Source organism: Lissotriton helveticus, chromosome 4_1 (genome assembly GCF_964261635.1).
Source record: "Lissotriton helveticus chromosome 4_1, aLisHel1.1, whole genome shotgun sequence".
Lineage (NCBI taxonomy): Eukaryota > Metazoa > Chordata > Amphibia > Caudata > Salamandridae > Lissotriton > Lissotriton helveticus.
This window is the reverse complement of record NC_136063.1, coordinates 1,628,206,635-1,628,278,723: the sequence shown is the minus strand read 5'-3', so window position 1 is coordinate 1,628,278,723 and position 72,089 is coordinate 1,628,206,635.

Below are 72,089 nucleotides of genomic sequence, written 5' to 3'. Positions count from 1 at the left end.
CGATCTATAATTCCCACATGATGAAATTCCGCCTTGAGGGTGGTCAGATGGGAGTTTTAGAGCCATCAGTGACTCTTTTCTATTCTTCTATACACACTACCCTGTGATCCTCAGTCATCATCATGACGACACACCTCCCCTGACCTGGTCACCTTCTGTGGTTATTGTAAAAATCTCTGAAGTGGTCAAAAGGATTTGCAGATCAACTACAAACACACAAAAATAGGCATTGGTGGGACAAGCATACTCTGGTACCTGATACCACAAAACTTGCAGGACTTACAAAATGCGAAAATCTAAATGTAACAATTCAATTGAGAATTTAGGGCCTAGATGTATCAACCTTTTGTTTGTCGCAAATGGTGCGAATCGCAGAAATTCCCCGTTTGCGACAAGAAAATAGAAATTCAAGATGTATTTACTTTTTCGCATCGCAATATTAGAATTCGCATCATTTGCGTTTTCTTATTTGCGATTTCTCATGATTTGCGATTTTTTTTGCGATTCTCTATTTTGCATGTTTCGGCATTAGCGAATTTTGCAAATATGTATTCGTTAGTGTAGAAATCGCAGTAAGATGTATTAAGGAATCGCAATTTGCGAAAAATGAAAATTCACAAAATAAGAAATCGCTATTAACACTAACTTCTATCAGGTGGTAAACATTTTGAAAGTATAAAAAACAGTCCCAACTGATTTTTTGAACAGAACAATGGCTGCACTTTATCTGATAGCTAGAAGGCTGCGCATTCAAGCTCTTGCACAGAGGAGACAGAGGCAGGAGAGGATTTTCAGACTAAGGATTACCTTGTTTCAACAGACTGAAGAAGACATTTTTGAGAAATATAGACTGCTTCCACATACCATTTTGGACCTTATTGCGGAATTAAAGCCTTTTTTGGAGCATAAGACACACAGAACCCATTCAATACCTACTCATGTGCAGGTTCTGTGTTCCCTGCATCTTCTGGCTTCAGGATCTTTTCAAAGGGTGATTGCTGAGGTTGGAGGAGTGTCTCAGAGTGCTTTTTCACGATTTTTTAGAGATTTTCTGGATGCAATGATGAGTAGGTTGCACCATCATATTTACCTCTCCAGCATACAACAAGATATCCAAATTACTACATTTGATTTTTATCAAATTGCTCATTTTCCACATGTAATTGGATGCATAGATGGAACACATATTGCCATTACTCCTCCTGCTGCAACTGAATATGTTTATAGAAATAGAAAAACTTACCACTCTTTAAACATTCAAATGGTGTGTAATGCAAAGTATGTCATTACTGACATAGTGGCAAAGTACCCAGGAAGCACTCATGACTCATACATGTTTAGACACAGTGGATTACATGGACGTTTGAGTGCTGGGCAATTTGGACATGGATTTCTTCTAGGTAAGTGCATTTCTCAATTACATAATCCAGAATCTAAATGGCAATCACTTGCTTTTCTAAAAGTAAACTATTTCTCATTTTAATATGTCGGAGACAGTGCATATGCTGTACATGACTTCATTTTGACCCCATACCTCAATCCTACACATGTTCATGAAAGGAGATACAATAAGGCACACCGCTCTACACGTGGAGTTATTGAAAGAACTTTTGGAATTTTGAAAAACAGATTTAGAAGAATTCATAAAAGTGGAGGATCTTTGCAATATAAACCATCCTTGTGTTGCAAAATAATCACAAGTTGTGCAATGTTACATAACATGGCAATTAGAAAAGGAACAGAATGTGAAGTAAGTGACCCTGAATCTTCAGACAATGATGATGTACCTCCCGCAAGAAGATGCGCTAAAGGGTTAGGAGCTGTGGCAGGTCGTCAAAGACGTGCAGAAATCACAAACGATTATTTCTAGGTAAGAATAAAAAGCATGACAACTGTGTTTAGGTTTCAAAACGTTTACTTCTTTTAAAGAACAAATTAAGAAACATCTTTAAATCTGAAACCTGTTACTCCACAGGACACACATTACTAACTGTGTGATCAAAGTTAGTTAAATGCTATTTAACTGTTACACTTTTTTAAAAAGAATCTACTTTTTGCCCTGCCTGCTGCTTCTGCGTTGCCCTGGGCCAGTTCTCCTCACAGATGTTTGTTGGGTGACATGGCTCTCACTCCTGCGGTCACTTGTGTCTGATGTTGGTTTTGGGTTACTGCTACTCCTACTTCCCCTGTCCTCTGTTTCAATGGGCTGAAAGAATGCACTAGCACCTGTGTTACTGGTCTTAAGTAATTCAAAAGCATTTGAAACTTTGTCAAGGCCTTTGGCAACATTCCTGGAGCATTCACTCACCATGCGTTGCATTGAAATACTGCGCCTATTGCTCTGTGCTGTCACAGTACACAGTCTATTGATTGCGGAGTAGTATTTTTGCATTCTAATATCCTGTCTGCGTGAAGCCCTCACTCTGTTTGTCTCAGACTTCTCAAATGCTACACAAAGTCTATCCATAGAGTCAGCCATGCGCCTCATTCCATCACCCATGCTAGCATTGCTCTTATTTAATTTGCACAGTTGTACATTAATGGATCTTAAAGCCTTGTGCTGCTTCTCTTGCACTTTGAGCATGTTCTGCTCCAACACTTGAAAAACATTTGCGATGTCTGTAACTTTGCCCCTGTTAAGTCTGGCAGCATTTAAAGAGTAAGCTCTTCTTCTAGTAGAATCATTAACATTTTCCAAATGTCCAACTTCATGTACTGACTCAAGTGCACTATGTCTTGACCCCTCAGGTTCTTCATCTGTATCCAGGAAAGGTTGTAAAGGAGCTACAGCTCTTCTTTTGGATCTCACAATACAAATGGATTCCTCATCCTCATTACAATTAAGTTCCCCTGATGTTATATTATGTTCTTTTTTTTTTTTGAAAACTTTTTTATTGAATGTAAAGAACAAGAAAATAGAAAAACAAAAGAAAACAAGGCAGTCCAGTACAAGCATGTCATCATGTGGTTATGCGGGGGGGGGGGTACAAACGTAAAGCTAACAGTATCGCATTCAATATATACTGTGGGATGAGGGGGGAAGAGAAGGAGAACAGAAACAATCAATATATCTATACTTCTGCGGAAGAAACATCAGGTTGGGAGGAAGACAAGTCGGTATCAAATTCCGAAAGGGGGGGGGTACATATATCTCCACGATACGCGTTCCATTGAGTCCAAATCTTCCCCCACTTGCCAGGTCTGCCCCGGGAGACATACACAGTCTTTTCACGAAACATGGACCAGTCCATGTTCTGTTGCCATGCCAGAACCGTAGGAGGCCTCTGAGCGCCCCAAAGCTGGGCAATGTCACGCTTGGCTATCATGTTACCCAGTGTCACCCATCGAAGCTGCGCTTGGGTACAATCATTCGGTTCCCAAACATTCAACAAGCATCTCCGCGCTTCAGGCTTCAACAGCACACCCATAACCTCACTCATTACATCATGCACGCAATTCCAATAGTGTAGTACAGCAGGGCATTCCCAAATGATATGTAGGAACGTGGCCACCATACCGCAACCACGTCTGCACAATCCATCCGCCGAGAATCCCATGCGCACCAGACGCGGACCAGTCACATATACCCTATGAAGAATTTTGAGCTGGACAAATCGAAGGCGTGCCGGAATAGCTACCTCCTTAGGAGAAGAGAGCGCAGCCTGCCAGTCCTCATCATCCAGCTCCAGACCATCACTAGTCCACAACTCCCGAAGGCTATCCAATAGATCAATCCTAATATTGATTAACTTTTTATAAATGAGGGAGATCGTGCTATCAGGGACATGCCCATCCAGTATCCGATCCTCAAGCGGGGACGCTTCCGGAACATCCGAGCCCAGGGGGAAAACAGACAGGACCGCGTGTCGGACCTGCGCATATCTAAAAGATTCTCTATCATTCAGCCCATATTCAACTTTCATTTCATCAAACGACTTGATCCTACCCTTGATCCATACATCATCAACCTTGCTGATCCCAATCATGTCCCATCGATCAAACCCCTTCGACCGCCAGAGGGAGCCGAGTTTATCCGAGGCATAAAGCGGCGTGGCACGGGTCAACTTATCAGCCCAGCCTGTAGCAGACGTGGCCCGATGCCACACCTGCACAACTGTTTTAGTGGGCCCCGTAAGTGACCCGACGGTCAACTTCGCATACAGAGCCCTGTTGTAGTCACCACCGGGCAACAACCATTTATCCATCGCAAAGGCCGGATTTGGCGAAGGAGTGTAGGTGCCATGATTGATGGCCCCCAGCTGAGAGGCCCAGTAGTAGTGACGGATGTCAGGTAGAGCGATGCCGCCATCGTACCACGGGAGTGTAAGCTTCGAAAGGGCAATGCGAGACCGCCCCCCCCATAGCAACTGCCTCTGGAAGCCCTCAATCTCCCGAAAATAGCTAGCCGGTACAACATCGAGCGTATTCTGAAGCGCATAGAGAAATCGGGGGAGCGACATCATCTTAAACAACGCTGCTCGTCCCAGAGGAGAGAGAGGAAGCCGACTCCACGTTCCAACATCCGCACGGAGGCGCTGGAGGGGGGGCAGCAAATTGCGTTTATATCGAAGTGCGGGGTCCAAGGTAATAAAGATCCCCAGATACCTAAAACCCTCCAGCGCCACCGAGATGGGACAGCCACGTGGCAAAAGTGGAGCGTCACCGGAAAGAACATAAATACAGGATTTTGACCAGTTGATAACTAGACCGGAGTTTTTATGAAAGGAAGTCAAAACATCAAAAAGGACGATTAACGACTTACGAGGTGACGTAAGGTACAAGAGTATATCATCTGCGTACAGAGATATCCGATCCTCAAAGTCCAGGGACCATCTAATTCCCCTCAAGGACGGTTCCCACCTCAACCAAGCCGCCAGTGGTTCCAGAGCTAGGGCAAACAAGAGCGGGGACAAAGGACAACCCTGGCGTGTCCCCCTACCAAGAGCAAAGGGGGTCGAGGCCCGCCCATTCACCACCACCCTGGCTAAGGGGTCAGCATAAAGCAATTGCACCCAGCGAATAAAGGCGGGTCCAAAACCGAATTTACTGAGGACCGCCCAAAGATAAGGCCACTCGATCGTGTCAAACGCCATGGTGGCGTCCAAGGACGCCAAGATGGCCGGCTCCCGCAGAGTCCCCGGTCTCGCGAGGACTCCATGCAGTCGCCGAAGGTTAAGTGCCGTGTTTCGGTGCGGTATAAAGCCGGACTGGTCCGGGTGAACCAGATCGCCTATAACAGACACCAAACGATTAGCAAGGACTTTGGCTAGGATCTTAGGTTCAGCATTGATCAGGGAAATAGGTCTAAAGGATTCACAACGGTCACGCGGCTTACCCTCCTTATGGATAACTACTATGGAGGCCAGTCTCTGGTCAGGAGGAAGAAACCCCTCTTCCAGTGACTCCAAGAACATCGATCGGAGATACGGCGCCAGTACATCCGTTATATTATGTTCTTGAGAAGATTGGCCTTCAAAAACATCATTGGAATGTTCAACATGGTCTGAGAATGAAAAGAGAGGCACATGAGATGGTTGTCTGTCTGTATGTCTGTTTTATTACCATTAAAAACTGCAAACAACCAATGCACTCCTTTGGTGTGTCTATTTACTATTAATTATTTCTCAAATTATTGCATAAGTGTATTAATGTCAAATAATTTGTAAATTTCAAAACTTACACACACATGGCTTGGTTTCGGCACGACCAGGGCAAGTACACATAGCCTGGCAGATACAACCTCGACCTGGGCTGATAGGCAAGGAATAGTAAATGCAGCCCCAATCTGGGCAAGTAAATACATCTAGATAGATGCAGCCCACCTTGGGCTAATGTTGGGATGTAGATACACTTTGTGTGGTTCTCACCAGCAACCACAGAGAGTCTGTGAGACCCTGTGTAACATGGGTCTCTCCTAGCTTTGGTCTCTCTGGCATTCAGTTTCTTCTGGCTGCTCCTCAGTCCAGGAACACTCTGGCTTTCACTTTGTGGTCAGATTTTCCTCTTGCAGAGTCAGGAAGACTCTTTACATCACTTTACAGGCAGGCTTCTAGGCATTAGGAAGATCCTCAGCTCCTCCAATAGAAAGTGTATATTCTTGTGATTTTCCCTCACCTCTGGGAGACTGGCTGTCAGGAAGACAGAATTCCAGGTTGCACAGCAGTTCTTTGAGGCTTGAGACTACCCAGCGGTAGTCTAGCCCAGCCGTAGGCAATTATTCATGTGGTCAGTGCGCTACAGAACCCTCTGGGCTAGACTAAGCCTTGGAGCCTTGTCCCACATATGTTGGTGCCAATCTATTAAAGGCGACTTTCAGTTCAGGTATATGCATCTGTAACCATGCGATCTATTAGCTCAGATGTTTAAGTCCCTTTTTCCAATGAACTTGGCTTCCTAAAACTATTTGAAGGAATAGGCTAGTCCACTAATTTCCTTATTCTTGGAGCCTTTGAATTTATGAATAAGCTCCTACGAATATAATCCAGCAACTCCTCTGGATCTTCAATTTACCGAAGTTATTTTCTGGGAGGTCTCCATACGATCGTTTTACTTTCGGTTGGGGCCACCTTAACAATAGATGTTTTATTGAAATCGGGACGGAAACTCATAGAATTACCATTTGTCCTGATGATGACCATTTAGTTTTACTATGGTTGAAACGCCGTCAACGCACAAATGTGGCCGAAAATTGAAGAGGACGCATTGTTTGCTTTCTGTTGTTTTAGTTTTGTCCTGAACTTCTGACTTTTGTAAACCTTTCTCCTCAGCCACTTGTTTGTCTACACTTTGCACTGTTTCTTGGTCTTGTTTTGTGTATTATGTAGAGCGCCTTTTTGTCACATATGTTTACAGATTGGTCTATTTATTATTGTTAAAAACATTTTCTATGAATTGTATACGTTCACACATGGGTTTTTCTCTTTTCTTCTTTCTCTTCTGTTTCTTCAATGAAAACATGTTTCTCTTACATCTTTTCATATTTCTCACACTAGAATGTTTTTTTAGGCCTTTAAGAATTGGATGCATGTATTGTGTCAACTTGAACCCTTGTTAGGATTCCCTGTATTGTTTGCCCATGGTTTTCAGGGCTGCCCCTGTTGTTGACAATTATGACCTAATACTCAGCATTTTAGTTGTTGCTTTTTGTATTAGTCTCTTGACAAACACCCTTTAAGATATACACACAGATGATATGTTACAAATCAAATTAGGACAACACAAATGTGTGGATTGATATTTCCACAGTAGCAAAAAAGATAACAAAATAGCTGAAGTGAATTTAGATTATAAACACTGAACATTGCAGTTGTGTTTGGATTTTGCTAATCGTTTGCATTGACCAGGTCTTTTGCCACATCTCCATTCGAGGTTCTAAAATAATTTTTTTAGCAGTAATATTTCTCCAAGTTCCTTGTTCTTGCTCTTTGCAAAGGTTATAAAGATTCCCAGTTTACCTTGCTGAATCAATGGTTTTTCACCCTTCAAGTAATTATCACATCATAGTGAGACAATATTCCCTTTAACCCCTTGCGTGCGCGTGACGGCCGAGAGCCGTCAAGCGTCACAGTGGGCGTTTGCGGAGTACGGCCCCCGGCCATCCGAACCCTGCCCACTCATTAAAACCCCTGCACTGCGGTGGAATTGTTGCTGCGGTCAAGGGGTTAATCAAACCACCCAAACTGGAGGCTGTAGGCAAATCTTTCCTCTGTAACTCCTCTTGAAATACTTTTTATGCACAATGGCAATATTTGCTGGATTTGTCTGTGTAAGATTATGATTAGCAAAGCTTTCCTATTCTCAGTGCAATGCACAGAGAAAGAACAATGAGGGGCATATTTACAAGCCCTCAGTGCCACCAGCGATACAGAAAAGGGGGTGGTGATGAACAGAGTGTCTGAATTGAGCAGACCACTCTTACCCAGTCCAAAGATCAGGGCTTGATCCATCACCGTTATTTATCTCACTGCCCCATCCCAGCTCAGAACCTGGCTATATGCAAATTAGTCTGTCCCTGGCCCAGTGCATCATGGGAACAGGGCAGACCAAACTACCAAGCCAATTCTTCACCAGAAAGGAGACAAGCTACCGGGGACCGGTTTCTGGCATTTCAGCCTCTTCGGCCCGGCTTGCTTGAATCCTGATGGAGCAGTGAGAAAGGGACTCATGTCTGAGTATACCCTGCCACACCTATAGTGGCCAAAAACGATACAGAAAAGGGGGTGGTGATGAACAGAGTGTCTGAATTGAGCAGACCACTCTTACCCAGTCCAAAGATCAGGGCTTGATCCATCACCGTTATTTATCTCACTGCCCCATCCCAGCTCAGAACCTGGCTATATGCAAATTAGTCTGTCCCTGGCCCAGTGCATCATGGGAACAGGGCAGACCAAACTACCAAGCCAATTCTTCACCAGAAAGGAGACAAGCTACCGGGGACCGGTTTCTGGCATTTCAGCCTCTTCGGCCCGGCTTGCTTGAATCCTGATGGAGCAGTGAGAAAGGGACTCATGTCTGAGTATACCCTGCCACACCTATAGTGGCCAAAAACGATACAGAAAAGGGGGTGGTGATGAACAGAGTGTCTGAATTGAGCAGACCACTCTTACCCAGTCCAAAGATCAGGGCTTGATCCATCACCGTTATTTATCTCACTGCCCCATCCCAGCTCAGAACCTGGCTATATGCAAATTAGTCTGTCCCTGGCCCAGTGCATCATGGGAACAGGGCAGACCAAACTACCAAGCCAATTCTTCACCAGAAAGGAGACAAGCTACCGGGGACCGGTTTCTGGCATTTCAGCCTCTTCGGCCCGGCTTGCTTGAATCCTGATGGAGCAGTGAGAAAGGGACTCATGTCTGAGTATACCCTGCCACACCTATAGTGGCCAAAAACGATACAGAAAAGGGGGTGGTGATGAACAGAGTGTCTGAATTGAGCAGACCACTCTTACCCAGTCCAAAGATCAGGGCTTGATCCATCACCGTTATTTATCTCACTGCCCCATCCCAGCTCAGAACCTGGCTATATGCAAATTAGTCTGTCCCTGGCCCAGTGCATCATGGGAACAGGGCAGACCAAACTACCAAGCCAATTCTTCACCAGAAAGGAGACAAGCTACCGGGGACCGGTTTCTGGCATTTCAGCCTCTTCGGCCCGGCTTGCTTGAATCCTGATGGAGCAGTGAGAAAGGGACTCATGTCTGAGTATACCCTGCCACACCTATAGTGGCCAAAAACGATACAGAAAAGGGGGTGGTGATGAACAGAGTGTCTGAATTGAGCAGACCACTCTTACCCAGTCCAAAGATCAGGGCTTGATCCATCACCGTTATTTATCTCACTGCCCCATCCCAGCTCAGAACCTGGCTATATGCAAATTAGTCTGTCCCTGGCCCAGTGCATCATGGGAACAGGGCAGACCAAACTACCAAGCCAATTCTTCACCAGAAAGGAGACAAGCTACCGGGGACCGGTTTCTGGCATTTCAGCCTCTTCGGCCCGGCTTGCTTGAATCCTGATGGAGCAGTGAGAAAGGGACTCATGTCTGAGTATACCCTGCCACACCTATAGTGGCCAAAAACGATACAGAAAAGGGGGTGGTGATGAACAGAGTGTCTGAATTGAGCAGACCACTCTTACCCAGTCCAAAGATCAGGGCTTGATCCATCACCGTTATTTATCTCACTGCCCCATCCCAGCTCAGAACCTGGCTATATGCAAATTAGTCTGTCCCTGGCCCAGTGCATCATGGGAACAGGGCAGACCAAACTACCAAGCCAATTCTTCACCAGAAAGGAGACAAGCTACCGGGGACCGGTTTCTGGCATTTCAGCCTCTTCGGCCCGGCTTGCTTGAATCCTGATGGAGCAGTGAGAAAGGGACTCATGTCTGAGTATACCCTGCCACACCTATAGTGGCCAAAAACGATACAGAAAAGGGGGTGGTGATGAACAGAGTGTCTGAATTGAGCAGACCACTCTTACCCAGTCCAAAGATCAGGGCTTGATCCATCACCGTTATTTATCTCACTGCCCCATCCCAGCTCAGAACCTGGCTATATGCAAATTAGTCTGTCCCTGGCCCAGTGCATCATGGGAACAGGGCAGACCAAACTACCAAGCCAATTCTTCACCAGAAAGGAGACAAGCTACCGGGGACCGGTTTCTGGCATTTCAGCCTCTTCGGCCCGGCTTGCTTGAATCCTGATGGAGCAGTGAGAAAGGGACTCATGTCTGAGTATACCCTGCCACACCTATAGTGGCCAAAAACGATACAGAAAAGGGGGTGGTGATGAACAGAGTGTCTGAATTGAGCAGACCACTCTTACCCAGTCCAAAGATCAGGGCTTGATCCATCACCGTTATTTATCTCACTGCCCCATCCCAGCTCAGAACCTGGCTATATGCAAATTAGTCTGTCCCTGGCCCAGTGCATCATGGGAACAGGGCAGACCAAACTACCAAGCCAATTCTTCACCAGAAAGGAGACAAGCTACCGGGGACCGGTTTCTGGCATTTCAGCCTCTTCGGCCCGGCTTGCTTGAATCCTGATGGAGCAGTGAGAAAGGGACTCATGTCTGAGTATACCCTGCCACACCTATAGTGGCCAAAAACGATACAGAAAAGGGGGTGGTGATGAACAGAGTGTCTGAATTGAGCAGACCACTCTTACCCAGTCCAAAGATCAGGGCTTGATCCATCACCGTTATTTATCTCACTGCCCCATCCCAGCTCAGAACCTGGCTATATGCAAATTAGTCTGTCCCTGGCCCAGTGCATCATGGGAACAGGGCAGACCAAACTACCAAGCCAATTCTTCACCAGAAAGGAGACAAGCTACCGGGGACCGGTTTCTGGCATTTCAGCCTCTTCGGCCCGGCTTGCTTGAATCCTGATGGAGCAGTGAGAAAGGGACTCATGTCTGAGTATACCCTGCCACACCTATAGTGGCCAAAAACGATACAGAAAAGGGGGTGGTGATGAACAGAGTGTCTGAATTGAGCAGACCACTCTTACCCAGTCCAAAGATCAGGGCTTGATCCATCACCGTTATTTATCTCACTGCCCCATCCCAGCTCAGAACCTGGCTATATGCAAATTAGTCTGTCCCTGGCCCAGTGCATCATGGGAACAGGGCAGACCAAACTACCAAGCCAATTCTTCACCAGAAAGGAGACAAGCTACCGGGGACCGGTTTCTGGCATTTCAGCCTCTTCGGCCCGGCTGATGGTGCAATGAGCTAAAAAACGGTGTTGGATCTAGCCCTGATCTCTTGACTGGGTGAGAGTACTCTGCTTAATTCAGAGACTCTGTCCATCACCACCCCTTGTTGTAAATAATTTTGTCCACCCTAAGCGTGGAAGGGTATACTCAGATGTGAGTCCCTTGCTCATTGCACCATCAGGATTCAAGCAAGCCGGGCCGAAGACGCCTGAAATGGCAGAAACCGGTCCCTGGAAGCTTGTTTCCTTCCCAGTGTAAGAATTGGCTTTTGTAGTCTGGTCTACCCTGTTCCCATGATGCACTGGGCCAGGGACAGACTAATTTGCATACAGCCAGGTTCTGAAACTGGGATGGTGCAATGAGCTAAAAAACGGTGTTGGATCTAGCCCTGATCTCTTGACTGGGTGAGAGTACTCTGCTTAATTCAGAGACTCTGTCCATCACCACCCCTTGTTGTAAATAATTTTGTCCACCCTAAGCGTGGAAGGGTATACTCAGATGTGAGTCCCTTGCTCATTGCACCATCAGGATTCAAGCAAGCCGGGCCGAAGACGCCTGAAATGGCAGAAACCGGTCCCCGGAAGCTTGTTTCCTTCCCAGTGTAAGAATTGGCTTTTGTAGTCTGGTCTACCCTGTTCCCATGATGCACTGGGCCAGGGACAGACTAATTTGCATACAGCCAGGTTCTGAAACTGGGATGGTGCAATGAGCTAAAAAAACGGTGTTGGATCTAGCCCTGATCTCTTGACTGGGTGAGAGTACTCTGCTTAATTCAGAGACTCTGTCCATCACCACCCCTTGTTGTAAATAATTTTGTCCACCCTAAGCGTGGAAGGGTATACTCAGATGTGAGTCCCTTGCTCATTGCACCATCAGGATTCAAGCAAGCCGGGCCGAAGACGCCTGAAATGGCAGAAACCGGTCCCCGGAAGCTTGTTTCCTTCCCAGTGTAAGAATTGGCTTTTGTAGTCTGGTCTACCCTGTTCCCATGATGCACTGGGCCAGGGACAGACTAATTTGCATACAGCCAGGTTCTGAAACTGGGATGGTGCAATGAGCTAAAAAACGGTGTTGGATCTAGCCCTGATCTCTTGACTGGGTGAGAGTACTCTGCTTAATTCAGAGACTCTGTCCATCACCACCCCTTGTTGTAAATAATTTTGTCCACCCTAAGCGTGGAAGGGTATACTCAGATGTGAGTCCCTTGCTCATTGCACCATCAGGATTCAAGCAAGCCGGGCCGAAGACGCCTGAAATGGCAGAAACCGGTCCCCGGAAGCTTGTTTCCTTCCCAGTGTAGGAATTGGCTTTTGTAGTCTGGTCTACCCTGTTCCCATGATGCACTGGGCCAGGGACAGACTAATTTGCATACAGCCAGGTTCTGAAACTGGGATGGTGCAATGAGCTAAAAAACGGTGTTGGATCTAGCCCTGATCTCTTGACTGGGTGAGAGTACTCTGCTTAATTCAGAGACTCTGTCCATCACCACCCCTTGTTGTAAATAATTTTGTCCACCCTAAGCGTGGAAGGGTATACTCAGATGTGAGTCCCTTGCTCATTGCACCATCAGGATTCAAGCAAGCCGGGCCGAAGACGCCTGAAATGGCAGAAACCGGTCCCCGGAAGCTTTTTTCCTTCCCAGTGTAAGAATTGGCTTTTGTAGTCTGGTCTACCCTGTTCCCATGATGCACTGGGCCAGGGACAGACTAATTTGCATACAGCCAGGTTCTGAAACTGGGATGGTGCAATGAGCTAAAAAACGGTGTTGGATCTAGCCCTGATCTCTTGACTGGGTGAGAGTACTCTGCTTAATTCAGAGACTCTGTCCATCACCACCCCTTGTTGTAAATAATTTTGTCCACCCTAAGCGTGGAAGGGTATACTCAGATGTGAGTCCCTTGCTCATTGCACCATCAGGATTCAAGCAAGCCGGGCCGAAGACGCCTGAAATGGCAGAAACCGGTCCCCGGAAGCTTGTTTCCTTCCCAGTGTAAGAATTGGCTTTTGTAGTCTGGTCTACCCTGTTCCCATGATGCACTGGGCCAGGGACAGACTAATTTGCATACAGCCAGGTTCTGAAACTGGGATGGTGCAATGAGCTAAAAAACGGTGTTGGATCTAGCCCTGATCTCTTGACTGGGTGAGAGTACTCTGCTTAATTCAGAGACTCTGTCCATCACCACCCCTTGTTGTAAATAATTTTGTCCACCCTAAGCGTGGAAGGGTATACTCAGATGTGAGTCCCTTGCTCATTGCACCATCAGGATTCAAGCAAGCCGGGCCGAAGACGCCTGAAATGGCAGAAACCGGTCCCCGGAAGCTTGTTTCCTTCCCAGTGTAAGAATTGGCTTTTGTAGTCTGGTCTACCCTGTTCCCATGATGCACTGGGCCAGGGACAGACTAATTTGCATACAGCCAGGTTCTGAAACTGGGATGGTGCAATGAGCTAAAAAACGGTGTTGGATCTAGCCCTTATCTCTTGACTGGGTGAGAGTACTCTGCTTAATTCAGAGACTCTGTCCATCACCACCCCTTGTTGTAAATAATTTTGTCCACCCTAAGCGTGGAAGGGTATACTCAGATGTGAGTCCCTTGCTCATTGCACCATCAGGATTCAAGCAAGCCGGGCCGAAGACGCCTGAAATGGCAGAAACCGGTCCCCGGAAGCTTGTTTCCTTCCCAGTGTAAGAATTGGCTTTTGTAGTCTGGTCTACCCTGTTCCCATGATGCACTGGGCCAGGGACAGACTAATTTGCATACAGCCAGGTTCTGAAACTGGGATGGTGCAATGAGCTAAAAAACGGTGTTGGATCTAGCCCTGATCTCTTGACTGGGTGAGAGTACTCTGCTTAATTCAGAGACTCTGTCCATCACCACCCCTTGTTGTAAATAATTTTGTCCACCCTAAGCGTGGAAGGGTATACTCAGATGTGAGTCCCTTGCTCATTGCACCATCAGGATTCAAGCAAGCCGGGCCGAAGACGCCTGAAATGGCAGAAACCGGTCCCCGGAAGCTTGTTTCCTTCCCAGTGTAAGAATTGGCTTTTGTAGTCTGGTCTACCCTGTTCCCATGATGCACTGGGCCAGGGACAGACTAATTTGCATACAGCCAGGTTCTGAAACTGGGATGGTGCAATGAGCTAAAAAACGGTGTTGGATCTAGCCCTGATCTCTTGACTGGGTGAGAGTACTCTGCTTAATTCAGAGACTCTGTCCATCACCACCCCTTGTTGTAAATAATTTTGTCCACCCTAAGCGTGGAAGGGTATACTCAGATGTGAGTCCCTTGCTCATTGCACCATCAGGATTCAAGCAAGCCGGGCCGAAGACGCCTGAAATGGCAGAAACCGGTCCCCGGAAGCTTGTTTCCTTCCCAGTGTAAGAATTGGCTTTTGTAGTCTGGTCTACCCTGTTCCCATGATGCACTGGGCCAGGGACAGACTAATTTGCATACAGCCAGGTTCTGAAACTGGGATGGTGCAATGAGCTAAAAAACGGTGTTGGATCTAGCCCTGATCTCTTGACTGGGTGAGAGTACTCTGCTTAATTCAGAGACTCTGTCCATCACCACCCCTTGTTGTAAATAATTTTGTCCACCCTAAGCGTGGAAGGGTATACTCAGATGTGAGTCCCTTGCTCATTGCACCATCAGGATTCAAGCAAGCCGGGCCGAAGACGCCTGAAATGGCAGAAACCGGTCCCCGGAAGCTTGTTTCCTTCCCAGTGTAAGAATTGGCTTTTGTAGTCTGGTCTACCCTGTTCCCATGATGCACTGGGCCAGGGACAGACTAATTTGCATACAGCCAGGTTCTGAAACTGGGATGGTGCAATGAGCTAAAAAACGGTGTTGGATCTAGCCCTGATCTCTTGACTGGGTGAGAGTACTCTGCTTAATTCAGAGACTCTGTCCATCACCACCCCTTGTTGTAAATAATTTTGTCCACCCTAAGCGTGGAAGGGTATACTCAGATGTGAGTCCCTTGCTCATTGCACCATCAGGATTCAAGCAAGCCGGGCCGAAGACGCCTGAAATGGCAGAAACCGGTCCCCGGAAGCTTGTTTCCTTCCCAGTGTAAGAATTGGCTTTTGTAGTCTGGTCTACCCTGTTCCCATGATGCACTGGGCCAGGGACAGACTAATTTGCATACAGCCAGGTTCTGAAACTGGGATGGTGCAATGAGCTAAAAAACGGTGTTGGATCTAGCCCTGATCTCTTGACTGGGTGAGAGTACTCTGCTTAATTCAGAGACTCTGTCCATCACCACCCCTTGTTGTAAATAATTTTGTCCACCCTAAGCGTGGAAGGGTATACTCAGATGTGAGTCCCTTGCTCATTGCACCATCAGGATTCAAGCAAGCCGGGCCGAAGACGCCTGAAATGGCAGAAACCGGTCCCCGGAAGCTTGTTTCCTTCCCAGTGTAAGAATTGGCTTTTGTAGTCTGGTCTACCCTGTTCCCATGATGCACTGGGCCAGGGACAGACTAATTTGCATACAGCCAGGTTCTGAAACTGGGATGGTGCAATGAGCTAAAAAACGGTGTTGGATCTAGCCCTGATCTCTTGACTGGGTGAGAGTACTCTGCTTAATTCAGAGACTCTGTCCATCACCACCCCTTGTTGTAAATAATTTTGTCCACCCTAAGCGTGGAAGGGTATACTCAGATGTGAGTCCCTTGCTCATTGCACCATCAGGATTCAAGCAAGCCGGGCCGAAGACGCCTGAAATGGCAGAAACCGGTCCCGGGAAGCTTGTTTCCTTCCCAGTGTAAGAATTGGCTTTTGTAGTCTGGTCTACCCTGTTCCCATGATGCACTGGGCCAGGGACAGACTAATTTGCATACAGCCAGGTTCTGAAACTGGGATGGTGCAATGAGCTAAAAAACGGTGTTGGATCTAGCCCTGATCTCTTGACTGGGTGAGAGTACTCTGCTTAATTCAGAGACTCTGTCCATCACCACCCCTTGTTGTAAATAATTTTGTCCACCCTAAGCGTGGAAGGGTATACTCAGATGTGAGTCCCTTGCTCATTGCACCATCAGGATTCAAGCAAGCCGGGCCGAAGACGCCTGAAATGGCAGAAACCGGTCCCCGGAAGCTTGTTTCCCTCCCAGTGTAAGAATTGGCTTTTGTAGTCTGGTCTACCCTGTTCCCATGATGCACTGGGCCAGGGACAGACTAATTTGCATACAGCCAGGTTCTGAAACTGGGATGGTGCAATGAGCTAAAAAACGGTGTTGGATCTAGCCCTGATCTCTTGACTGGGTGAGAGTACTCTGCTTAATTCAGAGACTCTGTCCATCACCACCCCTTGTTGTAAATAATTTTGTCCACCCTAAGCGTGGAAGGGTATACTCAGATGTGAGTCCCTTGCTCATTGCACCATCAGGATTCAAGCAAGCCGGGCCGAAGACGCCTGAAATGGCAGAAACCGGTCCCCGGAAGCTTGTTTCCTTCCCAGTGTAAGAATTGGCTTTTGTAGTCTGGTCTACCCTGTTCCCATGATGCACTGGGCCAGGGACAGACTAATTTGCATACAGCCAGGTTCTGAAACTGGGATGGTGCAATGAGCTAAAAAACGGTGTTGGATCTAGCCCTGATCTCTTGACTGGGTGAGAGTACTCTGCTTAATTCAGAGACTCTGTCCATCACCACCCCTTGTTGTAAATAATTTTGTCCACCCTAAGCGTGGAAGGGTATACTCAGATGTGAGTCCCTTGCTCATTGCACCATCAGGATTCAAGCAAGCCGGGCCGAAGACGCCTGAAATGGCAGAAACCGGTCCCCGGAAGCTTGTTTCCTTCCCAGTGTAAGAATTGGCTTTTGTAGTCTGGTCTACCCTGTTCCCATGATGCACTGGGCCAGGGACAGACTAATTTGCATACAGCCAGGTTCTGAAACTGGGATGGTGCAATGAGCTAAAAAACGGTGTTGGATCTAGCCCTGATCTCTTGACTGGGTGAGAGTACTCTGCTTAATTCAGAGACTCTGTCCATCACCACCCCTTGTTGTAAATAATTTTGTCCACCCTAAGCGTGGAAGGGTATACTCAGATGTGAGTCCCTTGCTCATTGCACCATCAGGATTCAAGCAAGCCGGGCCGAAGACGCCTGAAATGGCAGAAACCGGTCCCCGGAAGCTTGTTTCCTTCCCAGTGTAAGAATTGGCTTTTGTAGTCTGGTCTACCCTGTTCCCATGATGCACTGGGCCAGGGACAGACTAATTTGCATACAGCCAGGTTCTGAAACTGGGATGGTGCAATGAGCTAAAAAACGGTGTTGGATCTAGCCCTGATCTCTTGACTGGGTGAGAGTACTCTGCTTAATTCAGAGACTCTGTCCATCACCACCCCTTGTTGTAAATAATTTTGTCCACCCTAAGCGTGGAAGGGTATACTCAGATGTGAGTCCCTTGCTCATTGCACCATCAGGATTCAAGCAAGCCGGGCCGAAGACGCCTGAAATGGCAGAAACCGGTCCCCGGAAGCTTGTTTCCTTCCCAGTGTAAGAATTGGCTTTTGTAGTCTGGTCTACCCTGTTCCCATGATGCACTGGGCCAGGGACAGACTAATTTGCATACAGCCAGGTTCTGAAACTGGGATGGTGCAATGAGCTAAAAAACGGTGTTGGATCTAGCCCTGATCTCTTGACTGGGTGAGAGTACTCTGCTTAATTCAGAGACTCTGTCCATCACCACCCCTTGTTGTAAATAATTTTGTCCACCCTAAGCGTGGAAGGGTATACTCAGATGTGAGTCCCTTGCTCATTGCACCATCAGGATTCAAGCAAGCCGGGCCGAAGACGCCTGAAATGGCAGAAACCGGTCCCCGGAAGCTTGTTTCCTTCCCAGTGTAAGAATTGGCTTTTGTAGTCTGGTCTACCCTGTTCCCATGATGCACTGGGCCAGGGACAGACTAATTTGCATACAGCCAGGTTCTGAAACTGGGATGGTGCAATGAGCTAAAAAACGGTGTTGGATCTAGCCCTGATCTCTTGACTGGGTGAGAGTACTCTGCTTAATTCAGAGACTCTGTCCATCACCACCCCTTGTTGTAAATAATTTTGTCCACCCTAAGCGTGGAAGGGTATACTCAGATGTGAGTCCCTTGCTCATTGCACCATCAGGATTCAAGCAAGCCGGGCCGAAGACGCCTGAAATGGCAGAAACCGGTCCCCGGAAGCTTGTTTCCTTCCCAGTGTAAGAATTGGCTTTTGTAGTCTGGTCTACCCTGTTCCCATGATGCACTGGGCCAGGGACAGACTAATTTGCATACAGCCAGGTTCTGAAACTGGGATGGTGCAATGAGCTAAAAAACGGTGTTGGATCTAGCCCTGATCTCTTGACTGGGTGAGAGTACTCTGCTTAATTCAGAGACTCTGTCCATCACCACCCCTTGTTGTAAATAATTTTGTCCACCCTAAGCGTGGAAGGGTATACTCAGATGTGAGTCCCTTGCTCATTGCACCATCAGGATTCAAGCAAGCCGGGCCGAAGACGCCTGAAATGGCAGAAACCGGTCCCCGGAAGCTTGTTTCCTTCCCAGTGTAAGAATTGGCTTTTGTAGTCTGGTCTACCCTGTTCCCATGATGCACTGGGCCAGGGACAGACTAATTTGCATACAGCCAGGTTCTGAAACTGGGATGGTGCAATGAGCTAAAAAACGGTGTTGGATCTAGCCCTGATCTCTTGACTGGGTGAGAGTACTCTGCTTAATTCAGAGACTCTGTCCATCACCACCCCTTGTTGTAAATAATTTTGTCCACCCTAAGCGTGGAAGGGTATACTCAGATGTGAGTCCCTTGCTCATTGCACCATCAGGATTCAAGCAAGCCGGGCCGAAGACGCCTGAAATGGCAGAAACCGGTCCCCGGAAGCTTGTTTCCTTCCCAGTGTAAGAATTGGCTTTTGTAGTCTGGTCTACCCTGTTCCCATGATGCACTGGGCCAGGGACAGACTAATTTGCATACAGCCAGGTTCTGAAACTGGGATGGTGCAATGAGCTAAAAAACGGTGTTGGATCTAGCCCTGATCTCTTGACTGGGTGAGAGTACTCTGCTTAATTCAGAGACTCTGTCCATCACCACCCCTTGTTGTAAATAATTTTGTCCACCCTAAGCGTGGAAGGGTATACTCAGATGTGAGTCCCTTGCTCATTGCACCATCAGGATTCAAGCAAGCCGGGCCGAAGACGCCTGAAATGGCAGAAACCGGTCCCCGGAAGCTTGTTTCCTTCCCAGTGTAAGAATTGGCTTTTGTAGTCTGGTCTACCCTGTTCCCATGATGCACTGGGCCAGGGACAGACTAATTTGCATACAGCCAGGTTCTGAAACTGGGATGGTGCAATGAGCTAAAAAACGGTGTTGGATCTAGCCCTGATCTCTTGACTGGGTGAGAGTACTCTGCTTAATTCAGAGACTCTGTCCATCACCACCCCTTGTTGTAAATAACTCAGTGCCACCAGAGCATCACTTTTTTTGGCGCTCCGGTGACCAGCTCCATTTTCCATATTTACAAGGTGGTGCCGAGCCACTTTGACGCAGTCCTCTATGGCAAAGGGGCGTGCAGTGGGAGTTGCTGATGTCATTCCACCGCAACACCCATTGCTTTTTGTCGCTGCCCTAGATTTACAAAGCTGAGGCAGCTCCAAAAACTAACGCATGAAATAACAGGCATTAGAAAGTAATAATTTCTCCTCGTTTTTTGATCTTTCCTTTTGTGCTAGTCATTTTTGAGTAATTTACACTTTTGAAAGTGCTCAAAAATCGAAATTCAAAAGTGTAAATTATTCAAAAGTTTGTTATCTTTGTGACAAAATGTGTTGCATAAATGACTATTTGCATTCAGCTGTAATAAAGTAAAAATATGAGAAGCCCATCTTGACGTTAAAAAGCTTTCCACAGAACTTTGTTCACAAACCATCTTTTATCCACTTATTTTACCTTCAAGCGTCCATCAGGACTTTCTCTGTGCACTAACCCTCCTGCTTATTTCGCCAACCTCGCACTGAGGGGGAGAGGGTAGAAAGGGTTTGGCTGTACTTGCTCCCACATATAAGTTATCCAAACAGGGGAGGATGTTTACACACATGTTAATAGACAGACAGAATTGAAAGAGATGTTGAAAGTAGATTACAAATGTTCCTATTTTACACCACAGTAACACCAATTGCCAGAGAGTCCCTTTAGAGGGTTGAAGGGGGTGATAGGAAATCAGAGATGGGGGGCAGCTTTTAAATTAGAACAGCTGACATCTTTGCACATCAGCCTCCAGGAACCCACCCCAAAAAAGAATGTAATACAAAAGCTACTTAATAATATGATATTTACCAGTTTTTAGTGGCTGGGATAAAGTTTAATTTCAGCTGTGTACGTCCTCCTCAATATTATGAATTGTGCATGATACACTTGACTTTGAATTGTTGGAAGGAAAATAGGTGAACGAACATTAAACAACATAATGTTTGGCTTATTTAGAACATAATTACAATACAATTTTTTTTTCCTGAGGAGGAGCCGGGAGCCGAGCGGACGCTGATCGTCTCGGCTCCCGGTCCACGAGCTGCTCTAACCCGGCTCTAGGCTGCTACAGCCCTTCATTTTGACCGCTCATTTTTCCAACATGAAGCGGAGCGAGTAGGGCATTTGCGGAGCAACAGTGATCGCTCCTAAGTTGGCAGACAGGTTCGATCTCCCGAAGTGAAGGAAGAGAGGGCGGTGGCGCTCAAAATGGCGGACGGCACCTCGCCGTGGACTCCGCTGACTGTGGCCGCCGCTGGGAGGTAGGATTGCGTCCTGCGCTACCCCGGCTTGTCGAGACTCTCGCCGATCTTCGCAGCAGCTGACATAATATCCACTAGCTTCACTTTGGCGGAGACCCCCACCGAGGGAATCCTCCCAGCGCCTGCCTGACTCCAAGATGGCGGCCGGCGGCGACTTTCGGATGGCGATCGCCGCTTCCACTGGCTCGCCCCAACTTCTCTCCGGCCTCCTGCTAATCCTGCGGCCCTCTCTCGGATTTTCTGGCCTGCCTCCCGACCTGCTGCCGGTTTGGGCCACTGCCATTACCGGAATGCCCTGTGGTCCTGCAACACGGGCCGGATCCCCGGATCACTCACCCCTCCCCCCCGCATGGCACCAGTGTTCTGAATGTGCCGCTGCTCCTGGAGTCCACTCTGCTTGCGGTTGAATCCACACACAACCCACCGGCTGCCGTGCAGCGCCTCACGGCCAACGCGTGACCGCAGCAACAGAGTCAACATGGCCTTCACCACTTGGCGCACTCTCACCCCCACCGAGCCGGCTGACCGCAAGCTCTCCAAGATGGTGACGCGCCTGCGGCTGGCCTCCAGCTTCATCTCCCACCTTCTCTCCTGGACTTCTTTACTTTTTGTTCTGTCCTGGCCGACACTTTGATGCTGATTTCGGACAGTTTTCTCTGGACTCTGACCCTCCTTCCATTCCCTCGTCCTTTAACCCTTTTCCCCGTCGATGATCCTCAAATGTTTCTTCCCTTTTCTGCTTTGCCTTCTCTCCATACCCTTGCATCCCTCCCACCCTCCCTTTGTGCTGTGACTGCATCCACACTTATGGAACTCTGCTTTTTTGCATATTGAAATAACTCTAATCACTAGTATTTGCAGTAGACCTTTGTACCATCTACCATTCCTTTGTGACTCTTAGAGTATATCCAGTCATATCCCTTCCCTATGTATATAGAGATAACTCTAATCACTAGTATATGCAGTAGACCTTTGTACTCTCTACCTTTCCTATGTGACTCTTAGAGTATATCCAGTCATATCCCTTCCCTATGTATATAGAGATAACTCTAATCACTAGTATATGCAGTAGACCTTTGTTCTCTCTACCATTCCTATGTGACCCTTAGAGTATATCCATTCATATCCCTTCCTTTGTATATAGAGATAACTCTATCGACTAGTCTCCTACGTGACTGTTAGAGTATATCCATGTGTATCCCTTCCCTTTATATATAGAGATAACTCTAACGACTAGTCTCCTATGTGACTTTTAGAGTATATCCAGTCATATCCCTTCCCTATGTATATAGAGATAACTCTAATCACTAGAATATGCAGTAGTCCGCTATGCTCTCTACCATTCCTATGTGACTCTTAGAGTATATCCAGTCTTATCCCTTCCCTATGTATATAGAGATAACTCTAATCTCTAGTACATGCAGTAGTCCGCTGTGCTCTCTACCATTCCTATGTGACTCTTAGAGTATATCCATGTATATCCCCATCCTATGTAGATAGAGATATCACCAGTATATGCCTAGAGTATATCCATTTGTATCTCCTCCTTATGTGACTTTACCTCTTGTACATTTGCAATTTTTTCTGTTTGTATCCTTTATGTAACGCATGTAATCCTAAGTCCTTATGTTTTCAACTGGTTTTTATGTAAAGCAAAAATTTGCTATTTTTTTACGCATGTAACGCTAAGTCCTTATGTTTTCAACTGGTTCTTATGTAAAGCGCTCTGACACCTTCGGGTAAAGTTCGCGCTATATAAAATTGCACAAATAAAATAAATAAATAAAAATACTATCAATGTGATGTAAATTCCTCATTGAATTATAAGCTCTTAACATGAGTGAGCCATAATATTTATCACCATTGGTTCTGTTTCTTACAGCCACAAGTTTGAAGCAAACGAATGCTGGCTCATTCGATCAGATGCTTTTTTTTTTTAAAACGCCAAACAAGCTGAGGCAGGAGGAAGTGGATATTGTACAGGGGTTATTTTAGTGAATGAAAATTGAGAGCCAGAGAAAAGCTGTTCAGTTTGTTGGCACCCGGGAGTCCCCAACCTGGGACTCAGTTGCATTAGTTCATTTTTGTAATTTAAGGTGGAGCCAAAGGTGTCTGTTCCAAGATTACAAATTCTGGAATTACAGAAATCAAGAGCAAATTAATGTCTGGAGACTGTGACAACTCTAGCTACCAAAACTGATCACTGATTATTTTTTTTTACATTATCGGCACTCAATAAATTAACACTTTCTTCTGTTGGCCCATTCGGTTCGTCACAGCTCTGATTTTGCAAAAACACATGTAAGAATAATGGCTGTTAATCATGGAAGTAATTTAAAAGTCGCCTGGGGGGCTGACCCTTGTGACCTCTGGCACTGCCTTTGTGACCCCTAGCGGTCAGCTGTGGCAAAATCAGTAGCAGGTACAGAAGCAGCTCGTCTTTATGGACTTCGGTGGAGGCTTCACTCACCACGCATTTTGTAAAAAAAATGTATTATAGTAATAGTGAATAATATTCCATTATTCACTATTAGTTTAATAAAAATTGGAGTGCAAATAGCTGGAATATGACTTTCCCTGGCAGCTGAGGTAAGTTGAAAAATGCTTTTAAATGTATATATGTTGTGTGCATGCTTGCAGTTTTGAGAGTTTATTAAAGAGCGAGTGTGTGTGTATATATGTGTGAATGTGGGTGCATGTGTAGGCAGAGTATTTGCATGGGTGAGTGTGTGTACATGTGTGAATGCATGTATATGTATAAGCACATGTATGTGTGAGTGAAAGTGAAGGTCAAGGGGCATGTGAAGTCCGTTTCGGTACCCCTAGCATTTTGGTGAATTGGCGTACATAAATCCCTCATCATTGTTCCATTTGTAGCTGATGGACAGTCCACCTAGTGAATGCCTTTTACAAAAGTGAAAGGCATTCGCTGCCACCCAGAGGAACGTTCTCTACTACTTTTTTTATGTGTTTGTTTTCAAAACGAGGAGGGATCCGATGTAAGGAAGGTTTTTGCAATTGTGAGTCCTACAATGAGTAACTTGGCCAGCTTCACAACGCCACCGATTTGGGAGCGAAGGAGGACTGGACATTACACTACAGATACCATGAAGCCCTGCGACCGGTCACGCCCACTCAGGCGGGTGCCAAGAAAAATATCTGCCTTGGAGTTCGAGGCAGTGCCTCTGAAGAAGTAGCAATACGAAACGCGTCAGGCTGACTTTCTTTGAATTTGCTGTTTTTGCATCCATTTCAAAAGCTGCTCCCTTCAAAGAAATAAATGCTGAAACTCTCACCTCGCTCATGGGCTCCTCTTTTTTGCAGGCAAACTGTTTGTGGATATAAATATATAACATTTGCAAAAAAATACGACAACTTGAGAGCTGCCATGCAATCAACATCAAAAAATGTACCAACAACGGATAACTCGAATACTATTGAAAATCAAACAGATGATGAAGGACAGTCAGGTTTGAGTGCAACAAGTGGTAGTGACATCTCCATCGATACTCATTTTTCTGGTGTAAAAACCAATGTTTTAACAGAATTCAGTATGGTAATGAAGGACAAGCAAGGAAACAACAGACAAAACTATCAAAGGCGCGGAAAAGGAAACAGAGGCGGCAAAAACAGAAATACCTCAACACTAGGAGATCTAGGAAGCCCCGTGGGAACACGTACAAGGGGCCAACTGAAACCGAAATGATGGACAAACAAACAGTCATCAACCTGTCGACAAGAGAACTTTCAGCTTGTGAGGTAGATTTACTTTCTATGGGTTTAACCTTTTGTCCTTCTAATCCTTTTAATTATACCCAGAGTAAAATCGATTTGTTTCTTTTTACCAGAAAATTGAGACTAAGAAAATGGTACGCCACAAAAGTATATGATAAACCGGTATCAGTAGCTGAGAAACCGAGTAATTTGAGTATTGCTGAAGTAGAACTCACGCATTGTTTAAATGTATTATCAAATGAAGTTAAAGCCAATAGTGATCCTTATGAAAGTCTCAAAGCGGAAGGAATCCAGTTAGGATTGAGCGTTAAAAGTGGGTTTAAACCTAAATCTGTGTTTTTAACACCAGTTAAGAATGACGTCATGGATGTGTTTGAAAAAAGTATGTGTATAGAATTGCAACATATAGCCAATGATTAAAAACATCAAGGTTGGAACAACATTACCCAGTCACAAAGGAAGGCACTAGAAAGCTTAAGAAATGACCCCACAATAGTTATCAAGAAGTCAGACAAAGGGGGAATGTCGTAGTACAATCAAGATCAAAATACATAGCAGAAGGTTTAAGACAACTTTCCGACACTACCACCTACTGCAGAAGTAATCGAATGGAGTATGAGAACTCTGTGAAAGCATATAGAATTCAGCTTTCACAATGGAAGGATACGGGAGTTATTGAAGAGGAGGAGTTTAGATTCCTCGAATGTAAATTCCCCAAATTGCCTGCCTTATATCTTCTACCGAAGATACATAAGAGTTTAGAAAATCCTCCAGGTAGGCCAATTGTTTCATCGAATGGCAGTTGCCTAGAGAACACCGCGAAATATGTAGATCATTTTTACAGAATGCAGTTCAGAATCTTCCCTCTTATGTGAGAGATTCAGGGGACTTTTTGAGACAAATGGCTACTGTTGAGTGGGACGAGAATTTTTCGCTTTTGTCTTTAGATGTTGTAAGCCTTTACACAAGTATCCCCCCACCAGCAAGGCTTGGATGCTTGTAGATATTTTTTGACTAAAAGATCGGTGTCTTATTTGCACCACACAGAAATGCTTATACAAATGATGCACACATGCCTCACTCAGACTTACTTTTTGTTTGACAATAAAGTTTTCAGGCAAACTCTCAGTACTTCCATGGGGACCTGCTTTGCTCCTTGCTTTGCGGGTCTCTTCATGGGGTACTGGGAGGAAGAAGTCACGTATCGATCGCCTATGTACAGAAAACACGCAATCAAATCGATGCGGTACATAGACGATATTTTCGTGATATGGAAAGGTACTGAAGAGGAAGCACCTGAATTTGTAGAAACACTGAATGACAATGTATTTAACTTAAAGTTTACTAGTCACTGGTCAAAGGACGAACTAGAATTCCTTGATTTGAAATTACGAGTTACTGACAACAAGTTAGAAAGCGAGCTGTTTAGAAAAATAACATCAGGAAACAGTCTCCTGCAAGCACGCAGTTGCCACCCTAATTCCCTTATCCAAAGCATTCCGGTGGGGGAATTATTGCGAGCAAAACGTAACTGTAGTACCAAAAATAGTTTTGCTGCAGAAGAAGAGGTAATGTGCAAGAGATTTGCAGCCAGAGGGTACTCGCACAAAACTATTGCAAATGCCCAAAAAGTGATAGCAGGAAGAAGTAGAGAGTCGCTACTAAGAAAACAACCTGAGAAACCAGAATCAGGATTGAAAACACGTTTCATTACTACGTATAGCAGCAAAGCATTTTTACTAAGGAAAACCCTTAATAATTTTTGGCCAATGTTACAAACTGACCCAGATATAGCGACCAGTGTTGAAACATCCCCCCAAGTAACGTTTAGACGAGCAAGATCCTTGAAAGACCAGTTATGTAAAGCGATTGAACCTAATAAAACCTCGATGCCAAATGTACAAGGCTTTTTCACTTGCAGGAATTGTAAAGCCTGCAGGAATAGCCATAATGTGAAAGTAGCAGTGTTATGAACAGCATCAGAACCATTTGTGATTTGTGAGCATACATCGTGTAATACCGATTATGCTGTCTATGCATTGTTCTGCCCATGTAAAAAGGCTTATATTGGCAGCACAATTAAGAAGGCCAAGCTACGTATCTTGGAACATCTGAGAGCAATTAAGAACGTGGATAAAACTTATCCAATAGCAAGACATTTTCAAAATTGTCATAAACAGAATTCTGATTTGCTAAGCTTTTGTGTCCTAGATACAGTAAAACACAACGAAAGAGGAGGCAATAGATTGCAATGTCTGCGTAGACTGGAATCAAAAATTATAATACAATACAGAACTATGGCCCCTCTAGGACACAATAACGATGAAGAAATGGAAGTACATTTAGGCTAGTGGGTTCACACGTCAGTCAGTACATAAAATGCAATTAGATTTGTTCTGCTCCCGTATTGGAGCCCCGCAGCCTGTCCTGTTTAGAGTGTCCGGAGTCTGATAACTATATGTGCTCATGTATATAGAATCTTTTTTAACTCTGTAAAAGTATCATGTTTGTGTGTTTATGTGGTGATATAATTTTGAGTAGTTTATGGTTTTTATTTTAGGAAATGTGGACTCCGCTAAAACTTTGAGAAGACACAATGCAGTTTACAACAATAGAATGTTCAATGGAAAGATGGAGAAAAGCCTACTTGGGCAAAATTAGTAGCTGTCTGAATAAGAACTTATATTTTTGTACTAATATTAATTTCCACTACATCGACATGCACTTTGGTGAGATATTAGCCCACTAGGGCAAAACACGTAAATCACTATTAGCCGACTATGACTTTAAGAACACGCGTGAGCCTAAATCAAGGCGTCCTTTGAATGGCACATAATGCGCTTTAGCCTAGTAAGCCTATTGGTAAACCGCGTTAAGCGTAAATACAGCAATTGTAGTTGTTTACATAGTTTGTCAACTTTAAAGAATTATAGTCGTGTATATCGACTTTTGAAAATGAGATAACCTTTTTGAACACGGCGAATTAAAGTCATCTAATTAATTTTGCAAAACACAATTAATTATGTATTTCAAACACGCTAACAAATTATGCTTGTTGAACTGAAAGTTATATATGTGAACTGTTGAATAAGAAACGTTGTGTATTACCTAGTTGTTGTTCATATTGCGGTAGTCCACTGTTTATGTCAATAGGTCACATGTTTATTTATTTATACCAATGAAATTCACACAACTTGACTCGTGAGCAAGGGAAACTTCCCGAAATGCATCGAGTTTTTTTGGTTGCCAGTCATGGAATAAAATTCTTTTTGATGCAATTTGGAGCTCGTGCTTTATTCATACAACCTTGGACACGGGGAGTAAGTGCGAATTGTTGGATTTGATGTAAGGGCTCGCCACCCAGCATGAGCCGCTGTCACGTTGTGGAGGAGTCAAGGCGGCGTTCGGCGTCTGCGGAACTTAATGAGTTAATATATATATATATATATATATATATATATATATATATAGAGAGAGAGAGAGAGAGAGAGACAGAGAGAGACAGAGAGAGAGACAGACAGAGAGAGAGAGAAAGTTGAAAAACATAAAAAAATAAACTATTCATTAATAAAATATATGAATTCACTTCCCCAATATGTAAAATCGTACGATATTAGACACCCCAAAAACTAAAATCATCCCTTAAAATATTATAACATTAAAAAAATTAGAAAATAAAAACAAACAATAACAAATATAAAGAAATAAAGAAATAATAATATACATTCAATCTCACTAATATTAGAAAAAGTGTTGTACTCCGGAAATATTATATGTAGTGTTCCCACTCCAGTCTAAACGACGGTAGGAAAAGTGTTGGGTTTTGGAGGGCTGAGATTTAGCATTCCCATTCCAGTCTAAGCAGCGTAGGGAAAGTGTTGGACTACGGAGGGGTTGGATTTACTATTCTCACTCAAGCCTAAGCAACAGTAGAGAAAGTGTTGCATTAAGGAGCTGTTCATTTTTAATATTTTCACTCCACTCCAAATAACAGTAGTGAAAGTGTTGCACTTCAGAGGGGATACCTTTACTATTTTCACTCCAGTCTAATCAACAGTAGGGAAAACATTGGACTTCATAGTGGCTACATGTATTATTCATACTCCGATCTAAGCAAGAGATGAGTAAATGTCAGACTTCGGAGGGGTACATGTACTATTCCTACTCCAGTCTAAGCAGCAGTAGGAAAAGTGTTGGACTTCGAAGGAGATAGATTTACTATTCCCACTCAGTCCAAACAACAGAAGGGAACATGTTTGACTTTGAAGAGGTTACATTTACGATTCTCACTTCAGTCTAAGCAACAGTATTGAAAGTGGTGGACTTTGAGGTATTATATTAAGGAAGCCCAGGAGGCTATTCAAATGTCCAAGCAGTCAGCGAAAGGCTAAGTGGAGTCTTCTACTTTTACCTCAACTTGTACATTATAGACCAGAATATTTCTCCTTCCAGCCTAAAAAGCAGGCTGATGCAGATCTTATCCACTGTTAGCATGGTCCCGCTCACGAGGTACCCATGAGAGCAATGGAACTTGGTGATACTACACAGCCAGTGGGAGTTGATCAGTGTCTAGGCCAGGCTCGGTCACTGGGCTAGTCTGAGCGTTTAGTTAATTTATTAGACAGCACCCATGTTGAAATTAGGGATTTTAAACTGACCGAAACACAGGAAATTGCAGCTTTCCATCAGAAGTTGGCTACAACAGAGAAAAATGTGGCTCAGCTAATGAAAGGACTTCAGAAGGCAGAGAAGAGAATATCTGATCTAGAGGACAAGTTTGTTTCTCATAATAAAGAGATGTCAGGAGTGCTGAACAATGTTGTCTTCTTAGTGAACAAAATAGAGGAATTAGAAAATCAGACTAGGTGATCCAATTAGGAACTTGTGGGCATCCTGGAAGGGAGTGAGAACCAGGAAAGCTGCAGGAGCCCAGTCCAGCCAGTTGACAATCTAATCAAATCTTATACCTTGCCAGGTTTTTTTGAGGATTTGTCGATTATGAGAGCGGATAGGGTTGCCAAGAAATGTACTCTCAAAATGAAATATCCACACACTACCCTGGTAAACTTTGAATTAATGAACAGATTCTCTCAGCAGTAATTAATCGGAAGTTGTTTGCAATTTTGGAGAGCCACCAATTCTAAATCTTTTGTGATACGTCAATTACAGCTGCTTGACATCGAAGAGAATTACAAGCCCTGGTAGAACAGTTAAAGTCAATTGGTATTCAGGCTTTACTTGCACAGCAGTCAAAGTTTAAACTCCTTTTTTAAGGGACAGTATCATCTATTTTCAATTGTTAGGGAGGCTCATGGCCTATCAAAAAGTCAAAGACAGTCGGAGAGTGATAACTAGATAGATTGTTTTAGGGTGATATTGAAAGTCCTAATGTTTCAATTTTGTGGTGGCTAAAAGGTCATGATTCGTTTTTTCTTCCTACTTTTTCTTCTTTTGAACATGTTAGGGTACATGATGAGATGGGGTTAGATTGGGCTCAGGTCTGGCCTAGGGGGTGGGTAGCAACTATTTATATGTTTGTTTGTTGTTCCAAGTTTTGTTTTGGAGTGGGGAAGGCCTCTGAAGGATCCCATTAGGGAGGAAGAAGAGTGACTCCAGGTGCAACAATAATGGCGCCAGGCAAGGTGGTTGGTGGCCTAGGGGGAAAGGCAGGTAATTGGGGTTGGTAAAAGCAAAACAGATTTTAGGCAGGGCAATGAGCAACAGTAACTATATATTTCTCCCTAGTCTCCTGTGAAGTACTACGGCTTAAAGAGGTCTTGGTCCTACACAATAATCCACTTTCATTTGGTTCACTAGTTATTCATCAGAATTGTGCGATTAATTAAGGTAGTCACTTGTAATGTGAATGGTTTAGTGAATAGGCATAAATATGGCTCAATTATGAATTTGTTTTCTTTGTTTAAAGCCAAAGTGATTTTCTTTCAGGATGCACACTTAAAATCAAACAAACCTAACATAGTGATCCCTAGAAGATTCTCTCATCTTTTCTTCTCATTCTCAGGGGCAGCGGTTAGGGGGTTGCAATGTATTTACCAGCAAATATAAACTGGCCTAACGTTGATGTCAAGAGGGATGGCAAGGTCAGATAGATCTGGGTTAAGGTCTTAATGGAGATGTCTTTTCTTAATTTTGTGTATTACTATGATCCAATAGAGGATGAGCTACAGTCACTTTGACAATTGTATGAGACTTCCATGGATTCTGTAGAACCTCTAATTTTTGGGTAAGATTTACATTTTATACAACATTTTTAATTGGATACTTCATATAGTGCAAAAAGACAATGCAAGTCCACTTTCAAGTTTAAAACAGTATTTGCCGTGGTTGACCCCTGGTGTTTAGATAACCCTGTTTTTCTGCAATTCACTTGCTTTTCACACAGATTTAATACCACATCAAGTACAGATTTGTTTTTGTTTTCACAAATGATTAGTAGAGGATCCACAGCTATTTGGGCTAATGGCTTTTCTGATGACTCCATAGTCTATTTAAAAATAAAAATAGATATTCAACCTTGGTCAAGACTTAGATAACAACTTGATAAATTAATATTGGCAGATCAGGTATGGATAGACAAAACTTTGGCTTTAATCAAGGAGTTATTTCAAATTAATCAGAAGCCAGCACCTGGTTTTGTAGGTTTTGGAGTCCTTTAAAGGTACTTTTAGGGTATTGCCTGTAAATCACAATTAAACACATTCTCCACGAGAATACTGGAGTTACAGGAAACTAAGAATAAGGCTGCAGTGGCAGTAAGGGCTGCAGCAAATAACTCGGCGAACAAGCTAAAAATAAATATGAGCTTATTATATTTGACTTAAGTAATATAAAATATTAACACATTATTTAATTACAGAACATAAAAATAAACAAGTATAAGGGGTGTATGTGTGTGTGAGTAAGCGTTTTATTAAAATGTTAATGTATAAATTCAAAATGAAAGAAAGAAATCATTAAATTACATACAAATATCAACTTTCATAACTACCAAATAAAATAACAAAAGTATGATATCAATGCTGATTTATTTAATTTCAATTTAATATATTAAAAAAACAATAATTAAGTAACAAGTATCATTGCACAAACATAATCGCAATCACTTACCATTACATAAATTGAATTTTTCTAAACAAAATAATAAATATGAAATGTTATACATAATTAATTACCAAATAATAAATTACATATAAATATCAATGTTCATTAAAATGTTTGATATTTTTTATTTCCCAACCACCTCATTTTAAAAAAAGAAACACAGTATTAAAAACATACATCTGTAAAAAATATACAATACTAAAATACGTATGAAAGTAAATAAAACAGTACAACAATTACACATTTGCTTATAAGTTAAGTAATTTATATAATTGGCAATCAAATATTAATTAATTAAAAACATTGGATTCAATTACATCTATTTTATTTATCTTCACACCCTATCCTCCTACGGACCAAGGACCCACAACTAAAATTTCATTTAAATAAATCAGTATTAGACTACATAATTAACAATCAATTATATAATTAATTAACCATTAAAAACAACTTAACAATAATTTGTAATTATTTATTATCTAATTAACTTCCCATGCTATACCTCCACAAACCCAACAACCAACTGCTAAAGCATAACTTACTATTAATAATGATAAAACTAAATTACTATTTAAAATTCAAAATATGATATTTAAAACGTAAAATTTACATTATTAATAATCAATTACAAAATTAATTAACAATACAAAACAAATTAATATTACAAATAATATATTTCTAATTTAAATAACATACTACCCTGCCCCCTATAAATCCAATAACCCACTCCAACATTTTACATTATTAATAACAAATTAAAAAACATACTAAATGACTTAAAATTACAAACTATATTTTACAAAATGAATAGCAATTATACCAACAATACTAATACATAATATTTATATATTAACTAAAACACATTAAAATAATTACAATACAATATGCTTACCACTCCAATACTGAAAATTAAATTAAAAACAACAATATTCTTAAAGATGATATTACTTATAAAAAAACATATTCTTGAGAGCAACATTTTATACCACAATATTTTTGACTCATTATATCTTTTTTCTATATCACTTTTTTCCGATATTTGCAACTTGATATTGTTAGACCTGGCACCATTGGCGTGGGTCTCCCTTCCATTTTTACTGTTGCCTCATGTGTTTTTTCTGGTGTTAGATGCTTGGGCACTGTGCCACTGCTATTCAGTGCCACAGTGCAAGTGCTCCCTACTGTAAATTGATGTACTAATCAGTGGTTCCATGTTTGGCAATTTGGTTTACTTGTCAGACCCTAGTCTAGTGCACTGAGTGTGCCCATGGTGTGGAAACCCAAATGCTGCTGGTGGGCCTGCAGCACTGGTTGTGCCACCCCCAGAAGCAGCCTTGTAAAATATGTCTAAGGTCTGCCATTGCAGAGCATGCGTGCAGTCTGGTACTGTCATGCTGACGGGGCAAGTGCACCCACTTCCCAGTCCCTAAACCTTCCCTTTTCTTCATATCAGTCACCCCTATGGTAGGCCCAAGGGCAGGGTGCATTGTAAGTATAAGGTAGGACAAGCCCTGATGTGTGTGGCATGTCCTAATAGTGAATTACAGCCATTTTGTTTTTCACTATTGCAAGGCTACCTGTTCTCCATAGGCCAGAATGGGCTGTTAGAATTATTACAGTTCATAATCCTAACAGGCTCGGAGAACATGGTAGAAATTCGAGTTTAGTATGCCTGAACTCAGAATAATAAAATACATCTTTTAGTAAAGTTTATTTTAATATTCTGTGTTTGCAAATACCACTTTTAGAAAGTAGGTATTTGCTTGTCTAACCATTCAAACCTGCCTCTGCGAGGTTGTGTATTCCTATGTCTGGTTTTGTGAGTGACAGGGCTGGGGAATTCCAGGAGACAGGCTGAGTCACCCAGTGGTGAATAGAGAGATCTGCATCCAGATGGGAGGGAGGAGTTAACCTGCAACTTGAATAGGGCTGTGCCTGCCTTCCACAATGCTGGCTCCACCCCCTGGGGAGAGGCTGATGTCTCTGCCCTGCACACTGAAAGAAGAGAAGGAGTCCTGTAAAGTGCTCCAGGACTGTACTTGCCTTCCGCAATGCTGGCTCCACCTCCTGTGGGGCGTCTGATGTGCATGCCCTGCACTGTGAAAGGAAAGGAGAAGTCTAGTAAACAGAGTGCTTCAGAACTGGTTTGGACTGGGCAAAGGCCCCTCTCCCCTCAGACAACACAGGATTTCAGGGTATAAATATTGGGACCCTGATCCCATGAAATTAGATCACTTTGGACTACAAGAAGAAACCTTTACTGAGGAGAGGAACCTGAAGAAACTGAGGGGAGACTATTCCCAAACTCAAGTGCTGCTTGGGGGATTGGCCTGCAGTGGTTGCCTTACTGCCAAAGAAAGGAGAAAGGAACTTTGTGTACTTTGCTTTCAATTTGTGAAGGATCTCCAAGGGCTTGGAAAAGAGCTTGCCTCCTGCTGAAGTCTCAGGGACAACAGACTTCACCCCCCATCTCCCCAGAGTTCTTTTGGAAGTGCCTGCTGCTGTTTTGGGCCTTCTGAGGAACTGCGTGTCACAAGGAGCTGGAAGCGCGACTCGACGAGAAGAAGCGTGTCGCTGTGCCTGCCGTCACAACTCCGGCGAAAGGAAGGTGTTGCCGCTGGAACTGTCGCACTGCACCGCATCGGAGAGAAGTGTGCCACAACAAAGAGGAAGCGTTTCGCCGTTGCTGCTGCTGCCGTCGCAACTCCGAAGAAGGAGGGTGTCGCCGCTGGAGCTGTTGCACTGCACCGCATCCGGAGAAGAATCTCACAACAAGGTCAGAGCGTGACGCCGTCGCTGTGCATGCCGTCGCAACTCTGAAGCCGGAGGGTGTCGCCGCTGGAACTGTCGCATTGCACCGCATCGACCAAGAGCACCTCGCATCCCCGAGAAGTGCGCCGCCATTGGAGCTTCTGTCGTTGCATCTTGGATGTCACCGCTGTAGTTGTCGCATCGAGCGGAAGCTTCACGCATTGTAGAGAAGAGCGTCGCCGCGGGAGCTGTCGCTGTTGCATCGTAAGGGTGTTGCCGCTGCAGTCCACGCATCGGATCGAGAGTTTCTCGCATCCCCAAGAAGCGCGCCGCATCTGGAAGATCTTCACGTCTTTGTTTCTTTGCACCTGACTTTGCCACATTGCCCATCGCTGTGACATTGCTTGTCGTGGAAGTGCAACGCACCTTAAGGTACATTGACGCAGAGTGTCGCATCTAAGAACTGAACTGAACTAAGCCTAAATCTACCATCTTAAAGTAATCATAGTGTGTATTTTTGTTGTTTATGGTCTTGTGGTAACTCTATATCAAGTTGGCTTATTTTTTATATAAAACCTGTGTGGTGTCCATTTGTAGTTTTGTCACGGGGTTACTATATGTGGTCACAACTGCTTAACTTACAACGCCTCTGAAATAAGCTTTGACTGCTCGCGCCACGCAACCTAGAGGGTGAGCAGGGGTTATTTTAGGTGTGTAATCCCCTTGCCATGACCAGAGGAGAGAGTCCCCATTTGTCACAAGTACCTACCTGTGCCAACTAGAGACCCCTGCATCTAACAGATATACAGTCCAAACACTGGCATTTTGCAAATACACAATATTAAGCTCTGCTATTTCTTCCAGGCTTCCATCTCTGCAGTAACATCACTCACCGATATACACATAATACATAATAGCTCAAAAATCATGAACAAGAATGAGGCAGGATTCTGCTTTTGCTTGTGAAAGGCATTTGTGCACGGTGCAATATTGATTCATCCAGCACACTGCAAATAGGTCTCTTCACCCCACTGTAAACACTGCACTATCAAAGTATTGCAGTGTGACCTGGTTAGTAATAAGAAGAGAAAGAGGGTTATAGGTGTCCGAGTGACTACAAGTCATTTTTCATTCCTAACGTAGATGCGAAACTCAACTTAGCACATCAAGGATGTTTAATGTGTTTATTTATTTATTCAAACTTTGAAATATTTCTAAAGAGTCAGGAAATACTTTTCCTGTCACTAATTATGATATTTTCAACAAACAACAGATATTAAAAAGAACAGCGCATAATGTTAGATGAATTATCCTGCATAGTAGCGAGAGCAGTGAAATAAAACCCTTCACCTAATGAAAAGGGGGGGCTCTTGGCCCCCCCGCACGCATGGCAGTGCGGCGACCGCCCACTCCATCAAGGCCTCTCGGTGGTGGGGCGTGCCCTCAGGGGCGCGCCCTGCCACCAATTGGCGGGCGCCCTCCCTGACCCGGATGCCATTGAGCGACATCCGGGTCGGGGGGCGGGCTCTGGGGTCGATAAAGAGGCGGGGAGCGCCCAGGGGACTCCTTGTTGCCTGGACGCTCCCCCCCATACCGGTGGTGCCCCGCGCTCGGAGCTTTTTGTTTTATTAACTGTTCCAATTTGTTTTCCAGGATCCACGACCATCGCCGGACGAACGCGGAGCCGAATCACGGAGGCGTCGCGGGGGTTAGGAGCAGCTGCCCGGGACGGTGGTCGGTGATTAAACGGCAGCCTTGAGCGGCAGTCTCCGCGTGGAGCGGCCATCACAGGGGCTGTGGCGGCATCGAGCGGGAGCGAAGGGCGGTACGCCAGTGAGGTATTGTGTGGGGGCAACAGGAGGGGCGGCGATCAGTGACGCCTCCTGAGAGCGGGGAACGAGCGCCTGACGGGGGTGAAGAATCGGGTGAAGCGGCAGGCAGTCAAAGTGGTGCAGGCTTTACAAAGGGGGCGAAGCAGGATCGACCAGGGCAGGGATTGGAAGGGAGACCTGGAACTGGGATCTCCCTGGAGCCTGCTTTATTGGGAAAGTTGAGTTTTGCCTTGATATATGTAATTCTAGGGGAAACCTGTAGCCTGCAATTTAGAATTTGCTTTGACCTTATTAAGTATAATTAAGTCCTGCTTCCTGCAACTTTGAAATATAATTTCTTTTCGTTTTTGCCTTACTATTGGCTCCTTTTCCTCTAAATCTTCGATTTTGGGAAAGGAAAAAGAGTGTTTTGAAACGCACATCGGTGCTGGGCTGGGTGGTGTTTTTTAAGTGGCAAAGGGTGGCTAGGGGGTGCCCAACAAGGGCGCGAGTCCCCATTGAAGTGTGACATTATTGGTACGTGTTTGAGCGCCACTCCCGGATGTGAATAATTTTTTATATTTCAGGCAATTATTACTGTGTTTCTTCACACGTCGTGCGCAGTGAGCCTAGAGCGGTGTACAGCAGACCTAGTCACAGATCTGGTACCGGCTGGGACTACGCAGGCTTGGACCGGTAAGGGGAGAGCGGGGGGCTTGCATTTCATCGCTTCTGGTAGCCGCCGGGTGGGTTTACGTTAGAGTTTACTCACCCCTGACAAACCAGATCAGCCGGGGCGTTGCGGTTACGGTTTCATGGTGCTTACAGTCCCCTACGCATCCTCCAGCAATTGAAGGTACTGAGCACACATACACCAAGGTGTAACACTAGGAGTGTAGGGCTGGGGTGTACAAACATGCCGGGGCCAAAGGGTGGAAAAGGGGGGTCCAGCATGGAGGTTATGATGCACGCCATGATGCGTGAGATGAGCGAAATTAATAAGAGGTTGGGGAAAGTTGATGAACTAGAAGCCCGCATGAATGAGAGGTTTGCTGACCCTCCAGGCCCATCAGGCAGGCCCGTGCGGCAGAAAGCGGCCCCCTTTCCGAGGGGGGATTTCGTAACCCCACCAAGGAAATCTAAAGCCAAGAAACCCAGGTTCAGTGCCCCAGCCCCCGTCCCCTTTGTACCGATCCCGAGTACGCCTGTACCTGCGGTACCGGTTCCTCTTCCACCCCTGCCGGTGATTCCGGCACTGGTCCCTGCCATGCCACCCCCCCTCCTGCGGGGCCTACCCCCTCGCCCGTGATACCGATACCGGTCCCGATTGTGCCGCCGACACCCGCTCCCGTGCCTACCACGCCAGCGCCACCAGACATGCCCCCCGGGGCCTCAAATGTGCCAGCCGTTAACCTGGACCCGGTCCCTGTCGAATTGGTGTCTCAGATAACTGCCTTATTGCCTTGGCTGCAAAAGGGGGGTGTGTTCCCTGCCTCATCAGATCATGCGGCAGAAGCGGCGAAGTTGGTAGAGAAAATTAAAGCTGCAACGGCAGCTGACAGTGCTGTGGTGCCCTCGTCTTCTTCACTTACATGTTCCAGTCCCGCCCAACCGATGGGAGATGGTGGTCTACCGGCTCAGGTGCCCGTAAATGGTAAGGAGGTTGCGCTGCCTCTCTTGGGGGACGGCTCAGTGCCATCCAGAAGTGAAAATTTGGCACAACATGTGTCCCAGGCAGTGAAGGAGTTGATCTGGGCGGGAAAATATGTGTACATTTTTTCTTTGTTGCTAGACAATAGGGAAATGGAGCAGGCCAAGTTACTAAAGGAGTGGATGCACCCGAGTGAATGGAGGGCTCAGTGTTCCAGGTTCAGGGTAGAGGAAACCTTGAAGAATTGGATCAGGGCCTTTTCCGTCCTTACGGCTATCACAGCCGAACGCCCCCCTAATGTGCAGGCAGCAATGGCTTGCTACCAGAGCAGGATTGTGGGGTGGAGCGATCAATACACTGGGGATGCATGGAAGGAGTATGATGTTAATTTCAGAAAAGCAAAGGAATTTGACTCATCACTGGCATGGGACAGGGTAGATTCTATGTCTTGGCATAAGCAGTTCTCAGGGGACACAGCCCCATCCCAGGCCACTAGTACAGTCAGGGTGTTCTCCGCCAGGCCACAACAGCCCTTTCGGTCAGCCCAGGGGAGTGAGGTTACGGGGAAGAATAGGGGGGGGGGGGCGGAGAGAAAAGGGGTATGCTGGGACTTTAACAAGCGCTCCTGCACAAGGGCCCAGGGCACCTGTAGATTTAGACATGCATGTGCTGTCTGTGGTCACCCATCCCACCCTGAGACAACTTGCAGGTCCAAGCAAGGCAACCACGGTCAGAGGGGAAGGGGGAAGCCAGAGTAGTGCAGACGATTCGGGCCCTCCCACACCAATAGACGTTTTGGCAATGATCCCATGGTTGAATAGATACCCGGACCACGCAGCGGCCATTCTCCTTCAGAAAGGTTTCTCACAAGGTTTTAGGATCCCGGCGGTGGGGTACACAGGTAGCGCACGTTGCAGGAACCAACTGTCAGTAAAGCATAACCCTGAAGTGGTGGGTGCGAAGATTAACAAGGAACTGTCGCTGGGCAGGATAATGGGCCCTTTCCATGAGGTGCCTGTCCCCAATTTTGTGTGTTCACCGCTTGGAGTAGTACCCAAGAAGGAGAGAGGCGAGTTTAGACTGATCCTCAATCTGTCGGCACCAAGAGGAGCATCCTTGAACGATGCCAATGATGAAGGGATTTGTAGTGTAAAATATGCCTCATTTGACCAGGCGGTTGATTTATTGCGGGCTCTGGGGCCGGGGGCACTGATGGCAAAATCCGACATAGAATCTGCCTTCCGTCTCCTCCCAGTCCATCCGTTGGATCACCACCTTTTAGGTTTCAATTTCGAAGGGAAGTTTTACATGGACAAATGCATGCCCATGGGCTGTTCCATATCATGTGCTTACTTTGAGACGTTTAGTTCTTTCTTAGAATGGGTCATGAGACAGGCGACGGGCCACCAGCAGGTCATGCATTACCTGGACGATTTCCTTTTCTTAGGGGCGGCGGGCTCTCAGGAGTGTGCCTGGGCATTGCAGGAATTTTGCGTGCTCATGCGGGCTTTTGGGGTCCCGCTGGCGCCAGGGAAGACGGTCGGCCCGTCCACTTGCCTGGAATTCCTTGGTATCGAAATTGACTCAGGGGAGGGATGCTTCAGGTTGCCCTTGGACAAAGTGTCTAGGTTTAGAGCAGCGCTTTGTCAATGCCTACGCAAAAACAAGGTGTCATTGCAACAGCTGCAGGAAGTAGTGGGGCAACTGAACTTTGCCCTACGGGTCATCCCAATGGCACGCCCATTCTCACGCTCCATTGCCCAAGCTATGAAGGGACTACGGGAGAAACATCACCGCACGAGGTTGTCATCTGAGGTCCGCCAGGATATGCATATATGGATAGCATTTCTGGAGGATTTTAATGGCAGGGTAGTGTGGCCCGGTCCTCCCGCCACATCAGCAGAGTTGGGTTCATGGACAGACACTGCTGGTAGTGTGGGCTTCTGCGCCATCTTGGGGTCCAAGTGGGTCGCTCAGCGGTGGCCGGAGGAATGGAAAGCATGGGATCTGACCGCCAATATTGGCTTCCTGGAACTCTTCCCGATATGGGTGGCCTTGAAGGTCTGGCCGGAACACCTATGTAATCAATCAGTGGTGTTCTGGTCTGATAACATGACAGTTGTGGAATGTATAAATCAACAGGGGGCACGCTGTCCCTTCATACTGCGCCTGATAAAGGAGATTGTGTTACAGTGCTTGAAATGGAATGTGGTTTTCAGAGCCAAGCATGTCCCAGGAATACTCAACAATGCAGCTGATTCCCTTTCTCGCTTTAAAATGCAGGTATTCAGGGAGCATCTTCCTGCAGCAGACCCCTCGCCAGCCCACTTCCCGGCAGTACTTTGGCAGATTGGTGCCCCAGACTACAGGACCTTGTGGTTGCTAGCTTAGCCCCCAGGACCAAGACAGCTTACGAAGGGGCGTTTTTGTCTTACCGGGCTTTCTTGGGGCTGGAATGGGAGGCTGGGTGGGCGCAGGAAGACAGCTTTGCGGCCTACTTGGAATCAATGCACAGGGAAGGGCGCTCAGTGGCGGCAGCGAGCAGACATAGGGCGGCGGTCTCCTTTTTCGCGCAGGCTAAGGGCATGCGGGATCCTACTAACACCTTTATGGTGCGCAAGGCGTTGAGGGGTTGGCGCCGTCTACAAGGTCACGCACCAGATGGAAGAAGGCCCATTGGGCTAGCTCGCCTGACAGCCTTATTGGGTGCGCTTCACAGTGTCTGTAGCTCCGAGTGGGAGGTACTTCTGTTTAAAGCTGCGTTTTCCCTGGCCTTCTATGGGGCTCTGAGAATTGGTGAATTAGTCGCAGGGTCAAAAGGAGACAAGTTGGGCGGCCTGCAGCGGACTTGTGTAAAGATCAGAGAGGATACTATGTGGGTGACAATTCAGAGGTCAAAAACCGACCAGGAGTCTCGGGGTCACACCATAGTGCTCCACCGGGCACGGGCCAACCCTTACTGCCCGGTTTCCCACGTGGAGTTCCTCCACGGGCAGCGAGAGGGCACGACGGGGGGTGCACTGTTGTGTCACGCCGATGGCACGCCATTGACCAGGTACCAGTTTAGGTGAGTCTTGGAGCTGACAGTTAGACAGGCAGGTTTTGACCCCAAGGAGTTTGGCACTCACTCATTTAGGATTGGGGCAGCAACTGAAGCAGTAGCAAGGGGTCTCCCGGTTCAGAATGTAAAGAAAATAGGGAGATGGTCGTCGGAATGTTACAAACGATATGTGCGAATTGACTTGTTGTGACAGGATGGTGCTCACGCCTGGTGTCTTTCTGTTTTTTTGCAGTTTCTCAAACCTGTGACGCAGGGGAGGAACTCGCCGGCGGGCGTCAACGATCAACACCATCACAGCACAAGCAACAGGAGGGACACGTGAAATTGGTGACTTGGATTGTGGGCCACTCCTATGTGAGGCGTGCGGAACATGTTTTTCTTGCAGGAGACCGTAAGAAAAGGGCCGCGCAGAAAGGGTTTCATATCTCCTTTTTCGGTAGAGGGGGTCTGTGCCTCAGCCAGTTTAGGAGCTTCTTCCAGGGACTCTTAGCGCAGCAGCCTGCCCCCCCGTCAGTGGTGATACTTCACCTGGGGGAAAATGATTTGGCCAGATTAGGGAGGCGCATCCTTATTGAGGAAATCATCTCCACTGCTGGGTGGGTCACAAGAATTTGCCTGGGCTGCACAGTAGTATGGTCGCAACTTATCCCCCGTTGGCAGTGGCGAGGGGCGGACTCTGTCAGGGCGTTGAATCACTCGGTAAAGAGGATCAACACGCAGTTGGACAAACTATTCCGAGCCCCCCGGTTGCAGACGATTCCACACGGGTGTATCTGGGGTAAGCAGTTCTATCTGGGGGACGGGGTACACCTGACTGAGGCGGGGAATGTCCTGTGGTCTAATAATCTCTGGGCGTGGTTAGAGGGATTCGCTAAGTAAGTCAGTTCATGTTAGGGTTCGGAAGGGGGAGGCCAGATCGTCGGTAAACAATGCTGGCCTGTGGCGGTAAGGTCATGACCGGTGAGCAGCTATTTTAAGGTCTGAGGGGGCGGGCATCATCCTATGGAGGTTCCCGCCCAGGGGGAGGGGCCATTGGCCCTTCCTAGAACTTCAGGGGCAAGGTAACTGGTGCTTCAAAGGGGCGCGGGTTGGAGGAGTCACGCTTTCCTTAGGCTGGTAGCCACCCCGCGCGCGCATACTTATGACGTCAACAGATGGCGCTGAGTAAGGGCCCTCCTTAAGTGGGTAAATGGAGTTCACGGCGTGGATCGGGTAATTACCGGGCCCGGCTGCGCATGCGCACATCTTGTGGTGACGTGCAGCTAGTAGGACCTAACACCGGTTAGCGACCTTGCCATATGGCCAGAAATGTTAGTATACTAAATTTCAGATGAGGATGTTAGATTCGGTTAGGAAACAATCTGTATTAGAGTTTTTGTTAAGGATAGTCTATCACACCTGTTGACAATCATGTATCTAATGTCCTGCTGATTTTTTGTATAAACTGCTTATCGTACAATTAAAAATTTTGTTGTTTTATATCTTAATAAATACGGCCGGGGGGACTCGCGACCCCCCGCCTTCCAAAGATAACCATGTTTAAATGTCTTTGTTTCTGGGGGTTGGTTTGGTCATAGGGAGGGGGCGGCAGCCAATCACTGACCATGTGAAAAGGGGGGGGCTCTTGGCCCCCCGCACGCATGGCGGTGCGGCGACCGCCCCCTCCATCAAGGCCTCTCGGTGGTGGGGCGTGCCCTCAGGGGCGCGCCCTGCCACCGATTGGCGGGCGCCCTCCCTGACCCGGATGCCATTGAGCGACATCCGGGTCGGGGGGGCGGGCTCTGGGGTCGATAAAGAGGCGGGGAGCGCCCAGGGGACTCCTTGTTGCCTGGACGCTCCCCCCCATACCGGTGGTGCCCCGCGCTCGGAGCTTTTTGTTTCCCCACCCACCATCCCTGGAACATTGCGGTATTGTATGCATTATTAGTCAAATTCTGTCGATAATTTGTATATAATGTTTGTTAGGCCATTTTTTCCTATGCTTAGAAGTTATTTGGTATTTTGCTTATTATGCTTTCTCTTAGGCATTTTTCCCCTTTTTTAGCAAATAGTACTGTGTATGTTATTGGTTGCATTGTTATTTTAGTCCTTTTTTCCCGTTTTAGCTTTACGGTGTTATGCGTGATGTTTATTTAGTCAGGGTAGCTGTACATTAGTATTTTTTTTTTCCCTTAGGTCATCGTATTTATTAGGTATGGGGCATGCGGTAAGGTCATGACCGGTGAGCAGCTATTTTAGGGTCTGAGGGGGCGGGCATCATCCTATGGAGGTTCCCGCCCAGGGGGAGGGGCCATTGGCCCTTCCTAGAACTTCAGGGGCAAGGTAACTGGTGCTTCAAAGGGGCGCGGGTTGGAGGAGTCACGCTTTCCTTAGGCTGGTAGCCACCCCGCGCGCGCATACTTATGACGTCAACAGATGGCGCTGAGTAAGGGCCCTCCTTAAGTGGGTAAATGGAGTCACGGCGTGGACCGGGTAATTACCGGGCCCGGCTGCGCATGCGCACATCTTGTGGTGAGGCGCAGCTAGTAGGACCTGACACCGGTTAGCGACCTTGCCATATGGCCAGAAATGTTAGCATACTAAATTTCAGATGAGGATGTTAGATTCGGTTAGGAAACAATCTGTATTAGAGTTTTTGTTAAGGATAGTCTATCAAGCCTGTTGACAATCATGTATCTAATGTCCTGCTGATTTTTTGTATAAACTGCTTATCGTACAATTAAAAATTTTGTTGTTTTATATCTTAATAAATACGGCCGGGGGGGTCTCATGACCCCCCGCCTTCCAGAGATAACCATGTTTAAATGTCTTTGTTTCCGGGGGTTGGTGTGGTCATAGGGAGGGGGCGGCAGCCAATCACTGACCATGTTGCTGAGGTGCCAAAATAGTATTGGACACACTCTGACAAAGTGTGTAAGTCAACATAGAACACCATCCATTATGAAAAGGGGCCAGAGTAATATTGAATTTATACTCAGAGGAAGAAGGTCTCAATGAAATGAGTGAGATTCAGACATTTAAGATCTCGAATGGCAGAGATCAGGCATTAAGACATGACAGTACACTAGAGTGGTCTCCCTAGAATATGCATAACCTGTACAACTTGGAATGCAGGCGGCACCTTCATACTGTCACTACATTCACTTAAAGACAATCCTCATCCTTTCCATAAATGACCCAAGAATGTTTGTCTTGGTGACATCATGTCCTACAGGGGTATGACTGGAGCAATTTTCAATCCTGATAAAGTGGACCAAATGATAACAATCTGTCCTTTGAATAGGAAAATACTTTAAACAGGGGAGTAATCACCCTGCAGTGAAATCAGCATCTTTACTATTTTATTTCCAAGAGTAGCAAACAACTAGAAGCAATAAACTATATACCACTGCCAGTTGTTTGCGCCCAGTCCATGAGTCAAGAATATGCTATAATTTGCCACTGTTTGGGAGCTAAAGCCCTTTTAAGCCTCCATGCTGCCTCCATTTGTTTTATAACATAAATCACTATTTATCCAGCCTCTGCAACACTAAATAATTTCTAAGGGTCTCCATTGTATCCAAATCTTTTGACTTGTGTGAGCTCACAACTTGTGAAAGCATTTCTATGACCCTGTACAACATAATAATAATTATCAATGTGTCATGCACCTAGCACGAGTCAAACATATGCAGGATTCAGTCATGCTACAATAATTCCAGAAAAGCACCATTTGACCAACTTTCTTATAAAGAATAACATTTAAAAACAAAGTTCCAACATTTATTTTCAAGCCACCTCAATCTGGAAGAATGTCCAAGAGTTTCCATGGTAACCACATATCATATTTGGAGCTCGATTATTCTGGCCTGCATGAGCCCCCAAAAAGTAGAAACTTTGCCCTGACAACAGTACGCAGCGCATCACAGTGCAGCTAAAGACCAGTCTCAACTGGCAGTATGGAGCATTCACTACTAGCAAGGGAAGCTCTGAGACAAGTGACCAAATTACCCAGGGCAGAGCGCTGTTTCACACACTCACGTGCCTGAGCAAGCATTTGCAATGCAATGGGTCTCACCTTTTGGACCTTATATGTATTTAGCTATGCAGCACATTAGCCTGGTGCTGAAACATCTACTGTTCTTTAACATGGAGGGAATGTAAACACCAAGCTGCATGACACGCCAGGTATGGGAACACATTGAGAGAAATATTACCTTTCAGTGGGAAATGGTATAGTTCAAAGCTCTGTTTTTAATATAAAATGAGGGTCTTTGGTGGTCATATCACTGAAAATACAAGATTTTAAAAATATTGTCTATGGGTGCTCTTGGAAGACAATTTCTATGACCTGGAATCTAGAGAATGCTAAAGTGAATCTGGTATTTTACTGACCCCTGCTGGTCATTTTCTAACAAGAAAGTTAAATAGAGGCAGTTGCCAAAAACATTAAAAAAGAAAAGCTCCTCAGCAGAAAGCAATTCAGGCATTTTACTGACCTCTACTAGTCGTTTTCCATTACGACAATTAAATAGAGGCAGTTGAACAGAAAAAAAAGTATCTAAGCGTAAGCAGACAAGTCCTAAGGCTGATCTCCAGAGCCCACAAAGTACATACACTTATAAGTGTATACTAAAGTATATACAAGAGCTCTTGAATGCTCGACCGAAAAATTACCCCTCTAAGTAATAAGCCACTCTTTAATGAAAACAGTAGAATGTTACAAATGTACTTATTAGCATGCTATGGTCTCAGGTAACCATGCACACCACAATGGGAGGGTAAATTGAAAAGTATACTAATCCTGGGAGTGCAGAGCATTTCACACCAAAGGTGAGACACATGGGTCCTTCATCTTTCTGAAAATACATTTAACGATATATATGCCAATGCATCAGTTTCTTCGAATCCTATGTGGTCTTCTACAAAAGCTTCAAAAAAAGAATAAAAGACTTCCAACCCCTCCCTCCCCAAAAAGATTTGGGTTAAATATGCCAGATCATTAAAATGGCATCAAATGAGCACACCTCTTGGCTGTCCAGCAATATTATGTTTTAAGTACATTCTTCCAGAAACTATTGGAATGAATTGATTATGCTAATTTCAAATGGTATTTTGAAAGTCCTATAGTGACGGGCTCACCTTCTTTTTTTATTTTTATTTTTACTTTTAACTAATTCGTTACACTGGGAGTAATGACAAGTGTGTACGTCTCTTTTCTACAAAGATGTGACTGAGAATACAATTATGTCCTGATCCAGACTTGTGTTTTTAACAGATGTAGGGTGAGGTCAAAATGTGGCAGCAGCACCCTAGAGAATGCACAGGAACTGATGAGATTTTAAATAACAATACAACCTGCTTGACCGTAAGGATTATACAACACTAAATATGAAACAACGGTTTTACTAACGGCATCTCCAGGAGGGTCTCACAACGCATAACTTTAGATCTGCTAGGATTTAACTTTACATTGACAAATAAGGCTCAGTGTGAACCTCAGAACACCTTTGAAAATGTATGGTGAACATGATATTTAATTTACAATAAAATAATCTGTTTATTTGATTGGATAGTTCAATAGTTTTTTTTTACTAAATTGTATAGGTTGGTACCTCAACTTTTGTATGAAGGGTTTTCTTTCACTGTTCTCAATACAATGCATTATTGTTCACATAACATTATGATTCGATCTTTATAATATTTGCCGTTTGTTGAAGTATTTTAAACTGGTGCTTTTCCCGTGAACAATAGGGTTTCATATTCAACGCAGTGATTCCAATGATTCACCTGGAAGGATACAGGAATGAGTCTGCCATTGGGGCCCATTGGGGAAAGGGTGGGGGGGGAGAAAAGCACCGACCCGAGGCTCAATGTAGGTGTGATAAAGGCCGCTTTATTGGAAGCAGGTGCATCCTACACAATACCATCCTCGGCCTGTGCCGCACAATCTAAACCTCATAAATACGTAATTTCCTGACTCACCCCCACCCCCTCCCCTAACTTATTCCCACAATCCACCAACAGTAACAATTAGCATAACATAATAACATAGCGTAATTAGCATAACAATTAGCATAACGTCAATTTGCCTCTCCACCTGGCTAAATACTCTATTGTGTTTGACCTACCCCCGATAATCCCAACAGGTTTTCTACTCTTCTCCCATATAATAGGAATAACCGCCCCTACATGCAGGATGCACCCCACCTGCTCCAGCGATATGAGAAACCCCCCACCCAATCATAAAACCCCCCTTTTGCACCAGCCTCCAACAAAAACCGCCCAAAATCCTATGTAATCCCCCAAAATACCCCGGCCGAGAAAAAACCCCCCGACACAGGGGGGTGCCTGCCCATTGAGGCCCCCCCCCTAACACGTCCCAGGGAGGGTGGTAGGGGAAAAATTGTCCCTCCACCAAACCCCCGCCCGCCGGCCGAGACACCACACTCAAAATGGTGTCTCGCCGCGTGGCCAGCCGGATACCATCCCCCCAGCCCAAAAGAAGCCCAACCAAGCCCCGCCCCCAGCCCAAAACTACTGAAAAAACGCCCAACCCGCCCCGGGCGGTGCCAGCTCCACCCCCCCCCCTCTCCCCGGCCCCCAAATTCCCCCGGGCGTGGCAGGCCTCCCTTTGGTCGGCCGCCCCCCCCAGGGCCCCCATTGGGGCCCATTGGGGAAAGGGTGGGGGGGGGAGAAAAGCACCGACCCGAGGCTCAATGTAGGTGTGATAAAGGCCGCTTTATTGGAAGCAGGTGCATCCTACACAATACCATCCTCTGCCTGTGCCGCACAATCAAAACCTCATAAATACGTAATTTCCTGACTCACCCCCACCCCCTCCCCTAACTTATTCCCACAATCCACCAACAGTAACAATTAGCATAAGATAATAACATAGCGTAATTAGCATAACAATTAGCATAACGTAATTTTGCCTCTCCACCTGGCTAAATACTCTATTGTGTTTGACCTACCCCCGATAATCCCAACAGGTTTTCTACTCTTCTCCCATACAATAGGAATAACCGCCACTCGAGGGACGTGCTAACGGTCCTCGACGCCCCCTAGGACTCCCCCCACTTAAACCCGGGACGTGCCGCACGGCCCAGCCGGGAGGACCCCCCCCTAACCATATGGCGCGCCGCGAAACCCCCCTCAACACCGCGCTGCCATGTCTATGCCTTCTTACCGCCGGCAGGTCCACCCCCTAACCATGGGGCCCTGCCCTCCGTCCCAACGTACAGGGCCATGCCCTCCGTCACCCTGTATAGGGCCATGCCCTTCATACCGCCGGCAGGTCCACCCCCTAACCATGGGGCCCTGCTCCCCGTCCCAACGTACAGGGCCATGCCCTCAGTCACCATGTATATAGCCATGCCCTTCGTACCGCCGGCAGGTCCACCCCCTAACCATGGGGCCCTGCTCCTCGTCACCACGCCTAGGGCCATGCCCTCCGTCACCACGTATAGAGCCCTGCACCCCGTCACCAGCGTATAGGACCATGCCCTCCGTCACCAACTTATATGGCCATGCCCTCCGTCACCACTGCATAGGGCCATGCCCTCCGTCACCAATGTATAAGGCCATGCCCTCCATCACCAACTGTATAGGGCCATGCCCTCCATCACCACCGCCGGCAGGTCCACCCCCTAACCATGGGGCCCTGCCCCCCATCCCAACGTATAGGGCCATGCCCCCCGTCACCATGTATAGGGCCATGCCCTCCGTCACCACGCATAGGGCCATGCCCTCCGTCACCACGTATAGAGCCATGCCCCCCATCACCAGCGTATAGGGCCATGCCCTCCGTCACCAACGTATAGGGCCATGCCCTCCGTCACCAATGCATAGGGCCATGCCCTCCGTCACCAATGTATAGGGCCCTGCCCTCCATCACCAACTGTATAGGGCCATGCCCTCCAGCACCAACTGTATAGGGCCATGCCCTCAGTCAACGTCACCCCCGGGGCGTGCTTCCAGTCCACGGAATCGAGCTCTCTACCAAATGTGACCGCACCGACAACGGGCCGTACCCTCTCTCTGGCGCCCAGGGCCCCACCCTGTCACCACAAGGCCTGGGAAGCCGCCCAGCGCCTGCAGGCAGTCCGCCGAATCCGGCCGTCCCACCAGAGAGAAGCCCTCCGGATGGTGCGTCCCACACCGGAGCCCGTCCGCCCGGAAAACCCCTGCCGCATCGCCCCCCACCCCCCGTCACCCACCATACCCCGCCGCCCCCGACATAGCCGCGTCACCGGTCCACGTCAGACCCCGCCGTACTTCGCGACCCCCCCCCTGTCCTCCGGCGGGCGTGTTCCCTGACCATGGAGTCGAGCTCACCACGGAGAAATGACCACACCGACACGGGACTGTGCGTCCCCCCTGGCGCCCAGGGAAACGTCCTCCACACAGTGCGTCACCCCCCAGAGCCTATCCACCCGGAAAAAGCCCACTACAAAGAACGTACCTCTCACCCACGCACGACCCCCACACGCCCTTGAACTGCCTGCGGCTTAACCAAGCCGCTTACCCCGTTACCGCCTATACACCAGCACCGTCCGCTCGAGCCTCCCAAAACCTGTACCTAGGCCGGCACCCCAAAATGTGTCAGCACCTAAAAACGCCCCACGCGCACCCTGACGGACAAGAGAAATATACTACATGCATACATAACCATGTCCTTGTGGTATGTACTATGGAAAACATGCCGTGGCACCTGTGCGAGAGGTTGTGGCGTAATGGCTAGAGAGCTACTAACTTCGGAGCTCAGGAAGCCGGGTCGAATCTCAGCATCCGCCCCCGGCCATATACAACATGCCTACATACAACCATGCCCTTGTGGTATGTACTATGGAAAACATGCCGTGGCACCTGTGCGAGAGGTTGTGGCGTAATGGCTAGAGAGCAACTAACTTCGGAGCTCAGAAAGCCGGGTCGAGTCTCAGCATCCGCCCCCCGGCCCAGCGCCTGTGAGCAAATCAATCGCCCGTGCCTGCCAAATGTAATGACTATTCCTTTTCAGCTCAGGGAACGCCCTTAGCGTGTCACCATATATAACCGCACAATAACTTATGTCAAAACAGCGTACTGCTGCAGAGGTAAGATTTCTGTCCATTTAAAGCTAGGAGACATCTCAACCCCTCCCTGTGTCAACTTCAGCCCGGCCTCCCCCATTCCATCCTATAGGCAGAATGGCCTTACAGCAGTGGAAACCAAATGGAGTGTTTTTTGCACAGTCAGGACATTACACACACCGTAGCACCTGTCCGTCCCCTTATCCACACTCCACCATGCCCAGGGATTACCCGGGACCAACCATAGGGGTGCCCAAATTGTATGAAAGAAAGGGGGGGCAGGCCTGACAAGTGGTTGCACATGTCCTGAACACGCGCCGAGTTAGCAAACTGTGCCCAGCTCCTACACTGCATCCTTGAGTTCCCTCCTCCACGCACCCTCGACGTACTAGCCCGGCCCCCACCGTGCACCCCACAAGGGCTTTACCAGGAAGGCAGACCGGGAAAACATGGCCCTCCCATTACCATTACACTTCACATCGGGAACACTTATACCTTGACACTGATCAGCAGCGGCAAAATACCCAAGTCTCTAGATTGGCACTCTAAGCCAGGTAAATGACCTACGGCGAAAGCAAAACATTGAGAGAACTTTCACTAAAGGGGGAACAAGTCCTACAGGGCCCTAATTGGTTAAATAATCCTGAATCACCTCAAAGTTATTTCCGTCTAAAGTTGCCTACGCATGATCAATTCCCAGGTTTTTTCCCCAAAAGGACTAGCTACCCATGACAGGAACCCGTCCCGGCACCCGCTGTGGGCTTGCGCGTGATGTAACCGTGCGTGACCACAGAGAAACGCCGAAATCACAGGGACGCGGCAGAAAACACGACCCGCTGACAGGCAAAACACCGACATGGCGTGGCCACCCCGCCCCGCTGCCAATCCGCAGCAAGCCGTCCGCGTCCAGTTATCCCGCCCACACTTTGCACCCTTGCGGCCCGGCCACTTTCCACCAAGGCGGCGTCATGTGACGCAGCCTCGGGGTAAAGAAGGGGCACCCGCAGAAAGCAGGTGTCTAGAAACGAGTAACTTAATCTGGGGCCCGGCGAGCAGAGCACGGCGACTGCTCGGGCAGCCCAAAGAATGGGGGGATTCACAGAAACATCGCGTATGCAGGCTTAGAATATGCCAGTTATAAAACACCTTTCATCCATGAAATGTGCCAGTCAGAATTACCTTTACCATGATAATGCCATCACAAACTGTATTATAGACACATTCATTATAATTAATGTTCCAGAAAAATATACTAGACATCTTTTACTTTCGTAGTGAAATGTGCTGTCAAATTAACTAGAGCAGCAGAACATGACCACTAAAATTATTGGCCAGGAGAGATGTCTAACACCTTTCTTAAGACACTGACTATGTCTATCACACATCCTAGTCCAGATAAAATGGCCATCGCAAGGATCCCTCAAGTGAATTTGGCTTTTATAACCATTGAGCAAAATAAGTGGTACATCACAATTACTGGGACACCATAAATCAGTGTCACGCATATGCCCTGAACGACAACCCTAAAGAATATTCACAGTGTTGTTTCGCTAAATGCATACCCCTACCCAATAATGTGCCAGAAACAACGTCCTTCTGATGTGGCAGACAAACGCCATCACTTTTGTGCACGTGAGCATGCCCATCACAATTATAGCACCCGAGTAACCGTCAATCTCAGTTCCTTCAACAGGGAACATAGCCATTTACATTAGGATACCACAGAATATAACTTTCGCAAGCCATGTGCCAATGAATCAACCAAGCTTAAAGGGCCTGCAAATAAAACATTACCAACGAAAATAGTGCACAGCATACGTCACGTTACAAGGTAATGGTGACAAATGTGAGCCAACAAAATTACCCGAGGCAGTAAATATCGCGCGCAACCACAAAGCCATGAGGTAGAAAAGATAACAGTGACACTCGGGAGCAAAACAAATACACGAGGTAGTACAATGTGCGAGCAACCAAATTACACGAGTTAATAAAAGTGCCCAAGCGGAAAAATTGACAAGCATGCCGTCACAAGAGAAAACAAAGTATAATGTTAGGTATAATACTGCAATAGGTGCGAGACCCTCAGGCACATAACCACCGTCTCTCTCCCTCCCAACAGGAACAGAAATGAAACAGAATGTGAAACATTACAAAAGAACATAATACCGCATACAGGTAATAGCGACAATTGTGAGCAAACCAAACACATGAGGCAGTAAACATTGTGAGCAACCAAAAGTCCATGAGGCATTAACGAGCACAGCGACAATTTTGAGCAACAAAAACACGAGGTAGTAAAGTCTTTCGAGCAACCAAAATTCCAGGAGGTAGCAAAAAGTGCCCAAGTAGAAAAAGTGACAAGCAAAGTATAATTTTAGGTATAACTGCCCCAAAAAGAACCCCGGCGGCCGTAGGGACCCTTCGGGTATGGGCAGCTGGGACTCACCTAGTCCCACGTGGGAGCCGACCGCCCGCACCAGGCAGAGCCGGCCCATCCGCTCGGCCGCGTGGAGCCGCATGCTGCTCACCCGAGCTTCACCGACATCCAGCGATGAGTCCAGCATGCCCAGCATACCTCCCGCCTCGTCCAACGACCCATCGTCTCTCCACACAATCGAAAGTCCATCCTTCCTCAGGTGAGTGAAAAATTGTCCCTCCGCCAAACCCCCGCCCGCCGGCCGAGACACCACACTCAAAATGGTGTCTCGCCGCGTGGCCAGCCGGATACCATCCCCCCAGCCCAAAAGAAGCCCAACCAAGCCCCGCCCCCAGCCTAAAACTACTGAAAAAACGCCCAACCCGCCCCGGGCGGTGCCAGCTCCACCCCCCCCTCTCCCCGGCCCCCAAATTCCCCCGGGCGTGGCAGGCCTCCCTTTGGTCGGCCGCCCCCCCCAGGGCCCCCATTGGCGGAGTGGGAATGAGTGTGGAGCTCACACACATCTAGGTCGCAGACAGTCAAACCACACATCCAGATTGGCAGAGCACTGTGAATGACAGTATATACGTAAATATTCAACTCAGTACAAGTGGCTGCATCATGGGTGTGAATGGCAGACGGAGACGGCAACGTGTTTATAGCTATTGATATTGCCGACTTCCACATTCCGACGAAAGTATTTCACTTTCCCACATGTCTTTCACTTTCAGGGCAAGCGGCATTCATTTAAGAGTCCGCAGACATCAATCTTTCCAATGGCTTTGTGATTGAAAAACACAAACCAATTTCTCTGGTGTTGTTCTGGGAGTTTTCTTCCAGTGAGCGTGGGACATTTTAATTTTTTTATTCCTGGGAACTTCAAAGTCGAAAAAGCTGATGGTAATGACGTTGGGCGGGGACTGCAGTCAACGTGGTGGCATCTCTGACATTCTGACCAGTGCATGGGAGGGAGTGATGGAGTTTCTTTTGACACTACAGCCGGCTGATGCTTTACTGTCTGAAAGGCATGGTTCAGCCTCCTCTAAATGAAGCGATGGAACCCAAAGCTGGCAGATTTGCCATTGTCACCCAACTCTAAACGAGGCTATTAGCCTCTCCCAGCCCTCCCTTCACACCTTCAAAGCTCCACCTCTCTCTCATAGTCTCCCTTTCTCTCTCTCTCTCACACACAAACACACACAGAACAATATTTGCAGGTATGTATCTGACAGTGCCACGTCCTATCCCATCCCGAAAACATTAAAACATTCACCAGTCCACGCTCTTTCATAGATACACTGCCCGGCATACACAGTCACACACACAGTCTCTCACTCGATATCCTCTCACACCCTTTACAGACACTCACAGTGTCTCGCATATGTAGCGCATGCTGTCTTTTTCAAACATGAATAGATTACAGAATCCTGTTTTTTTACTTTCTATTCTTGTACTAACAGTGATTTTATAATGAGTTAAACAGAAATAAAAGTACCAGGGTGCAATGTAAAACGAAGGAATGAATAAGCATCTCGCACATGGCATGGGTCAAATCCAAAACTTTTCATATACCCTCACACAAAATCAAAACACATACATGCAGTAGGTGAAAGGAATATGGGGCAGGGCTAGCTGCCTCAAAGGCTAGCTCTGGCACATCTCCTATGGACCTTGTGTGTTAGTGTAATATCCAGAGAAGGGAGGAAGTGTGCACAATAAGGGTGGCTTTACTTGCCTACGTGACAGCAGGGTCTTAAGCAAGGAAGAGGACATGGGTCATTAGTTTCCCAAACACTTTAGTTGAAAAGTGATATGTGCAGCGCCAGGACTCTATTGAAGGGTGGGATTCGGGGAGGGTGGTGCGGGGGGCAGGGTGTGTGTGTGTGTGTGCGCGTGCATGTGTGAATACATGTATATTTCGTTTTTTTCCCACAATTTGTCCCCAGACATAGACACACTCGTCACCAGGTACTTCAGTTATTGTGGCACAAACCGGCAATACATAGGCTATGTTTCCTCCTGCCTAACACGTTTCAGACTGCCAAAGTCCTTGATCACAGGCTGGAAATGCAGAAACACAATCACATGTTAGACTCTACTTATTCATTCTTCAATTATCTTTATTGTCCTCTGGTGGACTTTTTCAAGTAAAACAAAGCAATCTAGAATAAGTAGTTTCGTAATGTCATCAATAACCCTTCAGTGGGTGTTGTGATTCCACATATTTTAATTCCAATTATTGTTTTCCCTCCAGTGGGCCGCTAAAGTCACATGGTCAGCGACTAGCTGCCGCCTCCCCCCCAATCCGGCACCCAATACCCAGGAACGTGGACACGAGACGTCTTTACTTTTTGGAAGGCGGGCGCTAGTCGCCCGGCCGTATTTATTAAAGTATGAAATTAAAAAAGGTTTTAATTGCGTAATCAACAATTTATACAAAAATTCAGCAGGACATTTAGGTTTAGCAATAAGTTTGAGAGCCTGACTTCAACAAAACTCTAATACATGTTATTTTCCTAACTTATACTAAACATCCTCATCTAGAATTTTTGTACATTTCTGGCCATATGGCAGGGTCACTACCGGTGTCAGGTCCTACAAGCTGCGCCTCCCCTCTGGATGTGCGCATGCGCAGTGTTACCCCGGGAATTGCCCGGTCTACGCCCTGAACTCCATTTACCCACTAAAGGAGGGCCCTTACTCTGCGCCGGTGGCGTCGTGAGTCCACGCGCGCGGGGTGGCTACCAGCCTAAGGAAAGCGTGAACTACTCCTACCCGCGCTCCTTTGCTTTGTAGCATCCATTACCTTGCCCCTGGAGTTGTGGGAGTGGCCCGCAGGCCCCTCCCCCTGGGCGGGAACCTCCATAGGATGATGCCCGCCCCCTCAGACCGTTTCGGCGAGGGAGCGTCCAGGGACAAGGGGGTCTCCTGGGCGCTCCCTATCTCTTTATTCCCGAGGGGCCAGGTGGCCCCTCCTCTAGCCCGCCCCCCTTGACCCGGACCCACTTCCCAGGATCCGGGTCAAGGTGGCCGCCAGCCAACCGGCGGTGGGCCGCGCCCCCCAGGGCACGCCCCCACCGCCGAATGGCAACAAAGGAAACTGTGGGGGCGACGGTCGCCGCGCCGCCATGCGTGCGGGGGGGCCGAGGGCCCCCCCTTTTCAAATGCACAGTTCCTTATTTTTCTTATCCCGGACGATCCGTACCCAGCTCAGATAGTTCCAAACCATGGACCCATATTTTGTGTACAGTGGGGTGGTGCAGTCTATACGGCTGGACTGCATCAATATTTTTTGTTAATTTTGTCCCCAGACATAGACACACTTGTCACCAGGTACTTCAGTTATTGTGGCACAAACTGGAAATACTTTAGAAAGGCTTTGTTTCCTCTTGCCTAATGTGTTTCGGACTGCCTCAATAATTGAAGTACCTGGTGACGAGTGCGTCTATGTCTAGGGACACATTGAGGAAAAAATATTGACAGCAGTCCTACCGTATAGACACCACCACCGCGCTGTACACGAAATGTGGGTCCGAGGTTTAGAACTATCTGAACTCGGTACAGATCGTCAGGTACAAGAAAAATAACGAACTGTGCAATTGAATTTGGTGGCCCACTGGTGGGCAAACAATAATTCGAAAAAAAATATGTGGCATCACAACACCCACTGAAGTGTTATTAATGACATTACAAAACTACTTATTGCAGAATGCTTTGTTTTACTTGAAAAAGTTCACCAGAGGACAATAATTGAAGAATGAATAAGTGGAGTCTAACATGTGATTGTGTTTCTGCATTTCCAGTCTGTGATCAAGGACTTTGGCAGTCCGACACGCGTTAGGCAGGAGGAAACAAAGCCTATGTATTGCCGGTTTGTGCCACAATAATTGAGGTACCTGGTGAAAGGCCTGTTGGAAGTATGCACTCCCCCGCACCCTTTAGCCGAGTTACCGTAAGCACTCCCTGGAAGGCCCTGAGAGACCGCTGTCCCCCACCTATCCCCATTAACAATGAGGATGCCTTCTAATGACCATAAATGCCCCACCAATCATGACCTTACCGCAGACTAAGGATACTATCATAAAATACGACACTGCAAGAAAAGAGGTTAGTCATGAAAAAAGGTGCAATATACAGTAGAACATGTCTCCAGAATTTGATATCTGAAAAGGAAAAGAAAACAGCCAGTGACACTGCAACAGAAACCAAATATTCATGCAGAACAATCGTTTGCCTCAGGGGTGGCAGGCGGGACAAAGAAAAGCAGTTTAAACACCCAGCCCCTGCTGGGGCTGCCAGCACCGCATTGTTGGAGCGGCTTTGCAGCTCTACCACCCCTTTGAAGGGGTGGGGTCTGGCACAAATTGGTTCCCCTCCAACCCAGAAGTGCTTAATGCACTCCCGGGTCCCTCCGCCGGGCAGACCAATGCCCATTCCTGTTGTGGGCTGGTGCCGGCGGCGCCATTTGCCGTCGTCACCAGCCCCGCCCCTTCCGGTGGGGACTGGCACCCCGCCATAGGCACGGCGCTTCCGAGGCCAGGAGGGCACCTTGGCATTTTCTTTCACATACCCGGTGACAAAAACTACTTTGTAGTGCTCTTCTATTTCAATATGATGGACTCGACCTCCTAGCAGAGCTTTCAAAGAATCCAACATAGTTTCTTGTATAGTCTCCATCATTGAACATTTGTCCAGAATAAGAAACACATCTAGCTCACATGATGCTAGAAAGTGGCTTTTTTTGGCATGTTTAGTGCAATAAAAATTAATTTAACAAATACTAAAATATTTTTTTAAACATTGTGTCAAACACTTGTTCCCCATGTTTAGTTAAGGAATACTACAAGGAAGAGGGGGATATACGGGGATGGTATACCACCAACCAACATACATTTTTGATTCAACAGTAATTGAGATCTAGACTAATAGTAGGAGCCATTGGCGTATCTTCATTGGTTGTTGACAGCCCAGTCAATTGATGATAAATGTGTGTACTCCGGGTTATAGGCCACATTTAACATGCGCGACTTAAGCGTGAGAGCTAATGTTGTGAGCTCTCACTTACTGTGCATATAAGTAGTTGGGCATTGTCACCTGAGATGACTGGTGTGCGTATTTGTATACAAGTGGACTATTATGGGTAGCATTGTTCCTTATTATTGGCCTACTCCTACCTTGTTGAGTTTTACACTTTTCCTAACTTTAAGCCAAGGTATACGTTTTCCATACTGGAAATATTTCCTAAGGAGTTGGATAAATGTGCGGTTTAGTCTCAAATTAACCTTTAAAAAAAAAAAAAAATTCTTGCAATTTTGAAAATGGATGGATGTTAATCTTTTTTTCTCCCGAAAACTTAAATGAGACCCAAAAGTTCCGATGGTAACAAGAAAACCCGCATACAGAAAACATATGTAACTAAGTGTAGTAGTCATGGTACTTACACGATGTTTGCAAAAGAACAACTGCACACACCTACATTACAAAGGCCAGATGCAATTGGCAGTGAACATTGCAAATGATAAGATGTTGCTGGCACATTAAATATAAAGATTGCGTAAACGTTAATACACTTAGCGGTCTATTATGTCGGGCGGATAGCCACCGACCGCATGGCGGTGTTGATCCGCCCGACATTTCCCTCCACCCGCATCCCGTTTCCCCCGTCATATTACGATGGCGGGGGGACCCCGGCGGACCGAAAGACCGTCCGCCGGTTTTCCGCTGGTCGACAAGTCGACCGGGTGGAAAAGGAGCTGTATATGGTGGCGGTGTCTGCAAGACACCGCCATCCATATCACTAATCAGGCGGAGATGTGCCTTTCCATGGCAGCGTTGCCGCCATGGAAATGCATGCAGTCTCTGAATGTGGGGGCCCGTTGTGGTCCCCCAGGGTAATGGGAAGGTGGGGGTGCACATGGGGGTACCTATGGTACCCCCTGCATTTGCATGCACAACGTGGCAGGCACCATACGGTGCAGCCACAGCATTGTGCATACGGTGCAGCCACAGCATTGTGGCGGGTGGTGCTGTGTGCACCGCCCGCCACAATGTTGTGGATGGGGGATGCCACCGTGGCATCCTAATTGCCGGTGTGGGATCGCTGCACCATTGCCAGCCGGTTCCAGCACCGCTAGGGTCGTCCGCCTGCCATCCTAATAGGCCCCTAATTATGAAGACACAATCTGACCAATAAAACAGGCTTTGGAAAAAAATGGGTATCATGGAAATTCCAAGTAGCTTCCTGACATATTTCAAGAGCTACATCATCGAAAGTAGGCCATGGTAGTGTTGGATAAGATTGGTTCATATTGCCAGGTAAAATACAACAAATACAAACAGGTTGAGGCAGGGTTGTATTTTGGCCCCTACTCTTTTTGCATTGCACCTCGCAGACCTGCCTGCAAACTTTATGCAAATGATCTAGTCATCCTGGATGTAACACAGGGGGGATTGCAAAGAAAATAAAACGCTTTCAATAAGTATTGTTAGGTCAACAAATTAATTGTTAACATTGAGAAGGCTAGCACGCTGGTGATAGGTAGGCTTTTTCATATAAATATCTAGGCATGACATTTAAATATATGTTTCCATGGAAGCTACACTTATATAATTTTTTAAAAACCCGGGCAATCAACTCTTGGAACACCATTGCATCTTCTCTGGGTCTACGTTTTTTGCAGAAACTGATACCACCTTGTAAAATAAAAGAGCCATCGCGAGTGTGCAAAAGAAATTTGTAATAGTGAGAGAGAGAGTGGGAAGGGTGAGTAAGGGATCTTTGCAAAAATAAGCACGCCATTTTAATATATAGGACTTAAAATGTTATGCACCATTATTAATATCAAAAGGAGAACTAAAGGAAGGAGAGGTGTGCATTAGAGTCGAGGAGGAGAGATTCGAACTTTCTGAATTCTGGAAACTCAATCTTTCCTACTTGTCCAACATGCAGATCTTTGCCATGCGGTTAGCAGTTTTAACACTTCTCACGGGGCTGATTCAGACATTTGCACTGACAGGGAGGAAGTTAAATATTCGAGATGCTGAGGGGGACTCTAACTCTGGTTTAGGCTACGCTGTTTACAAGTGCCCGTTTTGGACTGTATACATTTTTAAGAAAAAGGCAATTGTGTCACGGGTGGATGTGATACAACTTGTATATATATATATAGATTGTAATCTTTTGATGTACCTTACGTTGTAGGAAGGTTTCTATTGGGTTTTAAATAGGGTAGATGGATGAGATGATTTTTTAGGAACATTTATAATAAGAAATTTGTGTACTGTCTAGTTTAGCAAAGCTTTGGTTTTAAATACACTTATATTTTACTACTGACCAATAAAATAGGCTGCTGGAATCACAGTTGTGTAAATTGTTGTTATTGTATACTTATTGCGTCATTTTCATTCAGATGTGTTGGCCCTCCTACCGGCCCAAGAATCAGTGCTTAATGTGTACCTGTGGCTGCTGTGCGACCTCCTAACCGCATTATGGCATATAGAAGCCCTGCATAGAGGGCTCTACATTTGTGTGGACTGTGAAGCGGAAGTTGCATAACCTGTGTTGTAATTGTACTGTATAAACCGTATTGCTAAAGTAGCACTTAGATGATTTGCCGTTGCCAGTGGAACGACTAGCATTTTAGATATTTGGAGAAAATCCGTCACTTTGAGCGCATTTCGCAGGTTTCTCAATAACAATTTGAAATCATTCACATTTGTCACAATTACCCCAACATCTTTGCAGAATGTGAAGACAATGATTTTACAGAGTCAAAGCTGTGAACACATACATACCTACCGAGACACTATTTATCAGTGTTATGCATGTTATGCACATCATCGCACCTTTGTGACAAAGAACGTGCTTTATTGAGTTCTAGCATTAACTCTGATGAGTTAATACAGACGCTGTAATAACTGCACTACAAAGTGCCGAGTCAAAGGAAGGGCGAATGTATTAGCTCATACTTTGCTTTGCTTTAACCTTCGTAGTATTTGGCCATCCTAGTTTTCTCGGTGAATATTAGGAGTACTTTTGCCTATTTAGCAATGCAGAGCAGCAGTACATTTACAGATGTTTAAAACATTTGTGACATCGCATAATTAAAACAATATATCTGTGAATCTGTTGAAAGGAGATTAGGGGGATAAAGACAACATGTTGCAGTACATTTAGCTAGCTCCGAGGTAGATAGATATGTTTTGTAGAATATCTTCTTCCGAAGTGAAAATTGTAAAGGTCCAAACAGTCATCACTCCCAGCTAAATGCCATAGAGTTTGATAAACCCCTACATGCATTTCTCACTTTAAAAAAGGGCCTGATTTAGATCTTGTCGGATGGGTTACTCCATCATAACAGTGGTGGATATCCCTTCAGCTGAAATATTAATCCCATAGGATATAAATGGATTTATATTTCGGCAGACAGGATATCCGTCACCGATGTGACGGAGTAACCGTCCGAAAAGATCTAAATTGCTCCCTAAGTCTAAAAAACTAAATGTTACTTCTCCATTCAAATTATATTTATTGACTCACCACTATAAATATCCGATAGCCCTACTGTGCTTTATAAAAACATTCAGCCCCTCTACAATACTATACATTAAGTTATTATGCACGATATACAGTGGCACTCCTCTGCTAAGGTGGAGGGGCAATGCCTCACTGCTTTTTAGCAGTGTAAATAAAGGAAACATAAAATGATAATAACACATTGTTATTATCATTTTATGTTTCCCTGCTGCAGCAGCTCTGTGGGCGGGGTGGGGCTGCTCTGCTTTCAAAGCAGAGCAGGAGAGGAGTGGTTTGCCCACTCAAGTGCGCATTAATACTTGGACGCCCTCGCCGGTCAGCCAAATATTCATGTGCATTTTGCATGTTCTCCACGCAGACTGCATTACAGCCTACATGGAGAACATGCCCAGGACATGGCTGAGCACCGAACCACACCGCTCTGCCTAACCACAACGCTGCATTGCAGCGTTGTGATTGGCTATGGGGAGCCTGGGAGCCGAGCACTTCCTGCTTCCCTGTTCCGGCCTGAAGAGACGATCAGAGGAGAGACGAGGAGGGATGCGGCAATCTGGTACGTTTTTTAAATTTTTTTTAAATCCCCTTTCTCCACCCTGAGTCCTCCCCCGATCCATGCTGGCCGCCACCGAATCTATGTACTCTTCTTACAATATTCAAATATATGTTTAATACTCTTCCCGAACTCTCTGATGCTGTACATATCCTTTTGTATTGGCCTTCCCCTTCACATGTAAAGTGTCCTGACGTCCTAGAGACATGGATCAAACCATAAAGAAAGTAAAAAATAAATTGAGTGCAGACCTAGTCTGCATAACTGGAGTACAACTGAGGCTGACTATAGGAAATGGGGTTATTAGTTGAATACCCACCTCAAGTAATATATTCACAATCCTTGTCATGATGAACCACTCAAGTCACTAAATAAACCTGAGCTCAGCTTTTTGGTAGCTATGTCACGGAGCAGCAAGGCTTAGCTTAGATGCAATGTGTAGGGTACTGAAAGAGTAATACGTTTGAAATGCAAAACAATAGAAATCTCAAAATTAATTAGACAATAAAGTAAAATATAATAAACAAAATGGCATGAAAATGCCAACCTTCAAATTAGTGCAACCTGAGATATGATTTTTTAAAGTTTTAAGTAAAAACGGCACCAAGAAGCAAAAAGCGGCAATGATTGTCAATGGTTGTGGTAGAACAGGGCGTTTCCACAATTTGGCGTTGACCCTGATGGAGCGTGGTTGGACACGCTAACCAGGTTGGCCTGGTTAAAGATTTTACCTTTTGACTTTAGTTCTTTTAGTCTCAATCCTCCACAAGATTACAGTTCTAAAGCACCCAAAACCTCAGGATAGGCACTCAGAGACATACAGCATGGCAGTCAGCAGCAGTGACAGCCAGTGGCCAACAGAAGGCTCCAGTCCTGGTCCATTTCCTGCTAGTCAGCTTGGCAGCTGCAGGAAAAAGCCTCTTATAGCTTGTTACCTCCCTGTAGTTTTAACAGGAGGTTAGCCTTATGGCCCTTGGTGTCCACTTCTTTGTCTGAGTTACAAGAGAGCAGGTCAAGCCCTCCAGAGCTCGTCTCAGGTTACAGACAGCAGGTCCCGCCCTCTTCTTATCATCCTCAGTCAATAACTGTTCTGAAGTGGGTGCCTGGAGATGCCATATTTATTGAAAAACAAGTAGTGGGGGAGGGTCATAAAGGGCAATTATTTAACGACCAAGGTTACTCATGCCCCTGTAATAGCAAAAACAAATAGAAGAAACCTGGTCAGAAAAACTGTGAGTATGTCATGCTGAGTCTGAGACCATGAGTCCATTGATGACACTAAAGTGATATCACAGGGCTAGAAAAATTCCCATCAGCCCACCCTTCTGGTGGAGTATCGTCACGTGGGAGATGTATCATAAATCCAATTCTTACAGCACCTGAAATTGATGCATAGAAGGATTTTGAAGTTTTTTTGACCACAGTGATTCACTCGTGATGCCAATGGAGTGCAGTGCGCGTGAAAAAAATGAAAAGTGTGAGATAAAATTGACTCAAAGAACCAAAAATCGGTTTAATTGGTATGGTGCTATGGTCAAAACTAAAAACAGTACCTCAATAGTTTAAAATAATAACTATACAGAGGCATGGTGTATTATGGTCGACATGTTTCAGCTAGATGGACAACTGGTCCTAGCTTTCTTCAGGACCCGGTGAAATACTGCGACTGCAAATTAACACAAATGAAAATCTAATTATAGTGCTGAATTTGTACACCAATAATGGATAAATCCTACCAGTTGTTCTGAGCCCAGATAGCTACTGGTGATAATCCAATCTTAACGTCTATCCTAAAACAAGATAGAAAAAATGTACAACTCAGATAGTGCAAAAAACGGTCTCAACAGTACAACAAACAAACAACAAACATACTCACAATACGGTAGAGAAGTTCTCACCGTTACTCTGTAGTTAAAAATACTACTGGATGAGTGTATACAAATCACACTAAATTAGCAAAGTAACTGGACTTACCCAGCGTTATGTGGGATAATGCCTCACCTCACCCGGTCACCCACTCGGGAAAAAGGAGGCCCCGCTCTGTCAGAAAGAAATAAGTAAAAGGACCTCAGAGAAATATCAGGGGTACCTAGGTGCTATAGTCACTACTTAGCACTGTTCTGCTGACAAAAACCTAGTTATACTAGAGGAGATTCAACCTAAAAAAACCATGGCAGGGACCATGCAAGACAGCCCCCTTTAGACTAGTGTTCAAGAGGAATCTTATAATATGGGCCAAGAGCATCCCAAACAAGTAATCAACATGTCAAACATAGGAAGTTATGAAGACATACAAAGAAACACACAAAAATATAGAGCTCAGATGCCTTAACCAGAACACAGACAACAAGCGTCCTACCTGTCCGTCGGTACCTCTAGGTGTACATCCGAGAGGGAGTGGAGGTAAAGGACGGACAGGCGCGCCCGTCTTTATATATCCCAGTTAATAGGCCAATTAGTTACAGCGGTGAAATGCGCTAGAAATCGCGAGGCAAAGGTACACTATACACCTCGCACATGCGCGGTACACTCAGTCTTTCAGCATTGGCTCAAGTAACGCGCATGCGCATTACGGAACGGGCAGGAACACTACATAAACCGCGCCTGCGCAGTGTAGTTGTCTCAGCCTCCTCGCGCCGAACAATGCGTTCAGTGCAAGGCACATGCGCGGTGAAACGCGGGTGTTAGACGCATGCGTGCTGATATTCGCGAATGCTGTCTGAAGCCTGCACAATGATCCCAAATGCATCCACGCTATATCTGGAGGGTGAACGCATGCATCGTCAGCTAAATATGAGTGCTGACGATCAGGGAGTTTAATATCTCTAAGTAGAAGTGCACATCCCATAATAATGAGACGGGGCTCACACAGAAAGGTGCTGTAAATGAAAGAGTATCTGTCTGATGCAATACAATTTTTGGTATATCATCTATATCATGCAACAAGTATGTATAAAGTTGCCAGATGAGCATACAGTCTGAATAGTTAGTGGAAATCAGTATAAGGAATATGATGCTCTTAAAGGTACTCTAGACTGATTTTCACTCACATTAAATGATGTTAAAGATGTAAACATAAATACCTGGACAGGGCTCATTACAGTGATGTCCACGGTATATCATCGTTAAGTCCCTGAATATGGCTTTTAACAAGAAAAATCCATTTTTGTTCTTTCCTAAATAGGAAATTGGATATATCATTAATGTGAGGAGGGATAAATGGCTGCTCAAGGATTAGCCATTTCATTTCTTCAGCTGAGTGTCTTGCCTCTAGGAAGTGGTTCGTAAGTTTGGTGGGCTGTTTTCGACATCTGATTGTGCTCTTATGTTCCCCAATTCTCAATTTAATCTTGCGAGTGGTGTAGCCAATGTATTTAAGGGAGCATGGACATGTGATCATGTAAATGACATTATCAGTATTACAATTCGTATGCCTTTTGAGGATCCATGTTTTGCCTGTACCAATATCAACTGTTTTGGTCTTGACCGTCTGAGGACAGGCGCTACATGATCCACACGGATAATGACCGGAAACCGGTGGGAGATCCCACAAGTTGGCCGTTTTATCACAGATGGAGGTCAAAGGCCTAGTATGGACAAGAATGTCCCTCAGGCTGGGTGCTCTTTTGAATGAAAAGAGGGGTTTAGGAATGTTAGCATCAGTGATATTAAGAATACCCCAATGTCTGCGAACAGTGCGTTGTATGTTGTTCGACAGTGCATTAAAGGTACTAACAAACGTGAGTCGTTCCATAGGTGGTTTAGGAGGCCGTCTCTCGATTAATGCCTCACGATTGTTATTCTTTGCCCGTTTCCAAGCTCTCTTGACAAGATTACGAGGATATTGTCTATCCTGTAGTTGATTAGCTAGTACATTGGCGTGTTTGTTGAACAAGTCTTGTGAGGAACAGTTCCTCCTGAGACGGAGAAACTGCCCCACCGGAAGATTGTCCACTAGGGAACGTGGATGATGGCTATCGATGTCTTTCTGACAGAGCGGGGCCTCCTTTTTCCCAAGTGGGTGACCGGGTGAGGTGAGGCATTATCCCACATAATGCTGGGTAAGTCCAGTTACTTTGCTAATTTAGTGTGATTTGTATACACTCATCCAGTAGTATTTTTAACTACAGAGTAACGGTGAGAACTTCTCTACCGTATTGTGAGTATGTTTGTTGTTTGTTTGTTGTACTGTTGAGACCGTTTTTTGCACTATCTGAGTTGTACATTTTTTCTATCTTGTTTTAGGATAGACGTTAAGATTGGATTATCACCAGTAGCTATCTGGGCTCAGAACAACTGGTAGGATTTATCCATTATTGGTGTACAAATTCAGCACTATAATTAGATTTTCATTTGTGTTAATTTGCAGTCGCAGTATTTCACCGGGTCCTGAAGAAAGCTAGGACCAGTTGTCCATCTAGCTGAAACATGTCGACCATAATACACCATGCCTCTGTATAGTTATTATTTTAAACTATTGAGGTACTGTTTTTAGTTTTGACCATAGCACCATACCAATTAAACCGATTTTTGGTTCTTTGAGTCAATTTTATCTCACACTTTTCATTTTTTTCACGCGCACTGCACTCCATTGGCATCACGAGTGAATCACTGTGGTCAAAAAAACTTCAAAATCCTTCTATGCCTCAATTTCAGGTGCTGTAAGAATTGGATTTATGATACATCTCCCACGTGACGATACTCCACCAGAAGGGTGGGCTGATGGGAATTTTTCTAGCCCTGTGATATCACTTTAGTGTCATCAATGGACTCATGGTCTCAGACTCAGCATGACATACTCACAGTTTTTCTGACCAGATGCCATATTTATGCCTGGCACAGGGTAGTGGGTGCAAATGATCCCTGGGGACACCCTAACCAATGTGGTACAGGCAGCTGGGGCTAACCATACTCACTTTTGGCATTTTCAAGATGGGTGAACACTTCAGCCTCACTAAAATTGGGCTCTGAAGGCTGTGTGTTTGTGTGTGGTGAGTGTAATCCTAGTGTCCTCCAACAAATAACATTAAAATCCAGTTTTAGACAGTCCCTATTCCCCAACAACCTCAGAGACACAAGTTCGATAGAACAAAACGGAGTTTCCAACAACCAGACAGTGGATATACATAAATAGTTTTGGCATTCTGTTTCCCTCCTTTGACAAGCACTTAAAATAGTATATGTTAATCCAGTAAACCTGTCAAACAGACTGTGACACTGGAATGTCAAAAGAGGCCCATTGTGATTGTGGCATGACTGTCTGGATGGGCAAAAGAAGGAACTTGCCCAAGAGTCAGCTAACATTTACATGTGACAGGTTAGGCCTCTTTAAAGTGCATCCCAAGTGTCATATTGAAAAGCCCCACAGATCTCTCAAGCTGAATGTAATATTCAAGCAGATGTTTATACTTTACTGTCAAAGAGGATCCTCCAGCTTCCTTTGCATATTCAGTCAGGTTCAGATGGGTCATTTTGCCCATTCAGGTCAGACTACTTTGTGCTCTTGTGAAACATTTCACACCTCATTCATGCCTATGTAAATGCTACTGAGTGGCTGGCTGAAGTGGGAGAGTAAAAGGCAGGTTGAACTTCCAAGGTCTTTAGGCAGGGCAAGGTAATTATCTAAAGGTTAAATGTGAGTCATATTTAGAAACAAATCCTATTTCACCATTGAAATAGATGTTTAATACTATTATTAGAAGATGTTTAATTATTTTTCTAGCTAGTCTCATTCCAGAAATATAGTTATAGTATTTCATATTGACTCCCTGTGTTTTCCTATGTAGCAGTCAGCCTTGCTACAGTGAAAATGGTGTTGAGCTGCTAGTCACTGTAAGAAAGTGTTTAACATTAAAAATATTAACCTGTCCTACTTTTAAACAACAGGCACCCTGTCTTAAGGGCAATAAGACCTACAGAGGGGGGACATGTAAATATTTAAAAGCAAGGTTTAAGGCCTGTTAAAAATGGTTATTTTGACAAGTCAAATTTGCAGCCAGGATACTGGTGGCAGGCATGCAGGTATGTTTGCTGGCCTGGGTGAAATTTGTATTAAGCTGGAGCAATCACAGTAATTTCTGTAATTCTGGATTATTCGTGTGATGCAAAATTTCCACAAATTACAAGATCACATCCACTTGCATATTTTGGAGTAATTTGGGGCACAAATGCCTACCCAGGAACAAGTGGCTAGAAGGGTTCCTATTTTGTTGCATACTGCACCCTTTTCTTAGCGCAAAATGCATTTGCAGGTTAATTTTGGACACATTTTGGGCTAAGAAAATAGTGTTAAATGTTGGGTTAAGCTAGGCACATAATTCTATAGAAGTTTGCTGTAATTTTGTGTAAATACAAAACAGCAAATATGTGAGTTATGCCCACAGCTAATGTTTAAATTGTCACTGTAATGGATGGCACAAATGGTGCAAATTCCACTTCTGATGTTTAAATTACAGCCACTGGAAACACTTTGATCCCATATAATAGGGACTATTAGGTAAAGTAAATAAAGGGTGACCAACTGGCATGCGTGCAAATTCATGACGGTGGGTGTAAAAATTCAGGACAGCAGGTCAAAAGTCAGGACACAAATTCAGGACAGCAGGACAAACATTCAGGACAGAAGGTCAAAATTCAGGACAAAACTTCGGGACAAAAGGTAAGTTTTACAGACATATCAGAGGAAGTGGTGCGATAGTATAAAAGTATGTAAATAGACAACCACTTAAGTACAAGTCAAAATAAGTTTTAGATTAAGTTGAGACAATCGGTTTTCGGTATACGTGCAGCTTTGAGCAACTGTGCATGTCTTTTTGTGGTATTTCATATGATAATCTATTTATATGGTTACAGCACTGGGTGTACAGTCGGATATTTTGTTTACAACTCACGGTCCTGAGCAGGCATGTTTTGTGAGAGAAGTGGTCAGGAAGATCTGCTCGGATAGACTTTGTCACTAGCATTTCACATCTGAGTGCTATTGTGAGATGTAAAGCGGCACACATAGGTGAACTAAAGGGAGGATTGCTGTAATAAAATCACTATAGGGAACGCATTATAGCTGTTTCAGCAAGTGGAACTTAAAATATGGAATTTGACTTTGCTTATGGGGGCTTCGCAGAAAGTTGCACTAGCTGACGGAAGTCAAAAAGGTGCTTTTCCCTGCAGCTTTCTTCAAGAATGTACTGTCAATGCACTATTGCATAGGTTTTTTTAACGCCTTGCCTATTGCTACAAACGTAATATACAACTCAAGCACAGCTCATGGCACTATGAGGCTCTCCCTAAAAACTTACACCTAAAACAAACCATGCACAATTTTACAATTACTAGTGTAACCATTCAAGTAGCAGTTGGGTGTCACTCAAAATGTGAGGTGAAAGAGGGCGAGTAGCGGAGCACCCGGGGCTAAAGAAGCCCCCTTGGCTCCGCCCACCACACCTGGGGCGCAGACCGGAAGTGCGTCACCCTGCGCCCCAGAAGGACTACCTGTCCATTAGCCAACCGGCTACTGGACACCAAAGGGGGAGTGGCGGGGATCCGGGGGGCCGGGCACTAAGGGCGCACTTGCTAACACTCGCGCTTTTTCATATGCATGGTGTATAGATCCCACACATAAGCACACAGCCAATACAGAATAGTAACACATAGGCAAGGGAGTTGCCAGAAAATGTAAACACATCCCACTTTGAACTAAAGCTCTTATGGCACCAAGAAAGCAAAGTAAGTCATCACAACCCTTCCCAGAAGAGCTCTCTCGTCCAATGATCTAGCCATTCATCCTTCCATCAAAACCCTGATATCCACCATTCCATATTTACATTCTGTCATCTATTAATTCTTTCATCCATCATTCAGTCTTTCACCATTCATTCAGTCCTTCCATCTGTGTGCCCATCCATTTCCAAACCTTTTCAACCATTTGAAAACCTACCCATCATCTATCCTTCCATCCATCCTTTCACTCATCCATCCCTTCATCCATCCATTCACTCATCCATCCAACCATTTACCATTTCACCCAAGCATCCTTTCACTCATCCATCCACTCTTCCACCCATCCACCCATCCATTCATCCATCCAACCATTCACTCATCCATCCAACCATTTACCCGTTCACCCATCCAGCCTGTAAGACAATAAGAAATTTACATTTGTCAGGTGTCAAGCTCTGTGAAATGTGCATAATGCGGTTCATGTGTGAATTGGACGACCCCAGTTCATCATTCACTGAAAAAAAACATAAACGATAAAGTGCACTTGTAAAGCGTACATTCATTCCGAAAGGTTAGTTGGCGCTGTATACCTGATATGTATAGTTAGACTCCTTACACAAATTAATTATCATAATTTTATCGATCAAATAAAGATGGAAGGCTGATACCGCAGCATGAGATTAGGGGACCTTACACTTTTACACGCCTTCACTGAAAAACGATTGCATCCTGTTATGTTGAATAAACCGAAGTGCATAAACATGCGTAAAAATTCAGACACAAATGAAACACATCCGGGGTGTCTTTGGGTTCTTGTGCAAGAGCTATGAATCCCAAAAGTTACAGTGGAGTGGGGCATGCTTCCTCACCTTTCCAGGAAAGAAGAGGGTGGTTCTTGCCTTTTATGTACAGCCAGATGCGGAGTGTTCGCCTCTCTGATTTGAGCGAGCAGGCTGGAGAGAAGGAACTAGCGTGACTCTTTGGGAACTCGACTCACCGATAAACAGCCCTTCAGGAGCATTCGCTGCTCGGCTTTTTTTTATTGTAGACAATACTGTGTAATAAACCAGCCTTGGAATAATTGAACTTATATTTGAAACACATTACACCCCCCGTTCATTTTCAAATGTGGCACATCGTGTTAGCTGTCAACATGTGCCAAAAGAAGAGAGAGAGACGGAGTCCGGACCCTGTGGCCAGCAGCATACTTCTGATGAGATTTTTGGGAATGCCCTTCACCAGCTGCTAATGTTGCCGGTGGCCGCTACTGCTCAGGAGGTGGCCCACCACATACTGTGACACTCAAACTTGGCCCATTGTCATTCTGTATGTGGCAATCAGCAGCATACAGAGTGACAATGGGTGGGGCTGCTCCTGTTCTTCACAGATGAGTGCCCCATCAGAGATCTGAGGCCTCTCACAGGGAACAGCTCTGTTCCCTGCCAGGCCCAAAATTACGGACAAAAGGCGTCCGTAAAAGGGATCCTCACGGACAACGGACGTGAGGGCCAATCTACGGAGGGTCCGTGAAATTTACGGACGGTTGGTCACCCTAAGTAAATATGCCAATAAGATGTATAGCAATACTGTCATATTGAAAAGCGAAGCAGAAGCACTTTAGCACTAGTTAGCAGAGGCAAAATGTTCAGAATTCTATAGCTAGCACAAAAGTGTTCGGCAAAACGGCGAATTACCAACACTGACTTACAGTGTTGGAATGCACTGTTATGGAGGACACGGTCAGTAGTGTTCACAAATAAAATTATTCTGGAATGTCTGTAAGATTTCTTCAATATTTGTTAAGTTTGGAATCATTTTAGCAAAGGACTCAGTATACTTTAAAGCGTTGTGCCCACATATGCAACCAAAGAAAGTGCTGCTTTCAAACCCCTACATTGGTATTTTGCCCCACTATCATTGCTTACAGGACTGTGCAACACTTTGTTTCACTGACTTAAGGCGCTATTGACATCTTGAATTGTATGAACACTGACAGCCTGAGATTTATAGTGTTCTTATAGTGTGAGTACAACCCACTGATTGAACTGTATTTTCCTTCATCTGATGTACTGTAATATTATTGATTGCATGGACTGACCCTCCATCCATCATAACTGTTGAGAGGCTTACAAACCTCCAAGCAATACATGCATGTAAATCAAATGAAACTAGCCAGTAAGAGTCTCATACTTGGATTCTCTGAGAGTACAAGGCCAAAAACTTTAGAATGCCTTCAGCCCCTCCCTGAGATATGAACTCAATGACATGTACCTTCAGAAAACAACTGAAAACAACTATTCAGGTTCACTTTTTTAATGGACCTACTGGGTTTTCATGAGCTGCACTCACAGGACATCAACTATGAACACCACCCTACTTGACTGAATACCTTCATACCCAAAAATACTCTGTCTTCAGATTGAAAGATGTTTCCATCTACTTCTGTGCTCTGAAGTATTCTTAACAACCTATCTGAACCCCTTCTGCCCTCAAAGAGGTAGGAACTGTTTTTTTGTCTCCTACTTTAAGTGTGGGAAGGGGAAGGGAATAGCCCCAAATATGTTTGGACTGTAGGGGAAGTGTTTCTTCAAGGAGAAAAACACTTTGCTCTTGGAGACAATAATGTGTCTGGCCCAAACATGATGGTATTCCAACATGTGTAACTGTAAAAGTACACATTTTCAGATGGA